General features: G+C 36.8%; 1 pseudogene; it reads right to left on the bottom strand.

Moving 5' to 3' along the window:
• Window positions 1-11,793: 11,793 nt before the first annotated feature.
• LOC139002612 (tigger transposable element-derived protein 1-like) lies at window positions 11,794-68,045 on the bottom strand (annotated as a pseudogene).
• Between the last annotated feature and the right edge of the window lie 4,044 nt (window positions 68,046-72,089).

The following is a 72,089-nucleotide window of genomic DNA, read 5'->3' as shown; positions in this document are numbered from 1 at the left end:
ACCAGGCTATTACTTAGCCTTCTTCAGTCTTCTTTACCTTCAGTAGGCCCTGCCTTTGGGGGTAAAGAACTCTTACCCCACTTAACCATGGGCAGTATTTTCCAGTGCTTGAAATCGCACCAACACACTATTAGACTAATGCATAAAGTCAATTTTGTGTTCACAAATGCTCATAATAATGGTGTCAATATTTCTGGATCCCTAATGCTACTGCATTAGTTTCCACTCTTTTTGACCAGCATGGAGTTTTGCCTCACTACTTTCAACTATGAATTTTGAAGCGTGAAAAAGAGAAAGTTTTGAACCTCAGATACGAATCCATCTGTATTCCTGGTTTTGCACCCCTGGCTGAAAATGAATCTAAAGTCAAGAATTTACACAAGAAAAAATCACTTTGGTGGTCATAATCCTATGTACACATTTGTAGGTAATCAATGCTATTGTCCTCAGCTCCATTAATTTTTAATACACTAAAATTATGGACTGAGTATTTCTCTACAATAAATAATCAATAAAATTAAGATAATTTTCAAAATAGGGGTCAAGTATAATGAACAAGGAATATAAACTATGCTTTTGACTTGAGTCTCAAGATTTACTGTGAAATGTGGGGAAATCATGGAATATTTTATTTGCAGCAGAGATGCTAAAAGTTTGTTTATTTGTAAAATACAGTGTGAAGACAATTTAACCATTTGACATCTAAGTATGTGTCAAATTCTGACCTCCAAATGACACTAGTAGAGAAATAACAAATATTTGAGATAAATGTAAGCTTTTCAAAATAAGAAGTAATAGAATAAAAAAGATATGAATTTGCCCTCCCAATAGTGAAAGATTAACTCCTTAAAATATTTTGTCAAACATTAAACTTAACTACTTTAATGTTACCCTCCTGAGACTGAACATAAAACCCACCATATTGAAACCAGCTTTATTTGAGACACAGAAATTTAGCATTTTAAAAATTATCGGAATAATGTATTCCTAAACACCAATGAGAAAAATATACTAACAAGAAAACTAGCCACAAATAAAGCAGCACTGATTTTAAAACTACATATATTATTCAAACCAAATTAGTCTGCAATGGGTTCATTCCTCTGCAAAGGAAGACATTTGTGAAATAGTAAAAACTTTAGTGTTAAAGATATTTAAGTTTAAAAGAAATCAGATTGTAATGCATTGGTAACCTCTATTTTCAGGATATTAACCTGAAAACCATATGCACAAATAGCCCATATTTTAGTCACAGAAGTACAAAAATTTCCTTAAAAAATTAAACTTGATAAATATTTATAGACTTTTACCTAGGATTCAAAGGATGTAAAAATTCATATATATGTACATATAAAAAGTAACTTGTGTTTTGTAATTTCATATGATAGAGGTTTATTTATTTAATTATTTCAAAATATGTTTTATTGATTTAAGAGAGAAGGAGAGGGAGAGAGAGAGAGAGAGAGAGAGAGACATTTATTTGAGAGAGAAAAATCCATTGGCTGCCTCCTGCATGCCCCCGTTGGGAATCAAGCCTGCAACCTAGTCACTTGCCTTGGCTGTGACTTGAACAAGCACATTTTGGCTACATGGGATGACATCGAACCAACTGAGACACATCCACCAGGGCAGATGTAGAGATTTATTTTTTTAAGTCTATTTAACTTAATGGTACAACTAAAAGATAACATGACATTTTTCACCAGCATTCAAAGAAACGATTAAGTCCTCGCAGGTTTTTCTCAGTGGTTGGAGCATTGGCCCTTGGACCAAAGGGTCAGGTTCTAGGCTAGGGCATGTACCTCGATTGCAGGCCCAATCCAGGGCCCCAGTAACCATGTATGCCGGAGACAGCAAATCGATGTGCCTCTCTCAGATTGATGCTTCTCTCTTTCTCCCATTTAACTCTCTCTCTAAAAGTAAAATAAAGTAAAATCAATGGAAAAAATATTGTCAAGTATTCCAAAAAAGAAACAGTTAAAAACATGGGGATATTTTGGGTTTTACTTTACTTACAAGCTAAATATTTAGCTGCCACATATTCATTACTGCTGGCAGAAGACACAAGTTCTCTGAGACAGGGACAACGGAGGTTATTTCTTGTGTCCCAGAAGCCAGAAGGATGGTGATATTCATATTTGCTCAAATGCAGATATTACACTTGCTGAAGGTTGCATTAGAGCTGAGTCAGCCCCTGAATCCCAGGTCCTTTTGTTAGTCATAGGGGCAGTTCATTGGAGATGATAAGGCTCTTGGTACACACACAATACCCTCAGAGCTCACTGTGGGCCAAGCTCTCAATAAATGGTTTTCATCTATTATCTGATGAAATTTTAAAAATAAGATAATAAATAAGAGCTATTGATATTTCCAGAGGAGATGATAGAAGTTAAGCAAATGGGGCTTACTTACCTTAAGCCCACAAATAAGGAATCCTAGATCCCTGGTTCTAGAGCTCATAGTTGTAATCACGCTGCTAAGCCCCTTTTCCATGATAAAGTTACGGCTAATCGGGGACTCTGAGAGACAATTGGTCAAATTTCTTCTGAAGAGCCTTAAAAATATAGATAATGATTACATGTAATCCCTCTAATTGGGATTACATGAGATTGACAAATTTTGCTATTTTATTTAATTATAATGAGAATGATGTTCAAAGATAGTTTATACATATTGCAATGAATGAATATGTAATATTTCCAAGCCTTTTTGTATCATAGTCGTTGCTTCTTGGACCAACAACATCACCAGGCAAGTTGTTAGCAAATTTCAGCAACACCACCCCCAAAGAATCACAAACTCTGAAAATGTGTACAAGCAACGTGTTTTAACAAGCCCTCCTGCTGATTGTGATACATGGTAAAGTTTAAGAATGACTTCTGGGGAAGATTTTAGCTGGCTTCCAAATCAGGGAAACAAAAAGCAGTTTGAAATGGGGAGGGGATATATTATGAAAATGGAATGAAACAATCTATAAAGAGTGGTTGCTATTAGTTCTCTTCCAACTACTTAAAAAATATTCAGATACCTACACATTTTCCTTCACTGGAAATTTAAAGACTCCTCTCATTTTTTTTTCTAAAAAAATTTAAACAGCACAAAAGAAAATTTCTACAAATGTGAATTAAAAATGGTCTTTAAATTGAAACAATCAATTTCTCACTTACCCCACAGTGAGGACCACCACTCAACAAATCCTGCTAATAGTCACAGAGATTCCAATTGGCTTTTTATGCTTCACTCTAAAATTTTGTACAAGCCAAACTATAAATTACAGGTAAATAATAAAGTCATTCATTTTCAGACATCCAAAGCTTCAAATATACTCTTTCTCAGAAAACTCAAGGAGGTTTTACTCCACTAAAACAAGGGAGTAGACCAAAGGAAGAGGAAGACCCAAAATCCATTGAGTAGACCTGCTAATAAGAGTAGAAAAAATACATTCCATAAGTATATTGGTGCAGAAGACTTAGCAAGTAAATATTACAGATTATTTCTAAAAGGGGGACAACTATAGCTGAAAAGTCTCCAAGGAAAAAATGGAACTGATAGGTTATCTAATGTAACTTGAAAGTGGCATTCAAACAAGTTTTATATTACTGTTGAATAATTGGACATCAAACTGGAAATGGGTGTGGGCGATGGCTCCAGACAACAACACTTCTTCTTTTCACAGTCCGATGTTTTCTGGGCACCTTTCTCCATTCAGGTCCTCTGGGATGGCCATCCCAGCTTGGGTGTAGACCCCATTGCTCTCAGTGGGAACCACCCACAGCTGAAATATCCCTCCAGAACTTCAGCTGCTGCCTATGGATCCCAGCAAGCTCTTTTGCACCTCTGTCCTACCAGTCTCTATGAGGTCTCCATTTTCCATCCTTGGTTTACAGGTTCTCTCCAGCTAGTCTTCAGTTGATTATTTAGTATAATTTTTTCTATATTTTAGTTGTAATTCCAGTTTTATCCTGGGAAAGTGTCAGTGTAGCTTCCATTTACTCCTCCACCATTTTGGAACTTGATGTTTGTCTGTTGACTATGATTATGGTTTTATGTTTCCAAAGAGAGTGTTTTGATTTCACAAAGTGGACTCTATGAATCTTTAATTCATTGTTCCTAGATTTATATTCGTACTTTGATTTCTGTGTTCCTAGGTTGAAAGTCAAATTATCTATATTATCTTGGAGCTACCATTTTTTAAATTCCTTTTATTTTTTTATTTTTTAAAGTCTTTATAATTGAAAAATATTTGCCTTTCAAAGCAAGTGATGGTCTGGGGTATTGATCCAATTTTATTTTTTATTTTCCAAATAGTTTTTTTTTTTCAGTTTCTCTCATTTCATTTACTTAAATGTTCATCATTTACTTAGTAATTGCTCAAGTCCCCACCATTGGTTTAACATTTTTATCATAGACTAAATTTTATACACAGTTAGGTCTAATTCTAGGTTTTTCTTAGTCCATTGTGGCTTGCTTTCTTGATCTCTATATCTCTTTAAATGCTGTAAGTCCGTCTTGAATATAAAAGCCCTGTAGTAGACTTTAATGCTTCATAGGATTATATTCCTTCTACTGCTGTTGGTCCCCCCGCCCCCCAGGGAACTCTTAACTCTTCTTCCTGTTACTTTTCATGTGTACTTTAGAATCAGCCTATCTTTTATAGAAAAAAATTAAAACAGAAATTTTTTTTGGTATTTAAATTGGATTGCCTTATATTTTTATCTTACAATTTAGAGAACTGATATTTTTTATGATACTATAGTCATTAGCATAGAGTATTTTTCCACTTGTTAAATTTACTCTTTAGACTGTCTTAAGATTATATACTGAAAGAATATATTTTTCTTGTCAGTATTAGATTTAGACATTATTGTATATGGACTTTTCCTATTATATCTTCTAGTGGGTATATTTCAGGTTTATATATAAAGGCAATTGATTATTATTTTTAAAGCTGTGATGATAGCAATACCACATGTGAAAAAATAGTTGAGATTTTTTTTCATTCGTTTTAAACCTTTAAAAAGTTCATTTTGTATTACCAGATATTTTTCCTTAAAGACATAATCAGGTACCTGGAAACATGTTGATCCTTTTGGTCTAAACTTTAAACTTCGTGGGTGGGATCAAAGCTAGATTTATTCTACGGTTCTATGGTTAAATTATTCCTTTCCCTCTATTTCGACAAGACAATTCTAGTATTTTAATCAATGTCCACTGGTTTATGAGTTTTTCCTCCTGGCTATTAGATACAGGCATTTTTAATGCGAAGTGACCATGGCATCAGAGAGAGGAGACTTATTCATGAACTCAACAACATGGATTACAGTACTCCTCAACAAGGTTGATTGGTTTAGTGAACTGCTAAATGCCCATCTTATGTACAGTGGAGACTAGTAATGCTGAAATGATTCTATTTTGCAGTGGGGAAGCTGTTCTTGTAACTGTTATCAGGTTGATTATATTGGATCAGGCACTGTTTCCTCTAGTCTTTCCGGGGTTTAATATTTTCCCTAGCCTTGACTATTTGTCATATGTATTCCTTTACTAGTACTCAGCTGAATATTTAAGAGGGACTCTCTCAGATCCCTAGGCAACACTCTGGGTAACTCTCTTATTTTTGCTCTGCCTTCCCAGTTCTTTGTTTCTTGGATGTCTTGGGCTCCCAACTTTGTCTTCACAACTTTGGAAATTCAGGAAGCTCTACCTGTGTGTTGGCCATGATATTTTCTCTACGTTGTAGGATGGAGCAGTAGTAGAACTTTAGGTTTCCTGTCTCTCTAGAATGACCATTTTTCACTACCTGATGCTTTGTGTGCTATTATTTCATATATTTTATCTGTAAAAATAAAATTGCATAATTATTGATGACACATTTTGCATAGATACAATAATTTATTATTTAATTTAAATACATAAATTGTTATTCTCTGCCAATTTTGAAAGATTCATCTACATATCCCTTCCTCTGATTAATTTATTACTAACCATTTAATCTTGTAATATTTAATTCCATGACCATATGGCAAAATTATTAGCCACTGTCCATATATATATACTATATATCTATCTGGCCCTTTATATATTCATACTAAGTGACAACAAAATTTATTGCTTGAAATTTTTCTGGGAGGATATTCTTTAGCATTATATTTGAGGACCATATCTGAAAGTGACTATATTATTTTGACAATCTATTTCTGATGGGTCCCAGAAGATTGGACAAATCCATCTCTGTCAGGCAAAATAATGGCCACCAAAGAAATCCACATGCTAATATCTGGAATCTTGGAACATTTTATTATGTTACATGGCAAGGGATTCTTAAGTGGAAGATAGAATTGTGTTTCCTAATCAGCTGACCATGAGGTGAATAAATTATCTTAGATTGGCTCAATCTACACTAATAAAAGAGAAACATGGTAATTGGCGTACGACCGCTACCCTTTTCATTGGCTAATCAGTGAGTATATGCAAATTAACTGTCAGCCAAGATGGCGGCCGGCAGCCAGGCAGCTGGAAATGAACATGAGGCTTGCTTGCTGCAGTGAAGGAGGACTCCAACGTTCCCCGCCTGCCTTGCTGGCCTCTAAGCTGGCAGTTTGAAACATTCTAACAAATATAGAAGCTAAACAAACGGCCGGGATCTCAGAGCTGGAGTTATACATTGTTTCGATTATAGAACGCTCAGCAGTGGAAGCCTCAGAGCTAGAGCCAGAGCTAAAGCTGGCCCAGAATAAAATAAAAAAAAGAGAAAAAAAAGGAGCGGTTGGGAGCTTCCGTCAACAACCACCAGTCTGAAAGCAGCCCTCAGCCCCTCACCCAGACTGGCCAGGCACCCCAGTGGGGACCCCCACCCTGAAGGGTGTGTGACCAGCTGCAAACAGCCATCATCCCCTCATCCAGGCTGGCCAGGCACCCCAGTGGGGACCCCCACCCTGATCCAGGACACCCTTCAGGGCAAACCAGCCGGCCCCCAGGACTCTATCCTATATAGTAAAAGGGTAATATGCCTCCCAGCACTGAGATCAGTGGCGCCGCGAGGCCTCCTGGCACCTGCGGCTCTGTGTGTGACAGGGTGCGGCCCCCCAACCTCCCTATCCGCCTTGCTCTGGTCATGACAGGGGAAGGTGCCCCAACCCCCTGATCAGCCCTGCTCTGTGCCTGATAGGGGGGAGCTCCCCAATCCCCTGATAGCCCTGCGGCTCTGTGTGTGACAGGGTGCGGTGCCCCAACCCCCCCACCCCCCCACAGGCCCTGCTCTGCATGTGTCAGGGTAGAGCCATAACCTCTCCATTGGCCCTGCCCTGAGTGTGACAGTGGAGGTGCCCCAACCCCCTGATCGGCCCTGCTCTGTGGGTGATAGAGGGTGGCGCCCCAACCCCCCTCCACGGGCCTTGCTCTGTGTGTGACAGGGTAGAGCCATAACCTTCCCATTGGCCCTGCCCTGAGTGTGACAGGGTGCAGCGCCCCAACCCCCTGATCTGCCCTGCTCTGTGTGTGACAGGGGTTGGTGCTCCAGCTCCCCTATTGGCCCTGCTCTGTGTGTGACAGGGGGGAGCTTCCCAACCCCGTTATGGACCCTGCTCAGTGTGTGACAGGGTACGGAGCCCCAACCCCCCTGATGGGCCCTGCTCTGTGAGTGACATGGGGCAGCGCCCCAACCCCCTGATTGGCCCTGCTCTGTGAGTGACAGGGGGCAGCGCCCCAACCCCCTGATCGGCCCTGCTCTGTGCGTCACAGGGGGTGGCGCCGCAACCTCCCCATCAACCCTGCCTTGAGTGTGACAGGGGGCAGTGCCCCAACCCTCCAATCGGCCCTACCCTGAGCATGACTGAGGGTGGCAGCGCAACCTCCCGATCTGCCCTGCTCTGTGCATGACCGGGTGGCGCCCCAACTCCCCAATCGGCCCTGCTTGAGCCTGACCAGGGACTGCACCTAGGGATTGGGCCTGCCCTCTGGCACCCGGGAGCAGGCCTAAGCCAGCAGGTCGTTATCTCCTGAGGGGTCCCAGACTGCGAGAGGGCACAGGCCAGGCTGAGGGACCCCCCCCCCCCCCAGCCGGAGTGCACAAATTTTTGTGCACCGGGCCTCTAGTGTAATAATAACAGTCTTTTTAAGAGAAAAAGTGAGACAGGAAGGTCAGAGAGTTTGAAGACACTATGCTGTTCTTCTGGCTTTGAATATGGAGCAAGGGTTTGTGAACAAAGGAATTTAGAAGATCTCCAGCACCTGGAAAAAGCAAAACTACACATTCTTGCCTAGTTCCTCCAGAAAGAATGCAGCCCTGCTGAACATCTTGATTTCTAGGCCAGTAATAACCATTTGGCAGGCCGGCGGATTGCTGCTGCCATGCCCAGTCGCCCCGGGTCAGGTTGCACACAGGACGCCCGCCACCCGGAGTCGCAGATAGCAGGGGATGATGGCTGTTTGCAGCTGCTCACACCCCCTTCAGGGTGGGGGTCCCCACTGGGGTGCCTGGCCAGTCTGGGTGAGGGGCTGAGGCCTGTTTTCAGGCTGGCGGGTGACTGAAGCTCCAAACCTCTCCTTTTTTTTTTTTTTTTTTTTTTTATTCTTGGATTTATTTACCTTCTATGGCTGTCACTGGAACTCAGAGCCGGCTTTCTCTCTGAGGCTCGGCTCCAGCTCTGAGACCTCGGTTGCTGAAAGCAGGTATCTGGTTTGTTTGGGTTCTATAATCAAAACACTGTTTCAACTACAGCTCTGAGGCCCCCCTGGCTGAAAGCAGGTTTCTGTTTTTTTTTTAGCTTCTATAATTGCAACAATGTTTCTTAAACTGAAAGCTCAGAGGCTGGCAGCTGCAGGTGGGGAAGGTTGGCTTTCTCCATTACTGAAGCAAGCAAGTCTGCTGTTCGCTTCAAGCTGCCTGGCTGCTGGCCACTATCTTGGTTGGCAGTTAATTTGCATATCTCGCTGATTAGCCAATGGGAAGCATGTCGGAGCTACGGTTAATTACCATGTTTCTCTATTATTATATAGGATTAGGTGTTCATCATGTAAAATCTCATACCCATCTGAAACCATTCATAGTTATTAGAATATTATTGAATACATTCCCTATTCTGTGCTTTCCACTCCTATAATTACACTATAACTACTAATTTGTACTTCTAAATCCCTACCTCTTTTTCACCATTTCCCCCACCCCCTTCTAATCTGGTAACCACAAAAATGTATTCTGTATCTATGAATTTATTTCTGTTCTGCTTGTTTGATATTTTTGATTTTTATGTTCAATTATTGATAGGTATGGATTTATTGCCATTTTATTGTTCATATTTTTTTAATCAATTTTTCTTCTTAAAGAAAACCCTTTAATAGTTCATGTAATACTGGTTTGGTAGTGATGAAATCCTTTTTAGCTTTTTTTTTTTTTTTTGCTGGGAAGCTCTTTATGTGACCTTCAATTCTAAATAATAGCTTTGCTGGGTAATTTTGGTTGTAGGTCCTTGCTTTTCATCACTTTGAATATTTCTTGCCACTTTCTTCTGGCATGCAAAGTTTCTGTTGAAAAATCAGCTGCCAATCATATGGGCACTCCCTTGTAGGTAACTAACTGCTTTTCTCTTGCTTCTTTTAAGATTTTCCTTTTAATTTAACCTTTGTCGTTTTAATTATGACTTGTCTTGGTGCGGGGCTCTTTGAGTTAATCTTATTTGGGATATCTGTGCTTCCTGGACTTGCATGGCTATTTCTTTCATCAGCTAAGGGACGTTTTCTGTCATTATTTTTATAAATAGGTTTTCAATTTCTTGCTCTCTCTCCTCCATTGAGAATCCCCACAATTCAGATGTTGATACACTTGAAATTGTTCCAGAGACTCCTTACACTATCTTCATATTTTCATTTTTATTTCTTTTTGTTGTGCAATTGGGTGTTTTTTGCTTCCTTATATTCCAAATCACTGATTTGATTCTCCGCATCCTCTACTCTATTGTTAATTCTCAGTAAATTATTCTTCACTTCAGTTAGTGAATCCTTAATTTCTGACTGGTTCTTTTTTATGTTGTTAATGCTTCACTAAGTTCCATGAAGTTTTCACTAAGTTCCTTGAAATGCTTCTTCAGTTCCGTGAACATCCTTATGACTATGGTTTTGAACTATGAATCTGGTAGTTTTCTTGTTGCTGTTTCACTTAGTTCTTTTTCTGAAGATTTCTCCTGTGTTTTTATTTTTATTGTTGTTATTTTATTTGTAACATGTTTCTTTGTCTCTGCATTTTGGCTGCTTTTCTGTGTTTGTTTCTATATATTAGGTAGATCTGCTATGTCTGCTAGACTTAATAAAGTGGCCTTGTGTAATAAGTGTCCTGTAGGGACCAATGGCTCAACCTCCCCAGTCACCTGAACTGAGCACTCCAGGTGTACCCATGTATGAGCTGTGTGTACTGTTCTATTGTAGTTGAACCTTTATTGATGTTGGCATCATAGGGAGGGATTGACCCCTAGGTTGCAAGGATAAGAGACAATAGCAGAAAAGCTACTTGACAGGATCCAACCCTATTGAGCAGAATTTACTTCAGTGGGGCTTTGGTGCTCACTAAGTCTGCCCCTTAAATGTGTTGTTCCTGGAGGTGATATAGTTGCAATCTTTGCGTGGTCTAAAGCTGACCACCGGTGCACTGACTCTGGGGTTTCTCAGAAGGTACAAAGTCAGGTAATGCCGTGCCCTGCCTGGGCCCACCCAGCACAAGCTACAGAGCAATCTGCAGATGGCTGCTACTTATGTTGGGCTTGGAGGTTCCCAAGAGAGGCCAAACCAAGGTGGGTTACCACTAATACCAGTCCTGGGGACACTTATTGAGAGGTACAGAGCACACTGAGGGCGGCTTCTGTTTGTTTGAGAGATTTTAAGAAAGTCTGATTCACGAGGCAAGAGAGGCCAGTTGTATGGAAAAGCCACTGATAATGGCTTGGATGAACCTGCAAGTAGTGGGGAGAGGGTCAGGTCTCAGGGTACTACCTGGGTGGGGAAAGAAGTATCAGCAAGGTTGATGAAAATTCAGATATGGTGCCTGCCTATTGGCTTTGTTTCAGGAGGGTTCAGTTAAGAAACAATGGCCTCTGCCAGCACATCTGTCTGGGATAAAACTGCCTCTCCAGCTCTCCCCCTGATTCCAGACAAGTTAGTTCCTTCCTGAATGTCTCTGGTTCCTTTCAAGTTGCTGCTCCAGTGCTGGAGTTCAGAGGCAGGGAATCTGAGTAAGTTCATGTGAGGGACTGGGACTCCAGCAGATTCCATGTCACTCAGCCATAATTCCTGAATATTTTTAGAACCCAAAGATATGGGTACTTCTCTTCCAGGCACTGCTACTCTGGGCTGGGGAATCTGGTGTGGGGCTGGGACCCCTGGCTCCTCAGATAAAGCTTCCACAGCCAAGATACCCCTTCAGATTTTAAACTGCCACAGGTGTGTGTGGGGCCAGCCAGTTCTGAGATTCTGCCCCACATCTCTACCTCTCCTACCAGTCTCCATGGATTCTTCTTTAATTCTCTAGTTGTAGGACTTCCACTTAGCCAGATTTCAGGCCATTCTGAAAGATGAATATGCTAAGTTTAGCTGTAATTTTGATGTGGTTGTGGGAAGAGGCAAATAACACATTTACCTACACCCGTGGTGGGCAAACTTTGACTTGCGAGCCACATGCGGCTCTTTGGCCCCTTGAGTGTGGCTCTTCCTAAGCCTTAGGAGTACCCTAATTAAGTTAATAACAATGTACCTACCTATATAGTTTAAGTTTAAAAAATTTGGCTCTCAAAAGAAATTTCAATTGTTGTACTATTGATATTTGGCTCTGTTGACTAATGAGTTTGCCAACCACTGACCTACACTGTCATCTTGATGGAAATCAACATTTTCTTGAACAGTGCTGTATAAGTGAAATCACCAGATCCTAAGCTGATCAGAATAACTCAACATTTTCCTCCCTAACCAGTCCCCTCTCCACCTTTCCAGAGCCTTCTCAGTAGCAGTGCCATTAGAAGCCTTCCTAAGGCTATTTCCAAATTTTGGCATCTTCCAGAGTATAATGTTTTGAGTTACAATGCTGTGCTAGTTCAGTTTCTAAGAGATATAAGGTTTCTACCTTATAAAGTAATAATACCTGTGATTTTATATGTAAGGATTATAGAAATATTTAAACTTTAAAACATATTTCACAAAAATATCCACCAGTGACTTATATATAAGTTGTTTAGATGTGGATTGTGACTCTTCTAAGTTAGCAATATTATTAGTAGCAAATGGTTTACAAAGTATGTATGTGTTCCTACAAGGTGTATTTTCTGGAATTATTTGTAAGGCTGGACCTTGTCAAGTGCCATATCTTGCTTTCTTTCATTAATCACAGTAGGCGGTCAATGCTAAATATCAAAACTCACCCCTTAGAAAATACACAGATATAATCATAATAAATATAAAATTTGCTTCTAAGTGTTAGTCTTCATTATTCCAACTAAAGACTTATAAGATCTTCAATATCATAATTTATGGCCCAATATTTGGATATTTTGTAGTTTGGACTCTAAAGCTTCTTACAAGGCATGACTGCTCTTTTGGGTTCTTAAACTGCCTTCAGGGCAGACAGCCTCTGGTGCTGTGCATGCTGTTTGATAAGACATACTCCTTGTGCTATTGATAAATAACACTCTTAGTGTTATTTGTCACAATAACTTTTTGATCACAAGGTCTTTGTGTTGCAAGCCTGGATAAAAACTAGGATTAATCATATATAAGTCATTCTTATCTCACAACCCACTTGCTGACCACTAAGTCAGCTGAATATTGAAGGTCCTGTTGCCCCCTTCAGTCAGAAAGTAAATAGAGTATGTTTGTGATCTGGTCTCCTCTAACAACCTATCTCTTTACTAATCAGCTCCTTGCAAAGTTTTCCTTTAAAAGCCCACTCTATTTCCCCACCTGTGTGCATGCTTTTGGTTCATGCCAAGAGCTTTTTTTCCCCTGATTTGCAAACTATATCTAATTAAACTCTCTTTTAATTTCTCAGAAAGATCTTCTGGAATTTTTATTAACACAACCTAAAAAAGAAATGGTTGCAATCATTGCCTATCTACTTTTTTAATCTTTATTGTTGAAAGCATTTCAGATGTCCCCTTCTTTCCCCCATTGATCCCCTCCCCCTTGCTGTGCCCCCACCCAGGCATTCACTGCACTATTGTCTGTGTCCATGAGTTATGCATATGTGCATATAAATTATTTTGTTGATCTCTTCCCACTCCACCCCTCCTTCCCTCTGAGATTTGTCAGAGTCATTGCCTATCTTTGGTTTAGGAGTTTCATACATACCTTCTTATAGTCCACCATTAGGTTCATATGTAACTATTGTTTATTAAGCTCTCCACATTATAATTGGGGCCCATATGTTATTTTTCTTAGAAAAAGTATCTTTCTTTGTGTCCTATAAAAAAAAAAGTCAACTAGGATTGAAGAATGTTGGCATTGAGTGCATCTTAATTGTAAGTTATTCTAATAGCCTGCTCTTAGCATTAATTCCCTCAATACATTCTCTAAAACTTACCCCCATGCCGGAAGCCGGTCCATCCTTGCTGCTTGACACAGTCGAACGGTATCATCCATATCAGCCGACCCAGAGGGCACAACTGACTCCTCCTAGGATGTCGACACCACCCTCAAGCATGGCCCTGATGGACCCGTTGATCCAGCCGGTCAACGCGCTGACGCTTTGGGAAGCCCGTCACCAGCAACGCCACCACTAGCCAGATCAATGAGGACAACCAAACCGCCGACTTGGGCACAGCTGAAATCCTTGACTGAAGAGGCCAGCAACCTTCTATAGGAACAAGGCTCCGTGTGCATTCCATCCACTATGTTTATAGCTATGCTCACTGTCATTGCTTGCCAGTCTTCTTCTTAGTCTTAAACAACCCAATCCGAGAGGTGGCTGCTGATTTACATGCGCTATCATTTAAAAAATAAAAATGGGGGAATTTGCCGGAAGCTGGTCCATCCTTGCTGCTTGACACAGTCACTGCAGGGAAGAAACATCTGCACAGCATATGTTTCAAGGGACCTGGCGTATAGGGCACATTTTTCTTAATATGTTTTCTCCCCCCTTTTTAGCACTATGTGTTTTAACCAGGGCCACCTCCCCGAGAAAGGTTGTTTCCCCAGGTGGGGATGTTTCCCTGGAGTTGGGGATTGACAGGACTGGGGAGGGGAATGAATCAGTAAAACCCCCTAGTGTTACAGAAATACCATGTACACCATGTACTACTTATGAAGAACTTGGACTAAGACTGTTGGCAATAAATTTGGGACTTGTTGGGCCCACATCCCCAGGGGTCTTCCCACCAGGGAAAGCACCAAAGCCTATACCCCTGGAGACCCACTGACACAGGGCAGTCCCAGGGAAGGCAAGGAGGACATAACCTTTACTGGGTAGGATAATCTTCTTCAGTCACTTCCTTGTAGCTTATCAGTAGAGCAGTAGAATAGTGACCTTGGAATAGCCCTTATAATGGAACACAGAGATTAACCTAGACAAGATTAAAATCGAAAGAACTAGATAGAGACAGGATTTTTGGCAAAGGTCAGATAAGAAACTATGGACATGAAACCAGGACTGTTGAAGGCCAAGGGAGGACCCAAAACATACCATTATGTCATGCTTATAAATACAGTTGTAACAGGACAATAAAGGAGAAAAAGAGAGAACCTGGCTATGCTGATCAACTGAATGCTGTCTCCGTGTCATTCCTTCTTTGCCAACTCAGTCCACACCTTTGGGAACCTCTGGACCTGCTGGGGGTGGATCTCAACACCCCCATGTAGTGGAGACTGCGAAGAAAGACGTGTTGTTCATCTCTTGCTTCATATTTTCAGTAACAAGGAGTTCCTTACTATATTTTTAATATTTTATTCACATTGTACTTAAAACACACACACACACACACATCAAAAACTGTAATCCTTTCATTTTCCCTTGGGTGACTTAATCCCAATTTTTATATTAGAGTAAGATAAAATTTGCTGTTTCCTTAGAGCAGCTGATACTTGAAAAGAGAATGTTTATTTTGATGTAAAAGGCAATTTCCAGTTCTTACCATCATTACTTAAGTGACAATTTCTAGACCAGCCATTTTTATCAAAATTCTGTGAATGAATTGTGGTTAGGTCATTTGAAAGTGACTAGCTGAGTACTGAGTCCAGGAATGTAGATATTGAATTTGAGAAGGAAAAGATATGTTCTAATTGCTCATGACTACTGAGCAGTCCACACTTAAATAATTTTGAGTGTGGTCAGTATGTGTTGAGCATAGATAATACTGGACTGGCAAGAAAAGTGGTTTAACTCAAACTGCCAAAAATAGAATAATCAGGAGAGGAGTAGAAATCACAACTGTGGAGGAAGACCAGTGACTCAAGCCAGTTTAAAGCATTAGGTTAAAATACTGCAGGGGAGAAAAAATACAAAATCTCAAATCAGAAAGTCTCTGAAGTCAATCTTCTCAAACTCTGCTGCTGCTTCATTAATTAAGTCTATATAATACTAGAGGCCTGGTGCATGAATTTGTGCACAGGTGGGGTCTGGCAGGTCCACCCCAATGGGGGCCCATCGGGCCGGGCCAGCAGGGGGGAAGGGCCACAGGTGGTTGGCTGGCCAACCCCACCCCTGATCAGGGTGTTGGGGACTTATTGGGGACAGGGCAGGCCCCCAGGGGAAGGGGGGGCAATCGGGTCCTGAATCAGGCTGTTTGGCTGCTGCAGTGCACATCATAGCCACTGGTCATTCCGGTCGCTCTGTCATTCCGCCATTCCAGTTGCTGGGCTTTTATATATATAGATTCTAAATCATTGTTGTTATTTCAACTATCTTCACAGCCTCTTCAACAGGAATAGAGTTCATCTCAAAAAACCCTTCAAAAGAAGCAATTCTTCAGCCATTAAAGTTTTATCATGAGATTGCAGCAATTCAGTTAGATATTTAGGCTCCAGTTCTGATTCTATTTCTCTTGCTATTTCCACCACAGCTGTATTTACGTCCCCCACTGAAGTCCTGAACCTTCAAGTCATCTATGAGGTTTGGAATAAACTTCTTCCTAATTCCTATTAATTTTGATATATTTTTTAAAATCTCTTCCCATAAATCACAAATGTTTTTAATGGAATATAGAATGGTGAATCCTTTCCAGAAGGTTTTCAGTGTACTTTGCCCAGATCCATCAGAGTACTCACTACATGTGGCAGCTGTAGCCTTACAAAATGTATTTTTTAAATAATAAGACTTTAAAATAAAAATTACTCCTTAATCCATGGGCTACACAATGGACTTTGTGTTAGCAGGCATGAAAATAATATTAATCTCCTTGTACATCTCCATCAGAGTTCTTGGGTGACCAGGTGCATTATCAATGAGCAGCAATATTTTGAAATTAATCTTTTTTCTAAATAGTAGGTTTCTATAGTGGGTTTAAAATATATAGTGAACCATGATGTAAACAGATATCAAGTTTCTAGCTATGAAACTCTTAGACGGCATCTCCTTCCAATATAAGGCTGTTTCATCTACATTGACGATCTGTTGTTTAGTGTAGACACCTTCATTAATTACCTTATGTAGCTCTGAATAATGTGTCACAGCTTCTACATCAGTTGCTGCTTCACCTTGTACTTTTATGTTATGAAGATGGCTTCTTTCCTTAAGCTTCATGAACTGACCTCTGCTAGCTTCAATGTATTCTTCTGCAGCTTGCTCACTTCTCTGAGCTTTCATAAAATTAGGGTTTGCTCTGGATTAGAGTTTGGTTTAAGGAAATGTTGCAGCAAGTTTGATCTCCTCTTCAGACTATTAAAACTTTCTCCAAATCAGCAGTAAGGCTGTTTTGCTTTCTTATCATTCATGTGGTCACAGAGTAGTATTTTTGATTTCCTTCAAGAGCATTTTCTTTGTGTTCACACCTTGGTACTTTGGTAGAAGAGGCCTAACTTTTGGTCTATCTTGGTTTTTGACATGCCTTCCTCACTAAAATTAATCATTTTTAGCTTTTGATTTAAAATGATAGATATTCAAGTCTTCCTTTTACTTCAACAATTAGTGTTTCTAATAGGGTTATTAATAGACCAAATTTCAATATTGTTGTGTCTCAGGAAATAGGGAAGCCCAAGGTGAAGATGAGAGATGGAGAAATAGTCAGTTAGTGGACTCATCAGAACATGTAACAATTATCAATTAAGTTCACTGTCATAAGGGCATGATTCACGGTACCTCAAAACAATTATAATAGTAACATCAAAGATCACTGATCACAGATCACCAAAACAAATATATTAATAATGAAAAATTTAAAAGATTATGAGAATTACCAAAATGTGACTCAGATGCATGGAGTGAGCAAACACTATAGGAAAGTAGTGCTGATAAATTTGCCGAGTTGCCACAAACCTTTAACTTTCTTAAAAATACAATATCTGCAAAGTACAATAAAGCAAAGTGAAATAAAAAAGGTATGGCTGTCAATATTAAAATCATTATTTGGAAGAAAAAATGTATTCTCAGAGAATTAATTAAATTTCTCAAGTTTATAAGTGATGAAGGCAAGACTAACATTAAAGTGTATGTGATCCAAAACCTATGGTTAAGTTACTTTGAAATGACAAAATTTCTGAAATCGTTCCCTATTAAATTCTTAAATACAGCCCCAGAAAATGCAAGGCACTGTATTAACAATATAAAATATTGGAAGGTTCATATATTGGAACTTCCTAGAAACTCTTTAAATTTTATTATTTTCTTCTTCTAGTTGTCTCCTCCTGTGTTGACAACTGTATGCCATAAATGATCACAAAAATTTTATTATAAATTAGAATTTGAAATTTTTAAATTATGTATAAAAGTGAATTAGGCTATTTCAGTTTTATTCAATGTACTAGAGGCCAAGTGCACTAAATTAAAGTATGGGGGGTGTCCCTCAACCCAGCCTGCACCTTCTCCTATCTGGGACCCCTTCGGGGATGTCCAATTGCCTCTCGCAATCCAGGACCACTGGTTCCTAACCACTCACCTGCCTGCTTGCCTGGTTGCCCCTAATCGCTTCTGCCTGCCAGCCTGATCTCCCCTAACCACTCCCCTGCCAGCCTGATTGACACCTAACTGCTCCTCTGCTGGCCTGATTGCCCCCAGCTGCCCTCCCCTACCAGCCTGGTTGCCCCCAATTGCCCTCCCCTGCTGACCTGATTGCCCCTAGCTTCCTGCCAGCCTAATCTCGCCCCTAACTGCTTCTGCCTTGGCCCCACCACCATGGCTTTGTTCGAAAGGAAGTTGGACATCCAGATGATGGCTGGTCGATCTGGTCTAATTAGCATATCACCTTTTAATTAGTATAGATAGATTATATAGGATAGGATTGCTTATATGGGGTGGGGAAGGCCTTTTTCAGCAGGAGGAGTTGCTCTTGGTAGACAAAAATACATAACCCCTATATGTGGACTGATAGCCAGCCATATGCACTATATTGCCAAACCAGTTATTAAAAAGTTGAACCACTTTCTTACACCTTACACCAAACAGTTGTTGATCTTAAAACCAATCCTCAGCCCCCACCTTAGGTTCTCCCTTCATAGTTCACCCAGTTTAGGTTCTGATTGTTTGATTTCTATGCCAGTCAGCATCAAAAGCTCCGTCTCCTAGGCAGCCATTGGCTCCTCTGGGAAATCCAGAATGGCCCAACCTTCACATCAGTGCCAGCCCTTCAGTCACACCCCCAGTCCACTACTGGTTGTATCTCTGGCTGTTCTGAGATGCGGGACCTCAGGTCTGTGCTGGTGGCAATTTTGAATTCTCATCCTTGACCTAACCTTCTTACAGTGTGTGCTCTGTGAAGGCAAGCATTTGTCTTGTTCATTCTTAGTTCACTCATAGAATTTACCTGTGTCTATGCATCTATGCTAGCACCACATGGTGACTGGTCAAGCAGTCATTTCGGTCATCACCTTCACTGCTTTATATATATATATATATATATATATATATATATATATATATATATGGAGAGAGAGAGAGAGAGAGAGAGAGAGAGAGAGAGAGAGGGAGAGAGAGAGAGATTTGGTACATTCATAAAATAATGCTAAGGGAAACTTTATACAATTCAAGAAGAATAATGTTCATACATAAATTAATATTATCTCATGTGACCAATATAGTATTTTAGATCTCTCAGAGTTAGAAGAGAAAGATTAATTTTAATTTTAAATCAGAGAATAAGGAAAAGTTTAAGCAGGAAATGATATCAAATTTAAATAAAAAAGGAATGCAGTTAAAATATAAAGTTTAAAAAAAAGATGATACCTCATTTTTTAAGGTTTGATATTCAACAGTCTTTGACTATCTAAAAACATGACTAAAATCCACAATAAAACCAAACATTTCCTTTTATCAATAAAATAATGGACAAAAGTTTTTGTGGTTGTCTCTTAGATGAGAGCTTCAAAAAGAAGTTTGCACATAATTCTACAAAGACAAGTATCTCTTTTTCCTGAACAAGCAAGACACATTGAAGGGGCAAATTAGCAGGAGCAGAAAGAAAAAGTTTTAAATCAGTTGCAATAATTGAAAACCTACTTCCTGAACTGAAGTGAGAAAATAAATATCTGTTGAAACACAAAAGAACTTTGTAAGACACATCCAGTTATTATAGGGCAAACACTTCTAGATTCCTCCACAGCCTCTGAGGATAAATAGGTACAATATATTACAAAAGGAAATGTGCTTATATTAATGTTGCTGTGTCATTAGAAAAAGTTTCTGATTACAATAACAGAAACAAAAATGTAATACTTTTAAGACGGCAGCATTTGTTTTCCTATCAAGAATAGCTAAGTAGAAAATTTAACAAATAAACAAATACCTCCTGACCTAAACTTGACCTTTAAAAAGACAAGCCTCAGCAAGAAATGTACTTGAAAAATGAAACAATATGCAAAATATCAGTGAGTAAGAGAATAAGTCTAATGAGATGCAGCAGTTCATTCTGAGTAATAAATCAGGATTGGTCACAATTAATATTTTACTATTAATTTTCTTACTAGTTTTCTTTTTAAAACGAAAAAAAAGTTCACATTTTCCTACTTAGATTTTTTTCTATTACTTTAATTTGGTCTCTTTTTTAATAAATCAGTTTCCTTTGTAGTCACTGTTTCACTCCGCCTTCCCTCCTCCAGTTCGTCCATAGCTATAACTGAGAATAAAGAACTCTATCGTTTCTGTGATCAGCTCTTCTGTCAGGCAAGCTGATACAATAAATCTCTCAAAAGACAAATTTGTCAGTTACTGAAATAGCATTAGAATTCTATACTCAGCGACACTATGAAAACACAAAGAGCTTAAGGGAAAAGTTAAATTTTAAAGTCACCAGTATGGGAAATGCATTAGGAAGAATCAGGTCAGAGAAGCAAAAACTCAATTATGATCCCCCAAATTGAGATGGCAAAAATCTCAACTGACCCAAATTTCTTGGCTCCTTCCACTAGCTACGTTTATATTTAAAATGAGTTCAAACTAGAGCTGTGCTGGCAGCCTAACACCTGCTCACTCTTTCCCCCTAGGGTGGCTGAAGTAATTATCCACCTCTACCTTCACCAGCTTGGAATCTGTGAAATGTTGGTCATGTAGAGTCAATCATTCCCATGTTCTGAGGTGCCAAATGATCATCTGGTAGTCAGAACTGCAACACTGCTGGCAGGCGAACTTATTAGTTTCTTTCATTTTTGAGTCCAGCCATGCCCAAATTTTTGCTGCCTAATTTGCATTTGTTTTCTATAGTATGTACACACTCTATGAAAAGAATAATTTTTCTAAACTGTACTTTCTAAACAGAATCTTTAAAAACAATTTTTACACATGATTACATTTTAGAAATATTCTCAGTTAGAGTTTTGAATCTAATCATGACTTCCACAGTACCAACGTATGCTGCATGGGAGAGAATATTGCTTCTTTTTAAAGCACATGTAGACATACAAGAGATTATGCCAACTCCATGGAACATTTATCAGATTAACCATGGCAGACTTTAATTTATAGTTCAGACCTCAGCCATAAATCTATCCTACCTGGGTAAAATCATGAATCCAGGGACCAGCCATGTTATGATATCACTGTATATTATTGTGAGCAAAAAGTTATCGAAGCTTTGTTTCCTCTGACACTCTAAACATCAGGAAAAATCCCCATATTTTCCTGTCCCATTCCATATTCTGGACTGGTGAATTAGAATCATTTCTCATCGGAGGACATTGTGTTGCTTGTATTGACAATGCAAACAAATCTTTAGATCTTCCCCTGAGAAAGAGGACATGGTGGACCCAACAGCCTAGAACATAGCTGTGCATGAATAAGGACAAAATGATAGAAACCTCAAGTTGAAGAGTTTAAAGTTCATATTATGTCACCTGAAACATTTTTTGTAATAGACATAGTAATTATATAATGCTGGTCTGAAAAGAAATGTGCACTTAGATATGTGAGGGAAGACATGTATTCTTTTTTTTAATTCTTTATTAGTTAAGGTATTACAAATGTGTCCTTATCCCCCCCAGGAGAGACATGTATTCTGACAAAAGAAGAAATACATGAATGAGTACAAGTCAGCCATGCATTTTTAGTTTACACTCGTAACTAGTTTGAAGTCCAAGCCTTTAACCAAAGGACCTATATTATATCAGTTAACTTTTCATTATTAAGTTTATTCAAGCTACTGGTACACCACTGTGTCCATCCCCAGACAGTCTAATTAAGAACAGATATACTGCATCCATCCCCAGATAGTGTAGTTAAGAACAGATATAGAAATGTTGACAATATAGAGGGGAACAAATTCACCCACAGGAGAATATCCAACATGTGCCCAACATTATGCTAAGGACTTTATTATAATTCAATTTAAAAATTCTCTAAATTTAATATAACTTTATGTAACTAACAAACTAAGGCCAAAAACAAGAAATTGACCTCAAGTTTACATATCTAATTTAGTAAAAGGCACTATGTATGTATGTAGGAAAATGTGAAAATGGGTAAAATTACACAGGGAGAGTTATATATGAAGAGAACCAAATAGTAGAGAACTAGGCCTCTAATACACAATTGTTAAATTGAACATTGTACCTCTTTTTCCTATATCCATTGGCATTAATATTTTCCCTTTGAAATAATCTCTACTAATAAAAGGGTAATATGCTAATTAGACAGAACATCTTCCAGACGACCTTCTGGACAAAGCCATGGTGGCGGGGCTGAGGTAGAGGCAGTTAGGGGCAATCAGGTTGGCAGGGGAGAGCAGTTAGGGGATCAGGCAGGCAGGCAGAGGCAGTTAGGGGCTATAAGGCAGACAGGGGAGCAGTTAGGGGCATCAGGAAGGCATGCAGAATGATTAAGGGTGATCAGGCAGGCAGGCAGGTGAGCAGTTAGGATCGGGCCTAAAGCGGCAGTTAGACATCCCCCGAGGGTTCCCGGATTGTAGAGGGTGCAGGCCAGGCTGAGGGACATCCCCCGTGCACAAATTTTTGTGCACCAGGCCTTTAGTGTATATATATATATATATATATATATATATGATAAAAATGGGATTTACATAATAAAGGGGTAAATTCTCTAAGAACACAAAGCAATTCTTTACATGTATGTTCCTAATAACAGAGTGTCAAACTATGTGAGGTAAAAATTGATAGAACTGCAAGGAGAAATAGATAAATCCATTATCATAGTTGGAGACTTCAACACTCCTTTCTCAGAAATGGACATATCCAACAGGCATAAGATCAGAAAGGGCATAGTTAAACTCAACAATACTATTAATCAACTGGATGTAGTGGATAACTATAGACTACAATATCTAACAACAGAAGAATACATGTTTATCTCAAGCTCACATGGGATATTCAACAAGGTAGACCTCATTCTGGCAATAAAACACACCCTAACAAATTTAAAGGAGCAGCTCTCATACATTGTCTGCTCTCAGACCAGTATGGAATGAAACTAGAAATCAATAACAGAAAGATACCTGGAAAGTCCCTAAATACATTGAGATTAAACAATGCACTTCTAAGTCACATGCAGTTTACACACACACACACACACATAGACACAGACACAGACACACCCACACACACAAATTCTCAAGAGAAATTAAAACTCTTTTGAAGTAAATGAAAATGAAAACATAACATCAAAATTGGTGGGATACAGCAAAAGGAATATTTAGAGGAAAATTTATAATATTGAATGCATATGTTAAAAAAAGATTTAACTGAAATAAATTATCTAAATTTTCACCTTAAGAAACTAGAAAAAAACACACAAATTAAATCCAAAGTAAGCAAAACAAAAGAATAAGAATTAGAACAGAAATAAATGAAACTGAAAATAAGAAATTAAAACAAAATCAATTAAGCCAAAAGCTGGCTCTTTAAAATGATCAATAAAATTAATCACCTTATACTTAGACTAATTCAGAAGACAGAAATTACTATTATCAAAAGTAAAAAAAAGGGGGCATCCACAGAAATTAAATTCTACATAAATCAAAGTATTAATAAATGAATGGTATGAACATCTCTATGCCTACAAACTTGATAACATAGATGAAATGGAACAATTCCTTGAAAGACAGAATATCCAAAAATCACACAAGAAAAAATAGGCAATCTGAATAGGCTTATATTCATTAAAGAAATTTAAACAGTCTTATCTAATAAAGAGGAAATATGCTAATTGACCATCATGCCATCACAAAGATAGCGGCGTCCACAGCCAATAAGAAGGGGGTATGCTAATTGACTGCCCCACCCTCAAAAATGGCGGCATCCACAGCCAATAAGAAGGAGGTATGCTAATTGACTGCCCCACCCTCAAATATGGCGGCACCCACAGCCATAAGATGGCGGTACCCAGTGCCCTCAGCCCCGCTGGGGCAGCAGTCGTGCACCTGCCTCCAGAATCCCCCAGGCCCCTGAGCCCCCCAGGCACCCAGAGCTGGCCTGAGGTGCAGGCAAGCCTCAGATGGCGGCTGCCCAGCCACCCAGGGCTGCCTGAGGCTTAGGTAACCAGGACCAGCCGAGGCTTGTGCTGCTGGCAGTGGCAGCAGCAGAGGTGTGACGGGGCATGGCCTTCCCCTGATCTCTGGGTCGCCTCCCGCCCCTGAGGGCTCCTAGACTGTGAGAGGGGGCAGGCCGGGCTGAGGGACCCCCCTCCAGTGCATGAATTTTCATGCACCGGGCCTCTAGTAATTAATAACCTTCCAAAACAGAAAGCATCAGGGCCAGGTGGGTTCACTGGTGAATTCTCCCAAACATTTAAGGAATAAGTTATGCCAATTCTCTTTTAGAGAATAGAGGCAGGGAGCATACTTTTAACTAATTCTATGAGGTTAGTATTAACCTAGTAACAAACCAGACATTATGAGAAGAAACCTGACAAGAAAAGAAACCCACAGACCACAGTCTGTCATAAACATAGTTGCAAAAGTCCTAAGCAAAATAATAGCAAATTGAATAAAAATTATATAAAAATAATTATAAACCATGACCAAATGGGATTTATCCCAGGTATGCAAAGTTGATTCAACATTACAAAATCAATTAACGTAATCCATTACATCAACAACCTAAAAAAATTACATAACCATATCAATAGATGCAGAAACAGCATTTGACAAAATGTATCACCCATTCATGCTAAAGACTCTTATTAAACCAGAAATAGAGGAGAACATTTTCAAATTGATAAAGAATATCCACCATAAAAAGGTTACAGGTAACATAGTTCTTAATGGTGAGAAACTCAAAGCTTTCCCACCACAATCAGGTACAAGGCAGGGATGTTCAAGTGTCCAATAACCACATAAAAAGATACTTAACATCATTTGTCATTAGGGAAATAAAATTAAAATCATAATGAGATATCACTTCACACTTATTGTGAGAAGCATATAATGATTTAAAAAAAAAATAGACAACACCAAGTGTTAGTAAGGATGTAAAGAAATTAAAACCGTAACAGGTTGAAAAGCAGTTTGACAATTCCTGAAATAGTAAGCACCATATAACTATATTACCCAGCAATTACCCTCCCAGGTGTATAGAGAAAAGAACTGAAAACACATTTACACAAAAATTTGTACATAAATACTCACAGCATCAATATTCATAATAGCTAAAAAGCAAAAAAACAAAATCCCAAATGCCCATTAATTGATGAATGGACAAACCATATGTGATATATGCATATTGTGGAATATTACTCATCCACACAGAAATATAAAGTTATAAATACATTCTGAAACATTGATATATTGACAACATTATGCTAAGTAGAAAAGAATATGTATAAAGGGCCATACCTTATATAATTCTATTTTTATGAAGTGTCCACAAAGGAAAAATCTTATAGACAAAAATCTTGTTTATGTACTTCCCACAACCCCGTTGTCCCCGTTGTCAAATCCCATAAAATGTACAACACCAAAAGTGAACTCTAATGAAACTATAGACTTAGGACTATAATAAATAAACAATGTTGGTTCATTAATTGTAACAAGTTTACCACTACTGTGAGATATGTTGTGGTACATATGTAAGACAGGGGTATATATGGATACTATGTAATTTATGATCAATTTAGTGTGAACCTAAAACTAAAACAATTTCTACATTGCATTTTATATTCACTTTTATCCAAATTCTTAGAATGAAATATAGAAAGACAAAATTTGGACCATCTTTTAAGCTTATATTATTTTTCAAATAAAGGATTAAGAAACAGCTTTGTCCAGAAAAAACAACAACAATTGTACTATGTAACATTGAATTTGAAATTCATATATTTTCAAAAATATTGCTGTATATTATTTAATGCAAGAAAAAGATTTTAAAAGATGTACCATTTATTCTAAATCTTCTCAGTACTCACCACTATTTTATTTAACTACAAGCGGTTCGGTGCATGAAATTCATGTACAGGGAGGGGGGTGTCCCACAGCCCGGCCTGCACCCTCTCCAATCTGGGACATCCCTCTCACAATCCGGGACTGCTGGCTTCTAACTGCTCAGCTGCCTGCCTGCCTGATTGTCCGTAACTGCTTTTGCCTGCCAGCCCAATTGCCACCAACTGCCCTCCCCTGCTGGCCAGATCGCCCCCAGCTGCCCTCCCCTGCCAGCCTGGTCGCCCCTAACTGCCCTCCCCTGCAGGCGTGGTCGTCCCTAACTGCCCTCCCCTGCCGGACTGGTCACCCCCACTTCCCTCCCCTGCCAGCCATCTTGTGACAACATTGGTGAAACCATCTAGGCTTTAATTATATAGGATCAGGTGCTAATTTGAATCTACAAGTCTTTTTCTACCAAGAAAGCAATCTGTAAAACTATAACTAAGCCATGAAGAACAAAACAGAGTTTTATATTTTTAAGGTATCAATCTGTTTTTAAACTTTCAATAATGCTTTTCTAAAAATTTCCTAAACTTCCCCAGTTTACTTCTGCTGAGTTTCATAAATGTCATAAATAATATTATCTACAATTAGGTCAAAGTACTGCTGTCAACTAACTAATCTAAGAATAGCTTGAGGTTTCTGATAGAAAAATGTAAAATACACTTTCATTTTTAAAGAAACAATATGGTTAATATTTTAAATAACTACTCATATAACTCTGAAGAGTATTATTCACATTAGTCATATTAAAATAATATAGAAGCAGAACATTGTTCTTATTGGAAATGTCAACACTTAAAAGCGGTCAGGCTGTTCTGTTTCAAATGCGGATGAGTGTGGGGATTCCTCAAACTTCAGCTCACTTTGTACTCCCTCTATCCCTGAGAGGTTCCATAAATTACATCCTTAGGACCCTGAGCAGTGAGTTATATATTTCAAAATCACTGATATTCAGCACAAAATTTTAGTCTTGAACTTTCTCCTATGAGAAAAATGTTATCATCAGTTTTTTCTCTTCTCTCCCTCTATTGGTTAGAATGGCTTCAGCTCTAAGTAAATAAGTTTTGTGTATTCAACTATTAAGTAATAAATAAATAGTTTAAATTATAAAGCACTTTTCCCATAAATATGGAGTCTGGATATAGGCAGTTACTTGTGCTAGTTCCGCTGCCCAAAGATGCCATCAATAATTCAAGCTATTTTTAACTTATAGTTCAAAATTCTTCACTATATTCAAGGCAGGAGTAAGGGAAAGTCTGAAGGTTTCTTGAGGTAGAGTTGAGGTTGTTTCTGTCTTTCCAGGAATGAAAGCCTCAGTTTCACCCCAGTAGATGTCTTCCTTATTGTTGTCTCCGCCTATTTCTTTCTGCCTCCTCATACCTGGTTTACTCTCAGTGCTAAGTGGACTCAATGCAACGGGACTATGATTAGTTCCAGTGGCTTTACATGAATATGACACAGCTCACCTTGTATTTTCTTAAATGTGCAGTTCCCTCTAATTGGAATGCCATGCCTCAGATTCCTTTCTTCATTTCAATCTCAGCATAGATGGTACCTTTCCCTGGAAATCTCTGATCATCCTCCCCACTCCAGATCAGATGAGGCACCTCCTCTCTCCATTCCTACAACTTGCTGAAAACACAAACAGTGCCATTCATTTTCACTGTTGCAGACTCCACTCTCATTATTATACTACCTCTTTGAAAACTATTTATGAATTTCATTCTATTTTCTGCCCTTTTAAAATTTGGTATTTCCTGTGCATTTGTTCTGAGTTTACTTCTGTTTCCATGTAAAATGCTCTCTTGGAAAAATCTTATTCATTTCCCTAAATCCCAAATATCAACCTTATTTGAACAATTTCCAAATCTATATATGCTCCCAGATTACATGATAAATAAACATCAAAATCTTATAGTGGATATCCTCATTATTTCTACTTTGTGGTGCAATAGATCCATCGGAATTCAAACAACTGGTAATTTATACAGCTATGTCTTAACATTTATAAATATTTTCCTTTCATGAATATATTTTGATGCTATCTCTATTAATCTCTATGCCCAAACCATGCAGTTTACTGTGATTGTTTTTACCTAACACTTTCCAGACCATTTCAATCCAAAATACTATTTGTAATAATAATAATAGAATGTCTCAATGAGAATTTAAATTTTAAATTTTTTAAAATATTTTATCTTTTATATAAAAAGTGAGCTTAAGAGAAATAATTTCATTTAGATAAGTTTACTGCTGTAAACTATTTTCTAATCATTATTGTAACAGTTTCAGTCATTTATCACCAATGTGTACTGAAGCTAGTGAGAAAAGATGACAGTAACACAATATTTACACAGTTTCAAACATGAAAGAGAGGGAAAGGGAAAACAGTACCATCTTTGTGAAGATACCTGGCAGAAAGGACCTTAACTAAGTGACCAATTTAACATCATAAATAATGGGACAAACCAACAACTTGTGCCTTTTGATAAGATACACAGAAAAGAACCAAGTACCATTCTCATTATGTTTTTGTCAAAAATGTATAATCTGAATACAGTCATGAGAACATCAGAAGAACCCAATTAAGTTAAATTCTACTAATTGTACTCATAAAAATAGTAATGTCATAAAAAGTCTTAAAAACTGTTTTAGAATAAAATGATTTTAAAAGACATGTCAAATAAAGTCACTAAGACATACCAGATATGATCCTGGAACTTAATGAATAAAATTAAAATGAGGTGGGGGTGGCCGGGGAGAGGTCAATGGGGGAAAAGGGAGACTTATTTAATACTTTAAACAATAAATAATTAAACAAAGATTAAAATGAAAGCTACAAATTTTTATTTATTTTCATTTTCCCTTTTAATTGAATTTATTGGGGTGATAGTGGTTAACAAAATTATACAGGTTTCAGGTGCACAATTCTACAACACATCATCTGTACACTGTATTGTGTGTTCACCACCAAGTCATGTTTCCATCCTTCACCATTTATTCCTCCTATATATACCCTCTTCCACCTCTCTCCACCTACCCCCTTAGCAATCACCACACTGTTGTCCGTGTCCATGAGTTCTTTTACTCTTTTTTTTATTCTTTTTTGTTCAATCCCTCCACCCTCTCCACTGAGCCCCACCCTCCAATAGCTGTCAACCTTCTCTCTATCTGTGAGTCTGTCACTATTTTGCTCATTAGTTCATTTTGTTCATTAGATTCCCCATAATAAATAAAATAACATGGCACTTGTCTCTCTCTGACTGGCTTATTTCACTTGGCATAATGCTCTTAAGGTCTATCCACACTGTCACAAAGGGTAAAATTTCCTTCTTTTTTATTACCGAGTAGTATTCCATTGTGGAAATTTACCACAGCTTTTTTATCCACTCATCTACTTATGGACACTTGGGCTGCTTTCAAATCTTGGTTACAACAAATGATTTTTAAAGGCCTTTAAAAATATTTAAGACATGTTTCAAATATATTTTTGCTTGTTTACTCCCTCCTCCCCCCAAAAAACTAACTTAAAGTTGGTGACAGCCATTATTATTATGACTAACTTTGGTGAAGACTAAGTTGATTAAGGTATAATGGATCATTTTGATGAGCAGGTAATTTTCAATATCTTGATATGGGTGATAATTATTGAGGTTCAAAATATACTTTTAAAATTACATTGATCATTATATTAAGATTTGTAAACTTTTTATGTAACAATTCAATAACAAATTAAAACATTGGAGCCTGGCTCAATGGCTGAGTGTAGACCTATGAACCACAAAGTCATGGTTTGATTCCAGGTCAGCGCACATACCTGGGTTGTGGGCTCAATTCCCAGTGTGGGGCATGCAGTAGGCAGCAGATCAGTGATTCTCTGTCATCATTGCTGCTTCTATCTCTCTCTCTCCCTCTTCCTTCCTCTCTGAAATCAATAAAATTATATTAAAAAACATTGGTTATCACAATTAAGTTCTGTGTCTGATAACACCAATAACTGCATCATATATAAATTTCTTTTTTTCTTTTAATTTCAGTCATTTAGTCATATTGCCTGGAATATTGATTAATTTTATATTGCCTGCTGAGATAGCATAAAGCAAATTGTAGAGAGAATATCAGGTTCTTCTGACAGACTGATAAAATACAAACAAATGATATATCATAAATAGGGATTAACAAATTTCAAGGATAGATTTCAGATTTTTGTAAGAAGAAAACTGGATTTTTAGACTTTCATCAGATTTGTCTCTCAGTTTTATTTTATTTATTAATGTCATGATCATTCTCCTTCTCATCATTTGCTTGCTGTGTTTTCTTTTGTTTTTTTGTACCTGACATGCATAGCTTAGAAATCAGCAAGTAGGGAGAAAATAACAGAAAACAAAACAAAACAAAACAAAAAACCTGCAGGCAGAATGTTTCTGTTTTGGACAGAAAACTCTGTTTTCTGTCTACTTACTGATTTCTTCATTTTCTGGAACCAGATGTGAGGGGGTTTCCCACACTAAGTAGTTCTCTAGTCTATGTGGGCACCACCGGGTGTCCTACAATTCAGCTCAATTCCAACACTGAGGTTAGCACAGATCCCCAGGCTTAGGGCTAGATTTCATAAAACTGTCCCACTACAGATGCCAATCCCAAGTCCAGGTTGTCACCTGTGCTTCTTCTGACCAATTGCATGTACATTAGAGGTTCTCAGGACCTTCTTCTTTGGTTTTATGATTTGTTAGAGCAGCTCACAGAACTCAGGAAAAACAGTTTACTGACTTGATTACTGATCTATGATAATAAAAACGTAATATGCTAATTAGACTGGATGTCCTTCTGAACAACCTTCCAGACAAAGCCAGGGCTGTGAGGGAAGCCCAGGTCCTGGATGCCAAAGGGAAACAAGTGCCAGCAGCCAGGGGAAGGAAGGCCTACTCTTGCACGAATTTTGTGCATCAGGCCTCTAGTTTATTATAAAATGATACAATTCAGAAACAGCCAGATTAAAGAGATGCATCGAGTAAGGTAGTCAGGAATGAATGCAGAGCTTCAGGCCTCTCTAGGCATGGTACCCTCTCAGCACCTTCAGTCTTCACTGACCTGGAAGCTTGTCAAATCTTGCTGTTCAGGGTCCCTATGGAGGCTTCACCAGTTAGGAAATTATAATCAAACCATTGGCCATTGGTGGTTCATTCAGCCTTCAGTTCTTCTCCACAGTTCCTCTAGTGCAGAGCTCCAAGATGGGGCTGAAAGCTCCAAACATCTAATCACAAGGTTGGTTCTAGAGGATATGTCAGCACTGGGGGTTCCCCCTAAGAAGTGTGGGGCCTAAATCCCAACCAGGCTCTCCAGTCCAAAGCAGAGCTAGGAAACAGTGCCCACATAACACATGACTGTGAAAAACAATGATGTTTCTATCCACCAAGGAGAAACACAGGCACTCTCTTAAAGAGCTAACACACAAAATTTTGCTCATAGCCACTCACTCTGGGCTCCAGAAAAAGGAAGGCAGAGCAGACTAGAGTTGCCTGAGGAGAGTCTGGGGTTTGTGCCTCTGGGAAGGCAGCTGGGGGAACATCCACCAGGATCCCTGTGTTCAGTCATTCTTACATAATGCAGACACTAGTCTTTTTGGGTGGATCACTCCCCTCTGTGTGGCATGAGCCAGGGGAAAGCAATTGCTCCACCTTCCGGATTCCCTATGGATCCATCATGTGAAGCTTAGGCCCTGCTGAGGAGTCAGGTGCCTGTGCCAGATGTGGGCAGACTCAAGGGGTGTCAGTGACTGAATTGCCTGGGTTTGGTGTAGAGGCTATTCCATTTTATAGGATATATACCCTCCCAGCTTCTGGCAGACTTTACCTCTGGGCTCCAGAGGCCCCACGCACCGCACTTCAAGTGGCTCTGCCCTGTGGAGGTCCAGGATAAAACCTGCGACAGACAAGCTCTAGTGCTGGGACCACACCTACCACCTTTCCTGAAGCCTGATCAGCACCTCCCTTTCACAGATCAACTAGCCTTATCCTCCCAACTCCACCAGAGTTTCTTTCAGTAACTGAACCAAACAGACAACCAGCAGGTGTAGGCAGGCAGAGGTGGATCTTGAGGCTCCTTGAACATTTGATGACCTGCCCCAGGACCCGATGCTGGAAAAAGCCAGCTTTGGTGCACAGCTTGGACGTCCCTGAGCACACCCAAGCCTAGGAGAGGCAGCCAAACACTGTGGATTGCTTGTAACTCCAAACAGGTTGCCAAGTGCCAGGTACAGACAGTGTCTGATATTGGCCTGCACTAGAGTCTCTCACAAGAGGCTCAAAACCAACACACTGAGTGGCCAGCTTCAGACAGCATCAGAGTAGGACCCAATAAGCTTCACGAATAGCAAATCCAAAGGGAGATCTGGGCAGGCAGCAAGCCGTGTTCATGAATAGGAAGAATGAACGTCATTAAAATGGCTTTACACACAAAGAAATCTATACATTCAATGTGATTCCTATCAAGATACCCATGGTGTATTGTACAGAACTAGAAGAAATATTTCAAAAATTTGTATGGAAATATAAAAGACCTCAAGTAATCACAGCAATCATGAGAAAGAAGAACAAAGTCAGAGGAATTACAATACCTGTTATCAAACCATACTGCAAACCCATAGTAATCAAATCAACATAGTACTGGCAAAAAAAAAAAACACCCAAAAAACAAAACAAAACAAAACAAACAAACAAACAAAAAAACAGACATAGAGATCAATGGAAGAGAATCAAGTGCCCAGAAATAAACATATTCCTTTAAGGTCAATTAATATTTAACAAAGGAGGTGAGACCATACAATGGAGCAAAGATCGTCTATTCAATAGTGTTGGGTAAATTGGACAGATATATGCAAAAAAGTAAAACTGGACCACTTTCTTATACCATACAAAAGATAAAATCAAAATATATTAGAGACTTAAATTTTAGACTCAAACCCCTAAAAATCCTAGAAGGAAACAGGCTGTAAAATCTCAGACATTTCTTGTAACAACATTTTTCTTTTTTTCATATATTTTTATTGATTTCAGAGAGGAAAGGAGAGGGAGAAAGAGAGAAAGAAACATCAATGATGACAGAGAATCAATGATGAGAAAGAATAATTGATTAGCTGCCTCCTGCACACCCAACACTGGGAATTGAGCCTGCAACCCAGGCATGTGCCCTGACCTGGAATCGAACCATGACTTCCGGGTTCATAGGTTGACGCTCAACCACCAAGCCACACTGGCCAGGCATGACAATATTTTCCTTATATATTTCCTTGGCAAGAGAAACAAATGAAAAACTAAACAAAGAGCTTCTCACAATACACAGCAATTTTTATTTTCTCCCATATTTCCCCAATTTACTCACTTGAATATTCTCCTATAGAGTATCTTCTATGCACCCAATAATATGCTAGACACAGTAACAAAGATACAATTTCATTATTATGAAATTTTACTCATTGGTTTATGTGCTGAAAACCTGTTTTTATAGATGAAGCCCAGGAACCGTTACAATACCTTGCAAATAATTAGGCCAGAAGCTAATTCTTCTTCTTCTTTTTTTAAATCCTCGCCTGAGGATTTTTCCATTGATTTTTAGAGGGAGTAGAAGAGAGAGGAAAAGACAGAGAGAAATATCAATGTGAAAGAAACACATCCATTGGTTGCCTCCTACATGGGCCTAACCAGGGCTGTGCCAGGAAGGAGACTGCAACCTAGGTACATGCCCTTGACTGGAATCAAACCCTCGAACCTAGGACTCTTCAGTCCACAGATGGAAAATCTATCCACTGAGCCAAACCAGCTGGGGCATGGAGCTAAATCTTGAGAGAATTCTGGCTGGACGTTCATCTTACACCCTTCTCTGTAAACTCATATAGCCTAGTTAAAATAGAAGAATATGATGTTACTCGTACTTCCTTTGATTTATAGAGAAAGTAATTTATATTATATAGTGCTTGATATTAAAAAGTAAATATTTTCACATGCCATACATACTTTAGTTAACTTACACAATAATCCTAACACATAAGGAACACATGATACAAGAAAGAACATGAATATTAACTTTAGTTGACCTGGAAGTGAATAAAGTACAGATATTCATACTGTGGATTTTAGCATTTACCCAATCTCTTAAAACTCCATTTCCTTCATCAGTAAATGGAGGTACTTGTTAAGCTTTAATCCTTCAGTAAGGATTAAAACTGAATACATGTTAATTATCTTTCTTTTTATGTATCTACTTTTAAATTTTAAAATAGGCAAATTCCCTTTATATGATTAATACGTATTCAGAAGATATTTGGTATATTGCAATATATGACCAATTATGTTTTATCAAGAAAATAATTCATCTGTGCATAATTGATTTTACTTGCTTTTCACAACAAAATTGTGAAGCTCGAATATTAAATTAATCATTATGAAGGTAAAAAACATATAAAAGAAAGTTCCTGTGTGAAATTACAAATTTTCAGTAGACTATGAAATATATCTAAAAATAATATAAATATGGCACAAACCAGAACAAGTGAAATTATATAAACAAAGAAACCCAGAAATACAAAAGGTGATACTATATCTGACGGCCACAAAGATCCTTAAGAGAAACAGTGAATAACACTACCATTTCCATTCCAGGGAGTTTTAGGCAATACATAGTTTTTGTTTGTTTGTTTCCTTACAATGCCTGGAAGTTATGTCCTGGGTGACCAGGAGGATGCAAGGGAGTTCAGAGATTAGCTAATAATAAAACATAGCTATTTTATAACACAATGTTAACCTCAAATTTTAAGCTCTAATTACAGTTTGTGTTAACGTACTGAATTAAACCATGAATATAAGCTATATAGGTCTCTCTGAGGCCAAAAAAAGGTGCAGGAATATGTATTGGAAAGATTTGTAAAGAAGAAATGTATGGTTTATGCTGCCTACAATGGCAAATAAAGGAGATTCGGTATCACCCACCAATATGGTGCTCATCCTGCACAGAGAGCAAAATAGTACAGAAAGGAATTCTGAAGAAATATAGACATAAGGAACATATTCTTGGGAAAACTATAAATTAATAGAAACCTAGGAAAAAAGACAATGGAAATGTGGGCACAAATATATTTGTATTTGTGTAAATATTAGAAACAGGTAAATAAGCACACTTCAGTTGAAACATAACTGCATATCTGGAGTCATCTGCATTTTTGGGAAGATTGCCTAAGTGAGATAAAATGTGGGTATTAACATCCTCTTCAGAAACTCCTGTATGAATTTGGCTACAGTGATCCAATTGATTTTTTGAAATGTTCTTGCCAATTTTCAAGCTAGTTGGAGAGATTGTACTGTGTTTATTTGTACTATCCCTGCACTTCCTAAGAGCAACAGGAAAAAGACAAGACAGAACATTTTGTCATTAAAGTTCCAATTGGAAAATTATAATGAAAGCCAATATTCCTTGAAATTAAAACCAAAAAAAAGGCAAAATACTTGATGAGAAAGGAAAAACCTCCAAATCTACTCAGCTATAGAATCCTTCAGGGATGAAACACCAAAAGAATAAATGTGGTTCTCCTGACAAATTTACCACTAATGTGAAAACTAATCTCTTCATCCCTGGAGACTACTTCTATTGCAGGTATTACCATTGAAAAGGGACTTTACTTCAGACATGTCTAATTATACTATAGGTTAATTCTATTAATTAGAAAATCTCCAAAGGACTTTACAATTTCTGACTATTAAATAAGTTTAAGTGGTCTAACCAAATTGCTAATGATTGCCTTTCATTGTAAAGCAGAAACTATTTGATAAATCCACTCTTCCTTCTGGAACACTGGGACAAAGACTTGATTTTGAGGGCACTAGCAATTTGTTGCAATTACCCTCAATGCATGATAAAGAGAGTAGTATCATGTATAGGCTGTTTTTTTCGTGATTGCTTCCTTTGCTATTGTCATCCTTGTGTGCATGCACAAAGAGCCTATTGTTAGTTATAAAATAAACTAGAGGCCTGGTGCATGAAATATATTCATGGGGGGGTGGGGGAAAGTCCCTCAACCCGGCCTGCACCCTCTCCAATCTGGGACCTGTGGGATTGGGCCTAAACCGGCAGTCAGACATCCCTCTCACAATCAGGGACTGCTGGCTCCTAACCGCTCACATGCCTGCCTGCCTGATTGCCCCTAACTGCTTCTGCCTGCCAGCCTGATTGCTCCCTAACCGCTCCCCTACCGGCCTGATTGATGCCTAACTGCTCCCCTGCTGGCCTGGTCACTCCTAACTGCCCTCCCCTGCCAGCCTGATCACCACCAACTTCCCTCCCTGCAGACTGGTCGCCCCCAACTGCCCTCCCCTGCCAGCCTGGTCACCACCAACTTCCCTCCCCTGAAGACTGGTCACCCCCAACTGCCCTCCCCTGCCAGCCTGATCACCCACAACTGCACTCCCCTGCCTGCCATCTTGTGGCAGCCATCTTGTGATGCCATCTTGTGGTGGCCATCTTATGATGATGTCACATGTGACGCTGCCTAGGGTTTTATTATACAGGATAATGATTTCAAAACAGAGTTTCCTTATTCATAAGTGCAAGATAGACTAATTTTTAGTGTAGATGGAGTCATGAGATTTTTTTTATTTTATTTAGGCCTCTGGTTATAATTGACAAATACAGCTTTTGTATTAAAGTGTGTGGATTATCTGAATGTGGTTATTTTTCTTTTTTTTTAAGTGTAGGTATTGGTCTAGACCAGTGATGGCAAAACTTTTGAGCTCGGCATGTCAAAATTTTGAAAAACCCTAACTTAACTCTGGTGCCGTGTCACATAAAGAAATATTCATAATTTTTTTTGATATTTGCAACCATAGTAAAAAAAAAGATTTATATTTTTGATATTTATTTTATATATTTAAATGCCATTTAACAAAGAAAAATCAACCAAAAAATATGTATAAAATGAACAAAAACAGAAAAACAATGTACATTTAGGAAAAAAATAATAAAAACAATGATAATCAAATGGTACGAAAACTAGAAATTAGTGACTTTTTTGGTACTGAAGTTTGTCTGCTAATTCTTTGATTGCAGATTCATACTTGGTGCACTTCAAGGCCAAGCAAGCACCACTAACTTCATCTGTTAGCCGGTTTCTTTTGTTCGTTTTAATATTATTTAATGCTGAGGACAAAGTCTCACAAAAATATGTTGATGAAAAATTGTTAGGAAAGCCATCGATAAATTTTTTATGTTGCTAAAAGTGTCAGGTACTCTGTTCCAAGCACTCAAAATTTCTTGTTCGTAGTTGCACTCTTCTTCATTATTCAAATGATTTCCTTCCAGATTTTCAAGTTTCGACCTTAAGTCGACAAACACATGAGTCCAAATGCTACCTTGAAAATCTGCAAGTTGCATCTCTAAATCATCAATTTGCATCTATTGGAAATCCTTTAATTCCAAAGTACTGTAAACAACTACATCCGGATAATTAATTATTTTAATGGTCTGTTCTAAGCTTCTAAATTGGTTGAATCTTTCGCTGAACTGTTCAAATAACGAGTTTCCTATATTCTGGTACATAAGTATGGACTCCATTACACTCTTTGTAGTGGCCTTCTCAAAATATTTTTTTTATCCGAGGAAAATACTTATAAGTTTTAGTTTCAATATCTCGCTTGAAAATTTTAAGTTTACTTTCAAAAGATTTGATGTATCCAAACATAATGTCAATACTTTTGCCAAAACCTTGTAATTTTAAGTTCAGTTCATTCATATGAACAGAGAGATCTGTAAAAAACATCAAATTGCTGACCCACTTATGATCATTGATCTGAGGAAAGTTTGTCAGATCCCTATTCTCCATAAGTACCGTAATTTCTTCAAAGCACTCCACAAATCGCTCAAGTACTTTACCTTGACTCAGTCATCTCACATTATTGAACATCAGTAGTCCACTGTAGGTTGAATCAACTTCCTGTAAAATGCAGAAAATTCTCACTTGTGAAGGGGTCAAGAAGCTATAAAATTCCCAATTTTTGTTACAACTGACATTAAATCATTCAATTCTGAGAATCCCGATTTGGCACACAACACCTCCTGATGGATAATGCAATGAAAAGGTACAAGTGGATGAATAATAGCTTCCATAAACAATTTCAGGAATCCCACATTTTTTCCCACCATATTTAGTGACCCATCTGTCATGACTGACACAATTTTAGAGATATCAATGTTTAGGTCACTGAATGTATTTATAACAACCTTACATATTTCGTTTCCTGATGTACTTATTGGCACTGATTCTAACTTCATCAACTCTTCTCTCATTGTGAGACCATCAGAATATCTAGCAATAATGGCCAACCGAGCATTTGATGTGACATCAGTAGTTTCATCAAGAGAAATCAAAAAATATTTACAACTATTTAAGTCTGTTTTTAATTGATGTTGTACGCTTTTGTTAAGATCTATTATTCTGTCTTTGATAGTATTTCTAATGAGTGGTAACTCAGAAATTCTTTTAATAATATCATCTTTATTTTTCATATCATGAAATAGAGCTGGTGCACATCTTAGAAATGTTTCCTTAATAAATTCTCCATCACTGAGGGCTTTTCCATGCTGAAAAGTGAGCATGGAGTGAGCAATACAGTAACTTGCTGATGTTAAATTTGTAGAGCATCTTACAAATTTAATGATGGAATTTGATTGACTTTTATAGAGGTGTAGCTGCCTAGAAATGTATTCCTTCCTTTCATCGATACTTTTTTTCAAGAGCTGAAAATGATTAGTTTTAAAATGTCTCTTTACATTCCACGTTCTGCTTACTACCGTTTCATTACACAGTATACACAATGATCTGTTGTTTCTGTCGACAATCCCATACATCTTGGTCCATATGTCTTGAAAGGGTTGGCTACTGCTACTTCCACTTCTTTTTTCATTCAATCTTGCTTTTTTATTTTTCATCACAAGGCTGCAAAAATAAATAAATATAAATCAGGGTGTTTTTTATAAAAGGTTGATAGGTTTCTTACCTATTAACTTTTTGCAGTGTTGTTGCACTGACTCCTGGTGCAAAACAATTCAAAGATAGTATGTATAACCAACAAATATATGGTGCTGTAATCAATTATCCGACACGCAGAATGTCTCGTCGAGCACTGTTGCACTGTATATCTTTTTCTTCTAACCCTCCCACTCCTGTCTCCTAACGAACATGGCGATCAAGTGCGTCCTTTTGCTGAATGCACCCGAACGCACGGGAAGCTTACCCGAGGCACATGTTGACAATAACGAGTCCGTTTCCAGAATTGGGCATTTTGTCACTCGAGTAAAAATAAAATGTCATGAGTAAAGATTAATCTCTTTATAGTGCAATTCTTAACCTTTTTATATTAATGTCAATATTGGAACAATGTATCTTGGATATTTTCACTATGTATCTTTGCTACGAAGCACCGATGTACATGTTTACATCCGGTTTTAGAATTGCATTATTGATCATGAGTAACGTGAGTAATAATATTACTCGAGTGATGCCCAACTCTGGCCGTTGCGAGAGACAAATATTTGAATTATACAATATTTTGTCTCTGTCAATGCGTGTCACCCAAAATGAGTTCACATGTCATCTCTGACACACGTGTCATAGGTTCACCATCACAGGTCTAGACATACTGGAACAACTAAATAAGTTAATATTCATGATAAATAGTGTTTTTGTTTTTGTTTTTGTTTTTTTTTTTTTTTGCTCTGGCTCTGCCTGAGCACTTATTGAATCTTTATTTGTTATGTAGAAGAATTCTGTATTCCATTCCTATCCCTCCCCTCACACCACTGGAAATCTTCCATTCATTATTTAATTCACCATGTCTCATTCAGTATTTAAACAATGTTTGAAAGAAAATTAAATACCGGAAAGAAAAATACCAATATGACACAGTGCCTTATTGTAAGGACTTCACAAATTTTAAAACAAGATAGACTTAAACACAAATATTTGTCATATGGGAGCCCTGAGAATATGCATCTGGCGATACTGACATCACCTTGTAATTGTAACCTATGTATCCATGACTGGTTCCAGGTAAACAACTTGGCGCAAAATAAGGATAAGTTAGAAATACTTACTGAATAGGATTATATGGCCATGCTATCTGAGATGCAGATTGGGCAAAAAATGAGAAGATTTTATGTAAAAGCCATGACTTTGATCTGCATGTGGAATGGAAGGGATATAGAAGTAAGGACATGAGAAGTAGGAAATGAGCAAGTAGAATTCTTAGGACTGAAGGTCAAATGGCAAATTTAACAAGAGAGAAAGAAGATGTGATATATGATACGACCTGGTAATTGCAGAGGAACCACAAGGGAATCTATAAAAGTGATTAATGGCAGCTGCATTAAAGAGAAAGAAGACAAAGGAAATGAGGGGTTGAGTAAGGAAAAGGCTTCCTCTGAGGAAATACGAAATTATTAGAATATATTTAAATAATTTTATTCAGAAATATGGCCTATCCACTACCTAATCATAACTCTCTAGTATATCTATCTTACCAAAATAACAGTATGCAAAAAATTATGTCATATAGCAAATGTGAAAACTCAATCCTGTTTCTCATTCCTCCTTGTCTTGCCTCTCCCTCCTCATTATCCTGCTTATAATGTTAATTGGATATGAGGGCCATGGTTCTCAGTTCTGTCTCTACTCAGTAATGGAAAGGGAAATTGTAAAACAAAACAAAACAAAAAATACTGATGAATAGAAGGTACAAGTTGATAACCTGAAGTTGCAGAACTGTGAAGGAAAAAGGAAGGATTGTCCTGAAGACCTCTGTTTCCACTACGAAGGTTAAGCACCAGTCAACATGTGGGAAGAACTACTGAGAGATAAATATGCAATTATTACCTGAGAGTTTTTTGGGGAAAAAAAGGGTTTAGAGGTGAAAGGAAATAATTAACTAAAGGTGTAAGAAAATAAGAATCATGTGTTGAAGTGATTAGTGTCTTTGCCTCAGGATCAACATGTATGTGTTAATTTGTTCATAACAACAATCTATATATATAAAAGGCTAATATGCTAAATGTCCAACCATCTGATTAGTCAATATGACATGCACTGACTAACAGGGGGCAGACTCTCAATACAAGAGCTGCCCTGATGCTCACTGGCAATTTACAGAGAAAGGGCACCAGAACTGGTGCCCACAAAACAACACTCGGCTTCCCCCCAGTGGGACACAGGCCCGGCCACCACCCCGGAGCAACACCCCACCAAATCACAGCCAATGCTGGCAAGACCCCCATGGTGCACAATTCAGCCCCCAGCCCAGCCCAGCCCAGCCCAGAAATGGTTGCTGTGAGCACCTGGTAATGACATCATATAGCAATGCCTGGCTTCCTCTCCCTAGCGACTAGCCTTCTTGGAGTTTCTTCAGCTCAGGAACATATCTTGCTTTATAGCCAGGTGCAAACATTTCACATTTTAACCAAATGTCTGTGAAGCGTTTTTCTGTGCCTCATCTCATTTGATCCTCACCGAAGTCCAGGAAGAGATAGATAGGAGACTTGGTGGAATCCTATTTTCTTCTCATTAGCTGGAAGATGGATATTTAGAATGTTTAGAAACTTGGTCCAACTGAAAATAAATAAGAAATGCTGGATCTTGAAAATGACTTCAGGTTTTCTCACTTCACAGGATATAGTCAAACACTGTTGCAGTTAAATATTTTACCCTTTGTTCTCCCTGTGTGATCTACAATAATAATCTGCTTCATGTTGATATTTACTGCTGTGTTGCTGACAATTACCTGAAAGAGAAGTTGGGGTGCTTCATTGGGCTGGAAAAAGTTTAGCTAAATCAGAAAGCAGGTCTAATTAAGCAAGATATATATATATATATATATATATATATATATATATATATATATATTAAGCTCTCATTGGCACCCATTGCACGGGTGTGTTTCCATCTGTCATTGTCGATTGTGAATTTGGTTGACACTTCTATTATAGAGAAAGAGCGAATAGCGATATTAAAATATTTCTTCTAATTAATTTCCTTTCAATGTGCACGAATTTGTCCACTGGGCCTCTAGTTATCATATATAGTCTATGCATCAGGTATGATGCCTTACTTATACTATCTTCTGGAATCTTCTGACAACACATTAATTCAGTACCCATATATTTCTAGATATTCTTTTCTGTTATCTTAAAATCTCATGGGTCTACTTCCTCCTCTATCTGTCCCTTATTCAAGAAAAAGAGTCACAATTGCCACTTAAATAAGAGGACATTTATTGTATTCAACTCAAATATACTTATTTCAAGTTTATATACCAAGCATAGTAAATTTTCAAATATTAGTAGCCTCTATATATTACCAGTGTCTCTAAAATAATTCACCTTTAATTAGAATGTTGCCAGAGTCATTGAAATCCCAGTATCTTCTCTCTGATAGACTCTCAGGAAGGAGCACTAAGTACTTTAGTATTCACAATTCCAAGTTAACAATTCTGGAGTGACTGAAGGCTAAAACTCAAAATGGCTTTAGCCATTTCTAACCGATTAGCAAAATACACGAGGTCCTTGTTCAGCAGACTTTCATCGACTATTCAGACTTTGATAAGCCAGTTTTTAGTTCAACCACAGGTAGCCAGCAAATAAATGTCAAAGATTAGCTGCTATCATTGCAAATTTAGCTGGCATCATACAGGGGGGATATGAGAAAAAATGGTGAATTAAGATTATAAATGTTATTCAAAGAATAAATGAGAATTAGAAAATATTTTTCTTGAGTTATGGCACCTTACCCTATAAGTTAACTCATTTCACTGACAAAAAAGAAACTTATTAGGATTAAAGTTAATGCTAACAATCGTCAGCATTGTTAACATAAGCTTTTATGTTATGCTTATAAGTATGTGTGTACAGCAAGGTCTGTGAATCCACATTGAGTTAGAGTCATGCCTTATGGACTACTACAGTGGTGAGTAGAAAAGAGAGAGAAAAGGGAAAATAAAGTTCCTTTGTTCTTCTCTACCCCTGTAATCTTTATTACTATTACTTTCTCTTCTTACCATTCACCTTCACAGTCCACTATTTAGCTTTACACTGAATAACATGTGAGGTAATTGTCTGAATTCTACCATCAATCTACCTAATATCTAAATTTCAACCATATGTCTTTTCTGTGAATCTAAGAGATACAAGATTAATGTACTTATCCTCCTAACTTCATTTCTCCATTTCATACTGAAGGGAGAAGCAGAGCTAGGATATATAGTTTTATTTTCTAATTTATATTAACATTAATATTTATTATGGGAAAATAAATTCTCAAAGCAATTTCATTGCATTAGAAACAGGAGGATAGAACAATGAAATTTTGATTGACAGGAAAATGGAAGAAAACATTGTTTTGAAATAAACTAATGGAACCAGAAAGAGAACAGTGCAGGCCAAAATCTGTATAAATGTCAAATATCCAGAGTATGAAAAGAATTCACAAAGGAGTTACAGAAGATTCACTAAAGACATGCCTTTATGAACGCCCCCAAAATAATTTCTGATTTGTGGAAATTTCCATCCCCAATTCTCAACCTTTGCCTTTCTAACTTAATTCTATGCCTGTTTTCCTCTAAATGAACCCACCAGTCCTTAACTTTTCTAAGTCCCCAATCTATTACACCAGTGGCTCTCAACCTTCCTAATGCCGCGACCCTTTAATACAGTTCCTCATGTTGTGGTGACGCCCAACCATAAAATTATTTTCGTTGCTACTTCATAACTGTAATTTTGCTACTGTTATGAATCGTAATGTAAATATCTTATATGCAGGATGTATTTTCATTGTTACAAATTGAACATAATTAAAGCATAGTGATTAATCACAAAAACAATATGTAATTATATATGTGTTTTCCGATGGTCTTAGGCGACCCCTGTGAAAGGGTCATTTGACCCCCAAAGGGGTCGCGACCCACAGGTTGAGAACTGCTGTATTACACACTGTGCCTAAGGTTTCAAGAACTACCTGCAGTGGCTCATAACCAAAGTGTTCATAACCATTTACCCAATGCCAGGCTAATGGGAGAGAAAAGAAGAAGCTCTATTCTCAATGACTGCATCCAGATTTGTAACTCATTCCATTTCTCATAAGCCAGTGCTTATTAAAGCCACTAGAATCTATAGAAATAAAATGATACATGGCATGGGTGCCTGCCCAGAGTATTCAAAAGAATTTCATAAAGAAACTGCATTTTGAATTTTGACTAAAAGTCTCATTTGTTTTCTCCCTCTATTGGTTTTCTAGCGTAGACTGTGTCATCCGTGACTGTGGTTTTGGTTTTCCTCTGTGTCCCGGTGACTAGCTTCTCACCACCACTACCACCATCAAATTTGGACAAGTGGTCTACATTTAGTTCAGACCACTTGTCTAAGCTTCCAATCTCTATATCCAAATGCTTACCTAGATTTCTCATCACTTCAATGACTCAACAAAGGGAACTGAACACAACACATACGTAATCAAACTCATTAATTTCTCCTCACATTTGGCATTTTCCAGTTTTCTAAATTCAGTGAATGACTCCAAAGTGAAATGTAGACCACTAGGAAACTTCATATAATTTCCCATAGCATTTAGGTTCATACTATTTAAAGTTTTACTAACACAGAGTACTCAAAAAAGGCCACTTTTTAAAAAATGCATTTTTATTGATTTCAGAGAGAAAGGAGAGGGAGGGAGAAATAGAAAGATCAATGATGAAAGAGAAACCTTCATTAGCTGACTCCTGTACACTCCCTACTGGGGATCTAGCCTTCAACCCAGGCATGTGCCCTGACCAAGAATTGAACTGTGATCTTTTGGTTCATAGGTCGATGCTCAAATCCTCCTCAACCACTGAAGCACACCAGCCAGGCCAACAAATGCAACATTTAAAAATTAATTACATATATTAACATATTTAATCCTTATAACAACAAAAAAGCAAGTACTGCTATTCATTTTACAGACAGAAAAGTCGACAAACATGGAGTTTTAATAATTTGCCAAAGATCACATGGCTAGTAAGTGTTAGAACTGAGGGTGAAACTTGTGAAGTCTGAATGCACCCTCCATGTTCTTGTTCAGCACACTTTACTGACTTTCCTACAAATAGTAGTCATCAACATTTGTTAATTGGTCACTCTGGTAGGCATTGAACTAAGCACGTAACATATTATTTCTTGAAAACTCAACATCAGAGGTCCTCAAACTTTTTAAACAGGGGGCCAGTTCACTGTCCCTTAGACATTCCACACATGTGCACTGCGGGCCCGGGACGAGTTGGCAGAGTCGGCTGCTGTGCAGGACAGGCAGCAGCGGCAAAAAAAACCCCCCAGCGGGCCGCATGTGGCCCGCGGGCCATAGTTTGAGGACCCCTGCTCAACATCAACCTAATTGAGAAGTATTATAACTATTCTTGCTTTACAGATGAAGACATTGACGTTCACAGGGGTTAGGTTATTTTCACAACAGTCTTTAACTCCTCAGTCGTGGCACCCAATTCATATTCGCCTTTCTCATTCCGGATCCCACATTCTCAACAACCAACATTTTTGCCTCTTTACAACTGTTATTTAAAAAAACAAAACTAAAAATAGTGAAACCTATTGTCTAAACTCACTTCCCTAGTGTTTTTAACCATGCACTTGCCCAGCTTTATTCTGAAGATATTGTTTTATTTTTATTGATAGACCAAAATTAAATAATGAGTTGCTCTGGTGAAATTCCTTTAAATGTTCAGTGTTATTTTATTTCCAAAACAACAATTTTAGCTTTAAGGGGTTTGGCTACAGTGGAGTGAAATAGTTCTGTATTTTGAAACATAAACTGAGGCTTTTAGGTGTTTCCTTTAACTTGTTATTTTACAAAATAGAATTTTGTAACTCCCTTCCCCATCCAAACTTTGAAAAGTAAATTTTAGTGCTGTCTCACCTTGGGAGCATATTTTATTTGAGTAATAATCATTCCTTTTTGATAATGATGCCATCCTAATTTACTCTCTCTCTCTCTCTCTCTCTCTCTCTATATATATATATATATATATAAATATAATTTCTAATAGCTTCTAAAAAAGCTCCAAATATTTAATAGAAACTCATTAAAGGTTTTTGCAACCCTGTTTCATTTTTATGAATAGAGATCAAGAAATATACATATTTATATTTTCTTTTTTGTGTTTGTTTATTAATCATCACCTGAGGATCTTTTTTCCATTAGATATTTTAGAGAGAATGGGAGGTGGGGGAGAGACAGAGAGAGAGAGAAACATCGATTCCAGAGAGACACTTTGACTGGTCGCTTCCCACACACCAGGGATCTGGATCCAGCCTGCATCACAGGTATGTGCCCTTGACCGTAATGGAACCCACGACCCTTCTGGTTGCAGGATGGATGGCACTCTACCCACTGAACACAACTGACTACTCCTAAATTTTCTTTTATAAGCGCTTTAACAAAGAAAACTAGTACTTGCTTACTTCAAAAAATATTTTACTTGGGGGGGGGGAGGATTACAAATCAAAAACATACTTTCAAACATGCTATTCTCCAGTTAAGATTTTTTAATTGAAAGGATATTAATTTTTAATATTCTATCTCCTGTAGTAGAATTAGAACACAGGCTGTTTTAAAACACAGGTATTAAATTTACTTTTAGAATCATAATGACATCTTGAGTCTTCTAAGATAGCTTCTCTGGGTTTTGATTATGTAGAAAATCAACTCATGATTCTAACACGAATCTGCTCACTTGCAGAAGTAGATGGAATTCTATATTATAGTGATGATCACTTTTGTTTTTGAAAGAATGACTAAAAGGAAGAGCAGATAAGGTGACAATCTTCAAAATCCAAATTAACTCCTTTGCTATTTAATTAGTTGCCTCAGATACAAAGACTCACGGTTAGACACCCAAAGGGAATTGCCTTCGCTCTGCCTCACACAGTCACTTGTTTCTGGTCCCCAAGCGGTCCTAGTAGAGAGAGAGAGAGGAGAGAAGGTACTCCCCAGGCCCCCAGGTCTTACTTTAAAAGATTAGTAAGAAGTGCCCTCCCCTCTAATGATCTTCTTTACAATTTACACATACCCTTTCCTCCTTTCAAAGAGGCTCCCTGGTAATTAGTAAAATGCAAAGAAAGGAAAAGTTGGTTCTCTAACTCTCAGCAAGCTCAGATGTCAGAATATCAAAGAGTCCTTTTCACTGCCCAGAAGAAATTCTAGAGGGCAATTTCTCCTGTCCGCATCTAAGAAGATGGGCAGCTAGTGAGCTCTCACCCTCTGAAAGAATTGAGTCTATTAAAAATTTCTAGCATTTATATAATTCCTTTCATTCCTTTCATCCTCAAAGTGCTTTGCAAACATTAAACTAATTAAGTGAGAGCAATTTGCGAATTAAGGCATATTTATAAACAACTGCCTGTCATTGACAAGAAATACTTGCCCTTGCTTATTTGTTTATTATTTCATTAGTGGGCTTGTGGGCAGCTTTTTAATTTTGATAGCATTATCCAAGACATGTAGGCCACAGGAATGAAAATACTCCCTCCACCCCAACACATCCTTCACACACAACTTAAGTCATTTGATAAGAGTAACTGGAGGATGTTTAGCTGAAGAAAATAGAGTCCTTTAAAACAAAATCCTCATAATCTTATCTTGTTTTGTTCTTTATATTTTATGGAAAAAAACATGATAAGCTTGGATTTTGTAGGTAGACTACCCATTATATTAATAAGTTTAGAAAAAATCTAAAACCTCAAACCTTTCTTTATTAATTGCTAAATGAATGGGTTAAAAAAAAGTAGGATAATAGGAAGTTTCATAAGAAAACTTCATATGCATATGAAAAACTTTTCAAGAGCTAAAATGTCTTATTAAAAAAGTAAAATATCACAGTTCCAAACTTCACTCTTAATTTATCAAGTTTTCAAGATTAAAATGTATATATCATTGCCCAACCAAAAAGAGATGGGTTGGGGGGAGACAGGCTAAATAGGAATGTTTTTAAGTTACTCTCTGAAAATCTCTTTAAGAGATAAAACATCTTGTAAATAAATTTAAAAATATTTTAAAACATTTCTTTCAAGCAGCATGTGAAATTTTGAAGTGATCAAAGTAACTGCCTTGCTGATTTGTATTGGAGAAATGATTAAAATTCTTATACTAAGTACAGATCTTAGGGGCAAACCTGCATGAGCAGCTAATGAATAGCTGGAATTTCTTAAGACATATAGAGCTGGTTTTTGAAACATGTGACTATGATTAATATCTACTTAATTCTAACTAATATTGAAAAGATGGGTAGTCTTTATATTTTGAATTATGGAAGACTTCATACAATAAAAAGGCCCTTTTGTAATGCATCTACTAACATTGAGTGTCAGAAAAATAATTTTAATCAAGGCAGTATTGACAACTGGAGTAGAATTTTAGATCTGATAAAGCTAAAATGTCTGATATCCTCATTACGTAACTGAAGGAATAAGTTCTGAAAGTTTTGGTAGCAGCAAAGTCAAATCGCAACTTTGTGATGGAAGTCAGAATACAATTATGCCAGTGATCTTCCCAACCTCACCAGGCTGCTCTACGCCGAATTGCGAAGCCTGCAAAGCAGGTTCTGTTCCAGCATATGTTGCTGTAATACAGAAGTATTTGTATGCAAAAAAGTTGCCATTTGGCACCCTGTCTTCTACCCTTAGTTTTCTCAAGTTATAAAAGAGGCGACTAGTCATCAGCTCAGAATTTTCTTTTTGTTAATTTCTGAAATGTACTGATGTTTCATAAGTGCTGAACTTTATTTGCGTCATGTTACCAATGAATCAGGAGTTCTTAATCTATTGTGTTTCTACTGACTTTTTGGCAGTCCATTGAAAGCTAGGAACTTTCTCAAAATAATATCCTTAAATGCCTAGAGTAAATTGTATATTATCACAAACGGGAAAAAAGGCTTAAATGCAATTAGCAATATATTATAAAGGTAAATTTATGCTTCAGTAGTATGTGGTAATTAATACACTAGAGGCCCGGTGCATGAAATTCATGCACGTGGGTGGGGTTCCTCTCAGCCCAGCCTGCACCCTCTCCAATCCGGGGCCCCTTGGGGATGTCAGACTGCTGGCATTTGGACATCCTTCTCACAATCCTGGACCGCTGGCTCCTAATCGCTCACCTGCCTGACTGCCTGGTCGCCCCCAACTGCCCCCCTGCTGGCCTGGTGGCCCCCAACTCCCTCCCTTCCCCCACCAGCTTTGTCATCCCTCACTAACGCCCCTGCTGGCCTGGTCATAGGCAGCCATCTTGTGAGGGCATGAGGGTTAATTTGCATATTACCTCTTTATTATATAGGAATACAGTGCTGGTAATAATTATTATACCTTTCTAAGTAGCAATAAATGCAAACAATTTATTTAGGTGTGTGTAACTAACTATAATGGGATATGGAAATATCTATGATTTCTAGTGGTAACAGTCACAGGCATTGGTAACTATTATGATTTGTTGCCTATATTAATAATCAAAAGAAATTATAAACTTTACTTAGAGACTGCTGAAAAGAAAGATCTAAGTTTTCCCACACAAATCATGTACCCTCTAAAGTCTGACCTCACTGCTCTCAAAGGTGCTCACAGGTTCAAAACCTCAATTTGGTTTACATTTGAGGTAACCCCACTCGTTTTATTTCAATCCTTTCCTTTCAGGGTCTAGTCTTCATCCTTGCCACCCAAGATATATCTGAAGATTTTATAACTGCACACATTCATTCTCTAGTTCAGTTCCTGAAAAAGCAGTGAAGGTAACATCTTTGAACAACTGATGTTGCTTAACAACATTGCAGTAATTTGCTGCTTGTCTCATTAATATCTCAGTTACTGCAGACACTTTGTTTTGCCTTTATAGAAATAGCAGCATTGCTAACTAAAGCTCTTTTGAAATACAACAGCATGATAATGACAGCAGCCAGCAACAGGGCTAAGCTGTAAGGAGTTACAGTGATAAATCAGTGCTGTCTGAATAGCTTAAGCTCAATATGAATCTTCCCACGCAGGCCTGTTATGATCTATGCTTCCTAATCCTGAGGAGAGGACTAAGGTAACTGCAGTGCCAGGCGATACTCCTGGCAAATGGATCCCATGTCATGAGACTCTCATCTAGAAAATGTTGATTATTAGATTTGATTTTTTTCCTCACCAGGTTTCCCTATTTTTGTGTTTGTTCTCTTCAATGTGAATTTTATGATGTTTTAATTACTGTTGTTTATTATTATTATCTCAATTGAATTGTGAATTTGATGCCCCCAACACCTTGATCACAGGAATGTAGTATAAATAAAATTATCTTGATACACAAAGACTGCGGGTGATGTTTAAATTTGTTTTTCTTGTCTCTCCATGAAATCATAGAGATATTTAATATTTTCTTCTGTTTTGCTCACTTTCTTTTTCCGTTATGCCACTCACTCACTCCAGAAAATACCTACAATTAGAAACTTGTGCCTTTGTACCTCAAATATATCGTTGCAAAGTTACATGATTTGCAGATCTTTATGCATCAAAAATTTTGGTCAGATTTATTTCTCAAAATTGTCTGTCTTCTCCAGAGACAAAAGTCCCTTTCACAAAATACACCTTTTATAATTATATTAACAATGTCAACAATGCCATTTTCTAATAACTCACAAAATGAGAATGCATGTTTATATACAGCAGGAAGTCTCAACAGTAACCATGGAAACAACTAGAATCCAGTAATACTTTCACAATTTACATTGCCTGCTCTATGCTGAGGTCTGTAGATACAGGGATAAAAAGAGCCACTTTTACTGTGAACACAAATTCTAACTTAGGCAACATAACATAGCAGAAACAACTAACCTTGTGTTGACTTTATGTCAAGGGCTTTGCATGAGTTATTTGGATTAATTATACATTCTTGGTCAGCTATTGTGAGAATAGCATTATTTTCTTCCATTTTACAGATAAGAGGAATGGGTTTTTTTTTAGGGTAGAAGGGATAGAGGGTAGAAGGGAAGGAGAGAGAGAGAGAGAGAGAGAGAGAGAGAGAGAGAGAGAGAGAGAGAGAGAGAGAAACATCAATGAGAGAGAGACATATTTAGATAATGATCAGTTACCGGGTATTGGCCTGCAACATTGGCACATGCCCTTGACCAGGAATCGAACTGCGACCCTTTGGTCCTTGGGCCAACACTCTTACCACTGGGAAAAACCAGCTAAGGCTAATGGACTTCTTGGAGCGAGTATATGTTAAAGTCAGGATTCTAATTCACAACTCTTAGATTTAGAAGCCATGTGCTTCTAGAATGCAGGTGAAAGCTTCACTGTGTTAGAGTTCTGCAGCATGTAGGTTGGTATGAGGGACTGGAAAAGATGGACTTGAACTAAGACATCTTTCTCATAGGGTACTACTGATTGATTTTTGGGAGAGGCTTAATGTCTAAGGAAAGCTCCATTCTGATAAGGAAAATGTTGTAACTATAAGAGGTATTTTATGTGTATTTTTTACCATTTTAACACAACTGTCCAAATAAATGTCTTAAGAGCTGTGTTCTATAAGAAAAACAACATCATTAATAAAAATAATACAGCACAAGGAGAGGTCAGTTTGATTGAAATGATGTTCATTCATGCAGAGACCTCTGGAGCAACTGTCTGAGTGGGAAACCTACATGGACACTGAAGAATCATCATTATCCAAAGCTGATGTTTTTGTTGAATTATTAATCATTGCCTCCCTAAAAGGGAAAATATATTACCAATAGAGTGTGATTAATATTAGAATAGATTAAAGGCGGCTAGTAGACTTGTGAACAAGGGAGGTAAATTGTGGCAGGCACAGAGAGAGAAAACTGATCAAAAACATCAACATAAGTGGCCAAATATGGGGTACGCTGGGAGAAGTCTAAAATGGTGGTTTCAACTAGATGCTAAGAATTCCATCACCTGGGTATTTAAGAGAATATAAGTCATTTGGGACTACATTCCATTCTTTTGGGCAAAAATGAAAAGAATGCACTGGATTGGGAGTGACACAGATTATTCCACACTTGTTTACTATGTGTTCTTGAGATAATCAGATAAAACCATTATTTTTAACAATTTGTTTACTTTAGATACAGAATATTTCCTTTCACTTTAAGTAAAAAGACAATCTTCAAATTCACCTTCTGTTCTTCAGAACTGCTATGAAAGAAACCTAAAAATGAAAAACATACCAATGCAAAACAATAGTTGTATTATAATTTATATTGCATAAGACTTTTTTCAAGGGCAAATACTATGCTCTAGTCATTATGTGAATCTCTAATAATGAGTAAAATTCCTTATACATAGTAGATACAAAGCAAATGCACAATGTATACAAGAATAATAGGATGGGAGGGAAGAAAAGAAGAGGAGGGCGAGAGGGGACAAAAGGGAGGGAAGCACACTTATTGAAGTCTTATTTTTTGACAATGTGTTATAAGACAAGTTCTGTAGTTCGTCAAGGTGCAATCCACCATTTTGAAAACATTCACATTGTACTCATAGTATCAGTATCACAAAGTTGGTCAATGGTAGGTATGAATCTGAATAACTCTTCTATACCTCCTTCGGAAGCAGTTGAACTGGAACTCAGTGAAAAATCCATTTGGATTAAATCTCTTTAGGTTCACTTGTCCTACAAGACATAACAAGGTTATTTATAAGAGGAAAATCGGAAGAGATAGAATGTATTTTTTCCAAATGGGACAAACTTGCTCTGTCACTAACTGTAAGGATGATCTCGCAATGGTCAAGGCTGCCACAGACTTCAAAGTTTGGAGAGTCAAAACCACATGTGAATTAAGATCCCTACCTATTTGTTCCCATAACATTGTATATGGTTATCGACATCTCTCCTATACAATTGTATTCATCTTTCTGTTTCACTTTCTTAAATCTTTACAAGAGAAGAGTACTCATGACTGAATACCACTGTCTACCAATCATGCTGAAAGTTCATGAGAATTCATTAAAATTTCATTTCAATTCATTTAATTGAAATGATGTGACACACTTAGCTTGAAATTATAGTTTCTTTTTAAAAAAAATATTTTTATTGATTTCAGAGAGGAAGGAAGAGGGAGAGATAAGAAACATCAGTGATGAGAGAGAATCATTGATCAGTTGCCTCCTGCATGTTCCACACTGGGGATGGAGCCCGCAACCTGGGCATATGCCCTGACTGGGAATCAAGCTGTGACCTCCTGGTTCATAGGTTGATGCTCAACCACTAAGCCATGCCAGCCAGGCTATAGTTTCTTGATTTTTAAAAATTTTTGTTTTTATCTATTCTTGTCTTGTTACAATAACTATATATTAAGCTTAATCAAACCTGAAACTACTTTGTTTTCTGTTCGATTATGTGTCATATCTCTAAGCACAAGTAAAGGCTTAGATTCTTGGATTCTATAGATTTTCAGATTTAGCCAAGTATTTATAAACATATCAATTTATAAATACTAATTTAAAATTAATAGTAATAAAATTAATAAACTATATAACTAACATTAATAATAAGAACTAAACTTTTTGTGACCAAAAATATTGAATGGTATTAGTCAGAGACTAGTAGCAACTAGTTGACTTGTCATTTGCTTCTGTGAAAATTTATCTTCCCTATAGACTGTCCTTCACCTCGATGATCACATCCAATGTCTAAACGGATGCTGATCACAAGACTCACATTGATATCAAGACTATTAACATAAAAAATATTGACCAAGTATGTTTGGCAAAAAGAGAACAACCATATTCTTTTCTACCAATAAAATACCATTTGGTAGCACTTTACACTAAATATTAGACACCTCTCTGTCAAATTAAAACACTTTAACTTTATTTTCAAATACACCATTTCAGGTGGAAATATCACTAAAGATAACATATTTGCTGATTTCAATGTAAAACCAAATTGCAAAAACATGCTTATATCATCAACATTATAGAAATATGAAACATGTAATTGTACATAACATTTATAATTTTGTTTCTTATGCCTTTTAGATTGCATTAGGGAATAGGATTTAATAAGCAAGCAGTTTCGGTTGTTCACAAAGCATAATTAATTTAGTGGAATGCCACTCTACTGGGTACTTGCAAGTAATAATAAGAGCTCCCTTTGCTGCCAGGAAATCAATTTTGCCTTAATTTTTATTAAAATGTACACCCAGCTTTCCTGGTGATTACTCTATACTTTATGTTCTTGTAATCATTACCTGATTCTATTGTTTTTAAAAAATATTTTATAGTACATTATATTCTTTTTAAGACAAAACAAGTCAATTAAATTCTTTATATAATTATTTTAAGTAACTCAAATTGTCTCCAATTAAATAGTAATTACAAATAATTATTTATTGTAAAACCAAAACACCCATAAATTCAGAACTGTTTTCATCTCAAGAATGTTAAAATTACCTGAAATTCCAGATAAATTCATATTTAGGGACATACTTTTAGTGAATCTAACATAAGAAGTTTTCATAAATGGAGTTAGTTTCCTCAAACTGATTAAGAAAACTTGGGCCATTCATAACATGCATAAATTAGCAGTATACGTAAACTCATAGGAATTTCAAAATGTGACTTTCCAAAATTCTGCAGAGTCTAAAATGTGTCTAAATGGATACTATAACATGACTGACATTTCTGAATACACATCAGTTATTAATGATTCCTCTCAAAACACACACAACAAGGAGGAGCACAAAAGTAATTTTGTAATGAGGATGTTAATAGTACTCAACTAGAATTATTCACTAGTATTTTCAGGTCTTGCAATTTAAACCATGCTTAAGCCAAGTTCTAAATTACTTTGTATCATGGATCTTTGAGATCACCCAAGAGCAGATTAATACCTAATATTGAATTCTCTAAATCTGAAATTTCATTGTTTTACATTTCATTGAAGATCCTATGAAAATTACCAGTAATTAGTCTACATACTGAGATTAATTTTGTTGATAATACAGTGGTAGTATAGAAGACAAAAGTTATATTGGATAGAATGTAGTTGATGATTCCAGAAAGCATCAGAAATCAACATTTCCCTTGCTAGATATGGGAAGCTACTTGTAATTCCCTGCCTTCACCATCATGTGAACATGTTCGAAGAAACAGCCATAATTTTCTAAGAAACACTGGGCATGATAATAGCATGTGCATATTATATAAGACTTGCCTTTAGAATAATTTGATTTTTCTACAATTTATTATGTTAACAAAGAGGTTAGAAAGTCCAGATCTGTTCAATCTTAGGTCATGCATGTGGCAATCAAATCCATTAGGATCCAGACTTGCCTTGCTTTAGATTAAATCAAGTCTAGTGTCCATGGATAGCAAATGATTGGCAAGGGAGTTAAACCTGGCACTGAATCAAGATCTCAGAAGATAAAATCTCAGCACAAATTTTAAGTAGAATATGTGTGATTTGTGGGTGGGACTAAACAGAGGAATACAATCAGAGAGGGAAGGGGGGGATGGGAAGAAATTAACCAAATAATTTTATGCATATATTCACAACCCATAGACATGGACAATAGTGCAGTGAAGGCCCAGGGAAGGGGTGGAGGGGGACCAATGAGGGGGAAAAGGGTCATTTGCAATACTTTACAATAAAGATACATTTTTTAAAAACTCAAGAAAAAATAAATTTTATATTTGCCATAGAACAAGAAAAAGCAAGATTCAGTGGTTGCAGCTTGGCTTCAACTGTGGTATTTTCAGAGAGCAACGCTAGGATGATTAAAGAAGGTGTATAAAGGTGCAAGGGCAATCTTGTGTGGCAGAGGAGCAGTGATGGTTGAGGGATTGATTCTGACATTTGTAGATGTCAGGCACTGAGATAAAACACTGTAACACTAACATTTCAAACCTAAGATCATCAAGTTAGTCTTAAAAAAACAGAATCTACAGAAATAAAGATATTTTCATGGAGATGAATATTTTTACTTCTCTATCTTGCTAAATGATAGATTATTTTCTGCATTAATATAACTGCATCTCATGGAACTAGTTAGATGTTCAATATGTTAGACATGAGTAAAATAAAATATATAAATATGATGTTTAGGACATCACAAATAAATCATACTTAAAATTATTCTCTCTGTTGTAAAATTAAAACAAAACAAGTGCTGAGTTTTGAATCTAGTAGCTGTAAATATGGAGAGGAATGTGTCCAAGAGTCACGCCAAACTTTGCCAAGAGAAGAAAATGGTGTTGCATTTTACAACTCTTTGAAAAGATTGCTAGTGGGAGGTTTTGACTCTTTGAACTATCTTTTGCAATCTTAAAACAACTTTCATGAACACATTTGGTGCAACTGATCTTTTGTTCCTTTCCTTTCTGTTTTACCATTTCAGTAAATCTTATTTTTGATCTCTCTGAACTTAATGAGAAGCAAGTTTATTTTCTAAGTTATAGAAGCAAGTTTATTTTCTAAGTTATAGACAGTGTTTCAACAACACACTTATTAAAAATCCATGCTGTGTCTATTATAATGTAAGGCATATGAGAGATTTGAAGAGAACAAGTCATTGGGTAGTGATTAAATTTTGAATTATGGCATGAGTATAGTAAGAAAAAAAGAGTTCAGTGATGGAATAAATTGTTTAAAATTGATATAATCAAAGAAATCAGTTGGGAAACCTAACAAAGAATTTGGAAGACTTGATCCTTAGACATGAAACATATTTGTTTTTGAAAAGAACAGGAAGCACATAAAAAAAGTATCAGGAAGACCCAGAGTAAAATAAAAGGTGTATTTCAAAAGTAATGATGAATGTTCTTAATTTTAGCAGGATTTTTTCCAGAATTGAGTAAGAATATGAGAGTAGAAGAAATTGAGTTGCCTAAAAACTTTAGGTAGACAGAAAAACCATAATGACAAACCACAATGAAGTTGAAATCCAGGAATTTCAGTGTAAAGTGTAACTACTTATTAAAAGTAATGTGTGCTCATTGGTTGTGCATCCACAGATGCACCAAGAGGTCACCTGTGCTATTCCTGGTCAGGGCACATGCTCAGGGTTGCAGGCTCAATCCCCAATGAGGGACATACAGGAGGCAGCAGATCACGTTTCTCTCTCATTGACATTACTATTTCTCTATCCCTCTCCCTTCCTTTTTCTCTAAAATCAATCAATAGTGTTAGCCAGTTTGGCTCAATTGTTTAGAGCATCGCCCTCGGACTGAAGTGTCCTGGGTTTGATTCTGGTCAAGGGCATGTATGTCTGTTTCAGGCCTGATCCCCGGCCCTGGTTGGCGAGGTTGCAGGAGGCAACCAATGTATGTGTCTCTCTCACATCAATGGTTCTCTCTCTCTGTCTCTCCCACTCTCTTCCACTCTCTTTAAAAAAATCAATGATGGAAAAACATACTCGGGTGAGGATTAACAAAAAAATAAAATTAAAAAATCAATTAATAAATTAATAAGTTAGAGAGAGTCCTTGTACCCACTGCAGGTGATAGTGTTTCCATTGGTCCACCCCTTTGCCATAACCATACCCATTCAGAAGTTACACAGTTACAGCATGTTGCGGAAACAGGAGCATAGCTGTTTATTAAGGAAAAGGGAGAAGGGGGCAAGGCAAGCAATGGATATAGAAACCTGCTTCTCCTTGCATGACTGGTGTAAGATAGCACCCTCCCAGCTGGACAAGCTGGCAGGACTGGGATTGCATTCCAGGAGTTTCCGTGCTAACCTAGGATTTCATGTTTAAAAGATTCCCCTATTGAAATGATAGCATTGCTAAGTGTCTCACTCCTCTCGCAGTACTTATTTCATTCTCAAATCCTTAACATTCAAGATTCACCTTCAACAATCAGAATGTAAGCAAATTTTATCTTTAACTTTCAGGAAAAGTCTCTGCAAAATAAGAATAGGAGTTTCTGGATCTATTTTGTTCATCAGTTTACTTTATTCATTAGATTCCACATATGAGTGAGATCCTGTGATACTTATCTCTCTCTGACTGACTTATTTAGCTTAGCATAATATTCTCCAGACCTCTCCATTCTGTCTCAAAGGGTAAGAGATCCTTCTTTTTTACTGCTGCATAGTAATCCATGGTATAAATATACCACAGCTTTTATATCCATTCATCTACTGATGGGCACTTGGGCTGTTTCCACATTTTAACTATTGCAAAGTTTTCTGCTATTAACATAGGGATGTATACATTCTTTCTGATTGGTGTTTCAGGTTTCTTAGGATATATTCCAAGAAGGGGGATCACTAGTTAAATGGGGCAGTTTCATTTTAATTTTTTTTTAGAAAACTCCATATTGTTTTCCCTAGTGGCTGCACCATTCATCATTCCCACCAGCAGTGTACTAGGGTTCCCTTTTCTCCACATCCTTGACAGCACTTGTCATTTGTTGATTTGTTGATGGTAGCCATTCTGACAGGTGTGAGGTGATACCTCATTGTTGTTTTAATTTGCATCTCTCTGATGATTGGTGACTGAGAATTTTTTCCTATGTCTCTTGGCCATCTTTAAGAATCTCAGAGGGAAGGTGGGGGTAGAGGGTGGGTGGGGAGAGATTAATTGGGAAATTTATATGCATATATGCATAGCCAATGGACACAGACAATAGTGTACTGAAGGCCTTGGAGGGGCAGTTCTAGGGTGGAGTGGACCAAAGGGGGAAAAGGGGCACATATTTAATACTTTCAAAAACAAAGATACTTTTTTTAAAGGAAGAGGCAATAGGAGTTGATATACTAGAGCATCAGGAGGTCAATTCTCAAGGGCCTCAGGGAAATACTGAGGGAAGTATGTTGGGAGATAATGAAATGATTATAATCTCAAGACTGTATTCACTTGAGAGTGTTAGAGGCACCTCTCATAGACACCATAGAGGTGTTATCAGACAGCCCCCTGAGTCAGAGGGAAAGGGCTGTCCCCAACCTTGATTCTTGTCTTCTCATATAAAGAATTTATAGGAGAGACCTTGATTGCATTGTGATTGAGCCAATTTTATTAAAGCAATTAAAGCTTGCACCTTTATTAAAGAAGCAAAGCAAGCATATCTGTACATCTGGCTTATGAAGCACAGACAAGCTCTCAGGTAATCTGAAGAGTGAGTTGGGTGCGGTTCAGAGAGTTATATCGCCTCCTGTCTTTAGGTGTCAGAATTCCTCTGCTGAATATTTTGGTACAAATTAATTCTCAAGGTCCCTTTTTACTTTGTTGTGGCCTTCCCAGACAGAATTCATGAGAAGCACCTGGGAGCTTTACCTTGCCAAGCCATGAGACTGCTGGCTTTTCTGCTCACTGAGTAAAACTGCCCCTTTCCCCCTCTCTTCTTCCCCCTCCTTTTCTGAATACTCCTTAGGAAGGTTTTTAACCATTTGCTCTCCTGTCCCTGGCTGGGGAAGATAATGGCTTGTTAGTTACAAGCTGGCTGCAAATTGCCCACACTGTTTGGCCTTGTTTGAAGTTTCCTGTCTCAGTTTCCCTATTCCTCTTGTCTTGGAATTTTCCTAGCACCTTACTGCCCTGTAGCTAGAGGACGTATAACAAAATGAACAAGAATGTAAAATCAGACTGCCTGGGCCAAAGCCTGGCCGCTCCAGTGTGATGTTGGCCAATTCTTTCCATTTCTTTGTGCCTCTGTTTTCTTTTCTGTGAAATGGGGATGATGTCATTATGAGGATAAGTGTGTAGTGTGTTTAGTGTGAGGGTTTTTTTTAAGCACTACAATAAGATAGAACTAATTTAATGCTGACATTTATGTTGAAACTCAGTTTACCAAACACTACACAAATTTAACTTCATAGTAATCTGAAAATTGTTTTCCTTATTATCTTCATTTCACTGGTGAAACTGAGGCTTAACAACTTCCAGTAACTTTCTCAAGATCTCAGGGTATATAAAGGCTCAAATGATTTCATGTAATCCTGAAACATTGATCCACCCTTATCCAGTCTGCCTCTGAAACTTGGCACTTAAGTACGATTATATCCTTTTGTATCTTGAACTGTGCAACCCCTAAGAAAAGTGTAGGAGAGGAGGGACATTTTACAACTCTCCCCATAGTTTATACTCTCAACCCATTTGAGATCGGAAACCCTCTGTGCTGTTAATCAGCAGCACAGTATTTTTTTGCCCTCACCTTTCTCTACCTTTACCAGAAACTTCTAAAACATATCACACCAAAAAAGTTATGTCAATTATCTTATTTATATTTACCCCAAAAAATTATATACTAAAAGCTAAATCTTCTTTATTATGTCTACATTAAGCTAGCTCCTTTCCTTTAGCATTAAAGTCATATTAAACAACAAGGCAGTAACATTCATAATTCAAACAGCATGCCCAGTGAGATGAGTCTAATTGTAAAAAATGCATATGAAGCCTCAAAGCAGGCATGCTACAGCCAAGTTTAAAATGTACATAGTTCTGTTCCAGACATTCCACTACAGTAGCTCAAAATGCAATAGCACATAAATATGAAAATGCCATAGACAATTCAAGGGAGACAGGTGTTAAATTATGGGAATGTGCATTGTTCATATGGTATTTATGTCTTTCAAGTTTGTTTGACATTCTAGAAACAATGTGACTGGGACTCATGAATAAAACTGAAAAATATTATTTTCCTTATTATTGTATTTTTTATCATTCTTACTTTCTATTGGGAAGACAAGTAGAAATAAATTCATCTCTGTATGTTACAAATACACACACAGGGAAACCAATTAGTGAGGTAGAACACTTTTTACCTTTATAATTCCTAATTACTTTTTCTCTGAATTCAGTGGTTTCAAGTGGCAAAAATCTGTTTAGTTACGTTGAAATGGAATTATTATATTGCTGGTAGTAATCAGAGAATGATAAATAAAGGCACACAGGGATCTTGAAATAATAATAATAATAATAATAATAATAATAAAAATAAAATAAAAGTTACTTCCTTCAGGAACATCCGAGACATTCTAACGTGGTAATCCATAATAAAGTTCATTTGCCAGTATAGAAAGATGTGGGTTTCATTTACTAAATACTTCTAAAAGAAACCATCATTTTGAATAGATAAAATATATGCTTATAAACATATACACTGGGGATAAAATTAACTGCTCATATTTAGTAAATGGCTCTTCCCCTGCATTGCAACATAGTTCAATTTTTCATTTAATCTAGTCTTCATTATAAACTGGGTGAGTTATGCCAGAAGTGTGGGCTGGAGGAATTTTAATTAGTTCATTCTTAGGAGAGAAATATATTGTATAGAAAGCTAATTTAATGCTGCAGTGTGTTGTAAAGTTTGAAATTTTATATATATATATATATACTCAAATATATTTTCAAATATGAAATGTAGTTCATATACCTATATATTTATATCCTAACATAAAATACAAATACAGGGGGTGTCCTCAAAAGATGTATACACACATTAACAGCTGATTTCTATTACATTTTGAAAATGAAATATATTTTAATAAACACTGTCTTTATAATCATTCAAAGTGTGTATACTTTTTTGGGGGGACACCCTGTATATTGATTTAAATGAATCTTATTGTCACTAATCAAAGTAATGGTGATTTGAGACCATCCTCTAATGATGCTAATAGACAATGTGGTTATATTACTTTTAAAGGCAATGCCCAGTCTTCAAACCAAGATTTAAACTATAGTAAGTTCATTTGTGTTAGGCTTTAAAGTCATTTAAGCTAGCAATGTATCATTTAAATATTTACCTCTTCTAAACAATCAAATAGTAAGTCATTAAACAGATTAATTTACAAGGACTGAATTATTTTCAAGCATCTTCTAATTATCCTGCACTTTCCTGCTTATTCTAGGATAAATAAAGAGAAGTACAGGTCTTCTCTACAAGGAAATTGTAATTGATAGAGATAACACATGGGAAAAACTAACAGAAAACAAGAAAATAGCGTGAAGGTATATTAAAAAAAAGTGTGTGTAGTAAATTTGTGTAATTAGCTCTAGTCTCAACAAACAAAGCACTGCATATATCCCTGAAGATTATAGTAAGGAATAACATATTTGAAGAGCAAAGAATTATGCATAACTTGAAAAAAGACAAATAAAGGCGACAAATGGATCAGTTAAAAGATTTATTTTCTTTTAGGTATAGAAAACCAAAATTAACTTTAGGCCAGGAAAGCAGAAATCAGTAAAGAATGAGAAAAACCTGGCATTAGGAGAACATGAGCAAGGGCTTGCATTCTAAACAAATGGAACACATGTCTTAGTCAGAAACAGTAGAAAGAAAAATACAGTAGATACAAATGAAGAGCAATTCTGAAAAGTGTTTAAAATTTAAATTTCAAGGGCATATTGAGACTTTCAATTTCAGAACAATACAAGCTGAGTTAACATGGCATCCGTATACTAAAAGCACATAGAAATTATGCATAAATGATCTGACTGCTAAAATTCCAAGTAGGATCACAAGAATTCAATTTCAATCCAAACATCTCAGTAAAATGGAACACAGTAAATGTTTGGGAAATACAGTTATTGTGATTTGGGTGATATGTGGACATAGATAGCCCATTTGTCCCAAAATATTCTCTAGACTAAAGATTTTGCATTTAATGCATACAATAAGATAGGATGTTAGGCCTTTGTCTCATTACAAAAGAAAACTCAAAACATATAATGCCAATCCTTTGTAGGGGAAGCACACTTAGGAGAAATAGAGGATAAAAACTCAGCTTTTAAAGAAATACTGTTCTTTGTTTGTTTATTGGTTTTGTCTTATGCTCTGTGTTGGGAAAAAGTTTCACTAATAAGAAATACACACACACACACACACACACACACAGATTTTAGACCCTGTTTTAATATTATACATATGTCATTAGAAACACAAGCTGTTGAATTCATGTGAAAGTATTTAGTCCCAGCCTATTATGCACTTACTTCTATAAATCAGGAAGCACAAGATTCCCACGGGAAAATAATTTTCTTTGAATAAATATTTCCATTTCAAATAAGCTAATTATAAGAACATATAAAGCAGAACTATGTAGCAGAAATAATAAACTAGAGGATAACAAACCCCAAGGAATTAAAATAATAGAACAAAAGATACAAGAGATACTGCAATAATTATTTTACATGATTAAAAGGTTCAACAGAGCAAGACAAAAAAATATAACAAGACACTATAAAAAGTATAAGTAGGAAGTAAAGAAAAGGAATTCTATTAATAAAATAAATCTAAAAAACTATTAAGAGGTTCACAGATTAAACTCAACCTAAAAATAATTCATTAATTGGAAAATGCATATTAGGTAAATAACAAGCTTAAAATAAAAAAATGGAAAACATCAAGTAAGCTTCCAAAGAGTAGCGTCTTCAATTACATAATGCCAAGTACAAAAATATAATTTTTATCAGTGAATGAGAAAAAAACTCAACTATAAACTTCAGAAATTAGGCAGGAAAAAGCATAGTTCAAGAGGGACCATAGGAGGTGTCTTCAAATTGTCAGATAAAATAATTTCAACATATAAATATTCATTTAAAATATAATTTCTGGAAAGAAAAATATTGACTTGGAATTCAATAGGTAAAGAAACAAATTACTTAATAATTCAGTAAACATAAGTTGTAGATTTGTAAAATTTAATGGTAAGTATACTACTAATTTTATTTCAAGAAACTTTGAATGAGATTAAACTAAAGCAGTAGACAATATACAATAACAGATGAGATAGGGGTAAGAGCTAAAGTATTTTAAGAATGTTACAGAATTTACTAGGCGACTGGAAAATACACACACAGGAGTGCTCGGAGATACAGGAAAAAAACATTTATTTTCAGATGTCCTAGTACCGGGACTCAGGGGAGCCTGTTTCCAAATCCTGAGCAAGCCAATATGGAGGAAGCTTTCTCTTCATACCCTTTAGTGTCTTTGTCCCCCAAATATGGATCAGACTTAGGGACCTTTCGTGAGCTTTGCAAAAAGCCCCATGTGTTGGGGCCGTGAGACAACACCTAAAGGCCTGGACTGGCACCAGTGCTGATAACCCCCTCTGGGAGTTGTGTATGGTTCAGGAATGTGCATTAGAGACATTGATTAACTAGATACAGAGTCAGGCTGCTGGTCTCCCCCCAAAAAATATCTTATTTTCCTCATCAAGAACCATCCTGTCCAGGGGAATACCTGTTAAGTGACATGTTCTAAAATCTATCATATTAAAGTTATCAAAATTTTCCAGTGTGGATATTTACCGTGTTTAAATGATTCAGAGAACTTTTTCAAAACTTTATTGTAGTTGAGTCCAAATTACACTACCAGTCTACTGAACCTTAAAAAGTAAAAATATATTATTTGTCTGCCCCTTTCCAAATTGCTGTTTATATTACTGCTGACTCTCCTGTCTCATAGGTAGATTTATGACCCAGACTGTTCAAAGAGAACACCTTATGACTTGGACAAAATGTTTTGTCACATATCAGAAGCAAGGACAACAAAAACTTATCCTGTGGTTTATTGGTGTAATAAGGGAAGAAAGAGCCATTTCTCTTTGGCAGTACTACCTTTTAAGAATAAAATAAACTTTGGGTTGTCAGTTCTCCAAGATTACATGGAACAAGCTCACCCAAAGAAGCATTGATTTTGACAACCACTTAAGGATGAGAATACCTTAGTGGAAGCTTGAGATTCCAACCCACCCATTTGAGTGGTGCCCCATGCATGCCTTCACAGACAATGTGCAAAACCTTCTGCAGACCATGGCAGAACATGCCTACAAATAGACAGTTAACTTAACTCTGCTGGATTTGGAAAAGGCACATAAATTTGAACACTTCAGCACACTGACCTATGGACAATAAATGGGAGGCTCTCAGCACCCACCCTGGTTTTGTGAGATGTAGAAAAGACATATAATCCTAAAATACCATTCACTCCCCAAAAGGGAAGAAGAGTAATGTAACATAAAAAAGTCTGAAAGATACCCAGAATTCCTAACCAGGTTTACTGGTGAAGATCTTTCTTTCTTGAATTCAGTCAATAAAGACTTGAGAAGGTGACTTCTACTTCAAATGAGGAGACAGAAATGCAAGACTTCAAGAAACATGAAAAAATAAGGGGATATGACACTAAAAGAACACAATAATTTTTCAATAATCAACTCCAAAGAAATAAAGATCTATAAAATTCCTGATAAATAATTCAAAATAATTGTTTTAAGGAAACTCAGCAAACTACAAGAAAACTCAGATAACTTGGCAAAAGAAAAATACATTAACAAAATGAGTTAAAAAAAAAGATAGGAATCAGCCCTGACCAGTTTGGCTCAGTGGATGGAGCGTCGGCCTGTGGACTGAAGGGTCCCAGGTTCGGTTCCGGTCAAGGGCGTGTGCCTTGGTTGCGGGCACATCCCCAGTGGGGGATGTGCAGGAGGCAGCTGATCGATGCTTCTCTCTCATTGATTCTAACTCTCTGTCCCTCTCCCTTCCTCTCTGTAGAAAATCAGTGAAATATATTTTTTTTAAAAAAACGAATCATAAAAAGGAACCAAGCAAATTTTGGAGCTAGAGAATACAAATATTAAAATGAAAAATGCAATATAGAACTTAACAGCAGATTCAATCAAGTAGAAGAAGGAATCTGTGAACTCAAAAACCGATTCTTTGAAATTATCAAGCCAAAGAAGAAAAAAGAATGGAAAAATAGTATAGAAAGCCTATGGGATTTATGGACACCATCAGACAGCCAACATCTATGCATTATAAGAGTCCCAAAAGGAGAAGAGAGAAAGAAAAGGATATAATGTTTCTTTAAAGAATGATAGCTGAAAGCTTTGCAAATCTTGGGAGGAATATAAACATCTAGGACCATAAAGACAGAGGTCTCCAAACCTCTGATTCATTTTTGTAGAATGAATCTAAAAAAAAAAAATTACACTAAGACATATTATAGTCAAACTGTCAAAAGTAAAAGGCAAAGAGAGAATTTTAACAGCAGCAGGAAAAAACAACTTGTCATATATAAGGTAAATCCCAAAATATCAGTGTATTTCTCAGAACAAGTCTTGTAGGACAGGAAAGAATGAGATGAAATATTCAGAGTTCTAAAAACAAAACAAAACAAAGCAAAAACCAAAACCAAAAAAACACACCAAACCAAGAATACTTTCTTTAGCAAAGCTGTCCTTCCAAAATTAAAGAGAGGTAAAGAGCCTCAAACAAACAAAAGCTGAGAGAGTACTTAACCACTGGAATTACTTTACAAAAATGCAAAAAGGATTTCTTGAAATTGAAATGAAAGAATGCTAATTAGTAACATGAAAACATACAAAAGTATAAATTCATTAATAATGTTAAGTAAGTAGTTAAACCCAGAAAAGCAGAAAAATTTCATACATATGTAAGATTTTTATATTTAAAAATTCATTTCTAAATGCTAATATATTTACAAACAAATGAAAATAATAATTCTATACAGCAAACTTTTAGGATATAGCTACTTCAATGTTTTAAGGACATTTAAAAACGTAGTCTTATAGTAGAAAAGAAGAAAGACTAAATACCCATCTCTTATCCCTCTAACTTAAGGGTTAAAAAAGAGAAAATAATATACCTCCTAAAAATGAAATAGAAAGTAGAAAAATATTATCATAATATAATGCAATAGAAAAAAACACAGTAGTAAAAATCAATAAAATGGAGAGAAATACAGTTGATATGGGCATACTAATATGAAATTAACATATCCTCTAAATCTGTACATCTATTCCTCATATATAAGAAATATCTTGTTTATATACATGAGAATACTTGTAGAATAATTATTTTAACAGCATTTTTGGTGCTAGAGAATAAAAACATTACTTCAACTGTTGGATAGAAGGATTACTCTATTTCTTCAAAGTAACACTAATAAGCAATGGAGAGAATCAAGGATTATTGCATGTATCAAGATGGACAAGACCCATAGACTGTTCTACAGATTTTGAGTGATGAGAACTTTAAAGATGTCAAACTAATTTTCAGTTTGTTTGTTTTTTAATGAGAAACAAAATTTAAAGATTTTTAAGTCATCCAACGTCATGTAGATTTTCTAGGATAAAGCTTAACCAACATGTAGTGCAACTTGAACTACAAAATGAAGTGTGTTTATATTTGTGTGTGGGGAAGGGGGGCATTTATATAGCTTGATGAGTTATGTAATACCAATAATCTTGATTTATTTATGCAGTGGTATCTATTTTATAATTATTTTAATTTTTGAATCACATAGTTGTGGTATTTTTATACTGAACCTATATTTATTAAAGTATAACAGAAATTTAAAAATGTTCCCATCATATGTGTACAAATTGATTAGATCACATAATGTGAATATAACCACATTCAGAATCAGATCATTACCTGAATATCCGAAAACCCCTCCTACTCCTCTGATATCACTAAGTACACCCTATTCTAAATTCTAATAAAATAAGTGAGCTTCACTTCTTTTTTGGGGGAAGAAATTTAAATATATGAAATATACAATATGTACTTTTTAGCTTTTGATGTTGTCCTCTTAGGATCAAACCTACTTCCTTTCTTACTCTCATTTTTTGCTGCCAGCAACAAATAATCTGTCCAACATTAAAGTAATTTTGTCATTTTGAGAATGTCATATAAATGGAATCATGCAGGATACATTCTTATGTTATCTAATATGTTATTTAGCACAACTTCCCTCAGGTCCATCCAGGTTGTTGCATGCATATTCTCAGTTTTTTTAGAATGTTTTGTTCATTTTCTAATTGGATTGTTTCCTTTTTTTCTTGTGAGTTGTACTAGTCTTTTATCAGATAATAGAGGCCAGATGCACGAAATTTGTACAAGAGTAGGCCTTCCTTTCCCTGGCTGCCGGCACCGGCTTACCTCTGGCACCAGGGACACAGGCTTCCCCCGCAGCCCCAACTTCTTCTGGAAGGTCATCCACAAGGATGTCCAGAAGGACTTCTGGTCTAATGAGCATATTATGCTTTTGTTATTATAGATGTAGTTTACAAATCTTATCATCCAGTCTACAGGTTTTCATTTCATCCTATAAACAGTCTTTCACATTGCAAAAGTATTTTTTTTATGAAATTCATGTTATCATGATATGGTATTTTACATTCATTAATTTTGAATGCTGACCAAGTTTACATGCCTGTATTAAACTCAATTTGGTCATTTTGGATCAAATCCCACTTGGCTGTTTTATTTTTTTTAAAATATATTTTATTGATTTTTTTACAGAGAGGAAGGGAGAGAGATAGAGAGTTAGAAACATTGATGAGAGAGAAACATCTATCAGCTGCCCCCTGCACAGTCCCTACTGGGGATATGCCTGCAATCAAGGTACATGCCCTTGACCAGAATTGAACCTGGGACCCTTCAGTCCGCAGGCCAACATTCTATCCACTGAGCAAAACTGGTTAGGGCAACACACTTGGCTGTTTTATATAATTATTTTTATAAACAACTGCATTTTATTTGTTAATATTTATTATATTAAGACTTTTTAAGTCTGTTTTATTTTTTTTATTTTTATTTTTTCTTAGTTCCCCCCATCCTAGTGTTTTTTTGTTTTTTTGTTTTTTTGTACTTTCTGTTTTTGATTTGGTATTTAGGGTAATACTTCTCCATAAAATGAGTTGGAAATTAATCCTTCCTCCTCTTTTCAGGGTGAGCATTTTTTAAACTGATGCTAGTTCATCTTTAAAGGTTTGGTAAAACTCTCCACTGAAAATTTGTGTCTGGAGATTTCTTTTGATGAGTTATTCTATTTCAATACCCTATTTCTTAGTGTTTATTAAGACTATTCAGAGTATCTATTTCATCTTGGTTGAGTTTGGATAGTTTCAGTATTTTAAAGAACGGGGCCAAATATAGGTTGTCAAATTTATGAGTATAAAGTTACTAATAGTATTCTTTTATTTTATTTTAATAACTGCAAAATCTGTAGTGCTATTCCATTTCATTTCTGATGCTGGAACTTTGTAACTTATATTTGTCAGAATTGCTAGAGTTTTATCAATTTTATTACTATTTTGTAGAACCAGCTTTTTATTTTATTGATTTTTAAAAATTGTTTTTCTATTTCCAGTTTCATTGATTTTTGTTCTTATCTCTCATGTTTTCCTTTAATCTCCCACCTCTGAGTTCTGCAATTTTCTTCTAATTTCTTAAGGATTTAAATTATTAATTTGAGAACTTTTTTCCAATACATATATTTAGCACTATAAATATCCCTTACACTGCTTTAGCTGCATTTTATTCATTTGACAGGTTGTATTTTCATTCAGTTTTACGTATTTTTCAAATTTCCTTTCAGATTACTTCATTGATCCATTCTTTATTTAGAAGTGTTGTATAATTACCAAATGTTTCAAGATTTCTCTATTGCCTTCTTTTATTGATTTTTAATTTGAGTCCATTATAGTAAGATTACATATTGTGTATTGCAACATTTTGAAAAAAGAATATTGAGGTTTGATTTATGACCCAGAACATAATATATTATGGTGTATGCCCCACAATTGCATGAAAAGTAAATGTATTCTGTGTTATTGGATGAAGTATTCTATATGTGTTGATTAGATTTTATTGGTTAATGGTGTTTTTGAGTTCTATAGTCTTGCTAATTTTCTTTGTAAATTCTATCAGGTGTGGATAGGCTGGTATTGACATGTCCAACTATAATTTTGCATTTTTATATTTCTCCTTTCAGCTCTATCAGTTTTTAATCATGCATTTTAAAGTTTTGTTGTTTTGTGCTTATGCAATTAGGATTGTTATGTCTTCCTGGTAGATTGATTATTCTCTATATGTAATGGTTTTCTTTGTCTCTATTAATTATTTTCCTTTGGAGTTTATACTTTCTATTATTTTCCTTTGATTAGTGTTTATATGATATATATTTTTTCATCCTTTAGTTTCAAATTATTTGAAGTTATGTTAGTACTTTAGTCTGATATTTATTGTTTCCTGTGTCTCATTTTTCATCCTCTGTGCCTCATCTTTCTATATAGCTCTTCTTAATTTCCTATGGGTTATGTGAATATCTTTAAGATTCTATCTTGAATTTTTAATAGTATTCATAAATATATTGCTTCATATGGTTTCCTATTAGTTTTCTAGGTACTACAATATACATATATAACATATTTTGTCTACAGTTATTGATGTTTTAAAAAGTTCATTTATGAAGTACAAAAAGCTCATTTCCTTTTAAGTCCTTTACCTCAATTTCAGTTATTTTATTTTTCAGCTTTATATATTCCCATTTACTTCTTTTTTACAGCTGGTAGTCTGTTGTAATTTTCCTTTTTTTTTAAATAAAGTTGTTTCAAGGGAATTTGTAATTGCCTCTTAAAGCCTTTTATGATAGATGTTTTCTTTCTAGATAATTCCAATATTTGATTTAACTCGGTGTTGTCATTAATTGATTGTCTCCTATGATATTGCTGGTTCCTGATATAAGGAGTTATTTTTCCTTTGAGAGAGAGGAAAGAGAGAGAGAGAGAGAAAGAGAGAGAGAGAGGGAGAAACATCAATGTGAAAGTTAACATCTGCATGCCCCTTACTGGGGATTGATCCATGCTGGAGGCCGGTCCATCCTTGTTGCTTGACACAGTCACTACAGGGAAGAAACATCTGCACAGCATATGTTTCAAGGGACCTGGCATACTGTTCTTAATATGTTTGCTCCCCTTCTTAGCACTATGTGTTCTAACCAGGGCCACCTCTCCAAGAAAGGTTGTTTCCCCAGGTGGGGATTTTTCCCTGGAGTTAGGGATTAACAGGACTAAGGAAGGGAATAAATCAGTAAAACCCCTTAACTAAATGCCAGGCAGGTAGTTAATCACCTTAACTACGAACAATCATGCTTAAGCTACATAATATTACTTAGGATAATCTCCTTCAGTTACTTCCTTGAAGTTTAACAGAACAGTAGAGTAGTGACCTTGGGATGGAGATAACTAGCCCTAACCTTTGGAATAGAATGGATAGGATTAAACTCAACAGAAGTAGATGGAGATGGGATTTTTGGCAAAGGTCAGATAAACTATGGACATGAAACAAGGAACTATAGAATGTTAAGGGAGGACCCAAAACATACCATGATGTGATTATAGAGGCATGCTTATAGGATCAAATGGTATAAATACAGATGTAACAGGACAATAAAGAGAGAACCTGGCTGGAGAACCTGGCTAGAGAACCTGGCTATGCTGATCAACTGAACGCTGTCTCCATGTTCTTCATTCTTCGCCGACTCTGTCCACACCTTAGGGAACCCCTGGACCTGCTGGGGTTGGACCCCAACAGATTCCATAATCCTGGGAATCAAACCAGCAACCTTTTGGTACACAGGATGATGCCCAACCTGCTGAGTCCCACGGGGCAGGAGATATCCTAAAATTTTTGATATTATATTATAGACTCTTAATTTTATTTAATCCTCTGTTTTAGGAAGTGGGGAAGCAGAATGCTGAGTCCCAAACTGTGTTCCTGCAACTCAGTTTCCCACAATTCTCTCTGGGTAAAGAGATAGAAGGGTGGAAGCAGTGTGCTCACTAGTTTCACCTTCCTTTGTCTCATTGCTGTTGGATGATGATTCAGCTCACCACTGGACCCTCCCACTAACACTACACCTGCAGGCAAATCTGAACATTCCTGTGTTTTCCCAACAGGAAATAGAAGATCAAGTCCCTGCTCAATTGTGCTGCATCTACTTTGGAAGGAGAATTAAGAATACCTGTGCTTCTGCTGGTTGAGGAATGGGTAACCAGCTAATACTATCTCAGCAGGAGAACTGGGCAGTGGATGGAAGATCACCTGCCCTCTATGTGTTCCCAACACTAACTCAGTAGATGATTTCCACTGGCCAGAAGTTGGATGGTTAGCTCTTTGTTCATCCAGAAGACTCAGTCAGGTGGGTGAATTGGAGTGATGTCAGTTTAGGAACAGAAAACTAGCTCCTTGTTCCATTGTGCCAGCGCCTTCCAGTGGTGGAATGGGAGCACAGGTA

Source organism: Myotis yumanensis, unplaced genomic scaffold, assembly GCF_028538775.1.
Source record: "Myotis yumanensis isolate MYYU_CA2020_CCGP unplaced genomic scaffold, mMyoYum1.0.hap1 SCAF_2, whole genome shotgun sequence".
Taxonomy (NCBI): domain Eukaryota; kingdom Metazoa; phylum Chordata; class Mammalia; order Chiroptera; family Vespertilionidae; genus Myotis; species Myotis yumanensis.
This window is presented reverse-complemented; position numbering and strand designations above follow the sequence as displayed.